Below are 71,040 nucleotides of genomic sequence, written 5' to 3' on the forward strand. Positions count from 1 at the left end.
AACTTCGATTCCATCATTGTAAAACTAGGCATATGAAAGAGTTCTGTGATGCCAAATACTATTAAGAATAAGAGTCACCACTTCACATTATTTCAAGGATTTCTGGTTGCTGTGTTCACCATCTTCTTGTCTTGAGACGTATTTTTCATCTCTATGACATATACATACACGTGTCTGTGTGTGTGTGTGTAACTTTATGAAATAATTTGATCCAGAGTACAGTTCCAGGTACCCCAGTGCAGAGATCTCTGGATTTGCTATATCAAAAACTCTTATTCTCCATTACTGGCTAGATGGCATTTAGCAAATGATTTACCCTTCCTGAGCCATAATGCAAATGCTCTATCTCTGCCCTTCTACACATCTCTGCTCCATTCCAGACTTCCTGTTTCTCCAAGGACAGGGAACCAAAGACTGTTCATCTTGACCTTTGCCACAGTTGGACAAGGCCAGCACGACCCATACTGTTTTTTTGGTGAAACAGAATTTTTCTTTCCTTTTTTTTTTTTTCTGGTCATTTTTTTCACCAATTGATATGCTCATATGGATTTTCTTCTTCAGCCACTGATATGGCATATTACACTGATGACTTTTAAATGTTAAACCAGCTTTGCACACCTCAAATAAATCCCACTTAGTGGTGGTTTGTAACTCATTTTATGCATTACTGGATTTGCTTTACTAATATTTATTTTTCAGTTTTGAGCATTTTATTTTATTTTTTAAACATCTTTATTGGAGTATAATTGCTTTACAATGTTGTGTTAGTTTCTGCTGTATAACAAAGTGAATCAGCTCTATGTATATATATATCCCCATATCCCCTCCCTCTTGCACCTCCCTCCCACTTTGTTGAGGATTTTTGCATCAAAATTCATGAGATATTAGTTTGTAGTTTCCTAATTTTTTTGTACTGTCTTTGGTTTTTTAGGATCTTTTAATTTATGAATTCAATTTATTCCACAAGTTATAGGGTTATTCGGGTTGAATATTTTATCCTCATTAAGGTTTGCTAGCTTGTGGTTTTTGAGGACTGGACCCATTTCTTAACCTGGTTATTGAATTTATGAGAGTAAAATTGTTCAAAGTACTTCCCTCTTATCATTTTAATGGCTTCAGAATCTGTAGTGACATGCTCTGTTTCATAACTGATATTGATGAGTTGTGTTTTCTCTCTTTTTTCTTGTTAGCCTTGCAAGAGTTTTATCAATTTTATTATTTTTTTGAAGAACCAGTTGTTTGTTTCATTGATTTTCTTTAATTTATTTTCCTATTTTGAACTTTGTGGATTTCTGCTCTTCTTTATTTTCTTTCTTCTGCTTGTTTTTGGGCTTATTTTGCTCTTTTTTTATCCAGTTACTTGAAGTAGAAGCTTAAATTATTGATTTGAGAACTTTTCTCTTTTCTAAACTAAGAATTTAGGACAAGTTTCTCTCTAAACACTGCATTAACTGCAGCCCACATAGTTTAATGTGTTATATTTTCATTTTGATTCAGCCCTATATACTTTTTACTTCTTTTGAGATTTCTCTTTACTCCATGGGTTATTTACAACTGTGTTAACTTTAAAAAAAAAAAAAAACAAATTTAATTAATTAATTAATTAATTTTATTTTTGGCTGTGTTGAGTCTTTGTTGCTGCACATGGGCTTTCTCTAGTTGTGGCGAGCAGGGATTACTCTTCATTGTGGTGCATGGACTTCTCATTGCAGTGGTTTCTCTTGTTGTGGAGCACGGGCTCTAGGGCGTGTGAGCTTCAGTAGTTGTGGCACACAGGCTCAGTATTTGTGGCTCGTGGACTCTAGAGCTCAGGCTCAGTAGTTGTGGCACATGGGCTTAGTTGCGCTGCGGCTTGTGGGATCTTCCCGGACCAGGGATCAAACCTGTGTCCCCTGCATTGGCAGGCATATTCTTAACCACTGAGCCACCAGGGAAGTCCTGTGTTAACTTCTAAGTTGGAGATTTTCCTGTTGTCTTTCTGTTATTGATTTCTAGTTTGATTTCCATTATGGTCAGAAAACATACTTGGTATGATTCCAATTCTTTTAAATTTATTGAGGTTTGTTTATGACTCAGCATATGGTTTTATCTTGGTGAATGTTCCATGGGTGCTTGAAAATGATGTGTATTTGGCTGTTATTGAGTAGAATACTTATGTCAGTCAAATCCTGTTTGTTGATAATAGTTGTGCAGTTCTTACGTGCCTGCTGATTTTCTGTCTTGTAGTTCTATCAATTGCTGAGAATGAGGTGTTTAAGTCTCCAACTGTAATTGTGGACTTGCCTATTCACCTCTCAGCTCTATCAGTTTTTGCTTCATGTATTTGAGGCTCTGTTGTTTGGTGCAAACACATTTAAGATCATTATGTCTTCACAGTGGTATTTTTTTTTAATTGTTATGTGATGTCCCTTTTTGTCTCTCTTCTTTCCTCTGAAGTTTACTTTATGTGATATTAATGTAGCCACTCTTGACTTCTTTTTTAATTAATATTTTCATGGTATATCTTTATCCATTTTTTTACTTCAACCTACCTAGGTCATTGTATTTGATGTTTGTATGTTATTGTATTTATATATGTCTTGTAGATAGTGTATTTTTGACCATATTGTTAAATCCACTCTGTCAGTTTCTCTCTTTTGATTGGCATTTAGATCATTCACACTTAAGGCAATTATTGTTGTGGCAGGACCTAAGTTATCATTTTGTTGTTTTCCTCTATTTCTTATTCCTTTGTTTCTCTCTTCTTGCCTTCCTTTAGTTTACTTGAACAATATCTTAGGATCCCATCTTGATTTACTTGTAGTGACTTTCTTTATTTAATTGAGAGTAGCTGCCATCTAGATGTCATGAGCTTTTCTGTGGGAAAGGCTCATTCCAGGCACTGCATGTGACTAAGGCAAAAGCCACAGCACCCATAGCCCAGGTGTCTTGGGGTGGAGCACCCATAACTGAGTTCAGGCCTTTTTCCACCCTTCAGCATGAGATACCTTTGACAGAACTTAATGTCTGCAACAGTGGAGCCTCTGGATGACAATAATCACCAGCGCTGATCTTCCAGGGCTGAGAAAGGATTTCTCACATTTATCATGGGAGGGAGATGCCAGATGGGGAAGATAGACTTTCCCACAGCTTGCAGGATGAGTGCTCCAAATTTAATCCTATAAAGCTGTGTTGGCCTTAGTTTGTACCCCAATCTAGTGAAAACTATTCTAGAAATGCCAATCCTATCTTTTCCTTAGCCAGAAATAGCGTCTAACTGCAACCTTCCATGTAGTGACATTTGGAATCCAGATTATCTGCCTTAGACGGTAGAGAAGAGTGGAGACAACTTCAGCCACCCTACATGCCCCACAGGAGATGAGAGTGCGTGTTCATAGTCCTGTGGCAAGCATTTTCCCCCAAGATGCTCAGAGCACTCACACTCTCAACCTCATTAGTCCTTGAGTTAAAGATCAAAGTCTTTATCCCTCTCGTATGAGTTGGGAAGATTAAAGAACAACAGATACTTGCTCGAAGTCACATGCTAAGCCAGGAGTTGAACTAGGAGTTAAACTCCCTCCTTGGATATGTGAGATAATCAATCACACCAGCTGATACATGCAATGCTGATTATTTCTGATGCTTAATTTATAACCCAAACTGAGAGTTCTGCCTTCTCAGAAAGGAGCATGTAGTCTGATTCAGGGAGACCTGACTCAGTCATGGTTTATTCAGCATGATATGTAATGTTGTGTGTGATGTATAATGATTATATTTCACCTCTTCCCAAAGCTTTGGGGACTTTCATGAGAGCTTTCCTTGGATTTATCCATTTGTTACTTCCTTCATGCATTAAACAGTCTTTGTCAAATGCCACCAGAGCCCAAGAATACTCCTGACTATGGAGATATAAAGCTGAAAGGTGAGGTAGGCAGCCAGGTAAACAGAGACTCAGAGATATACGATCGAAAAGGGAGCCATGAAAAGCCTGGAGATAGAAAAGGGAGCTGAAGAAAATGTTTCAGAAGTGGCTCTTCTTTATTCAGAAATGTGGCAGGCAGCCAAAAGGGCCAAAGCTATTCTAAACAGAGAAGTGTTCCAGATAGAAGGAACAGCAAGTGCAAAGACATTGACTTGAGCTCTGATGTGCATCCATGAAAAGCGAGGAATTCCATGTGGCTGGAGACCAGGAAGGCAAGTATAGATTTATGGCAAATTAGACCAAGGAGAGCAGCAAGTGTCAGAAGATGGAAAGCCTTAAGTCTCTGCCATTTCCCAAGCAGTGCACCAGGCAGAAAGAGCACAGACAGTGGAATCAGATCTAGTTTTCATACCAGCGCTGCCTTGTGTATGGGATTCCTTGCTTCCCCCTCCTCCCAGCCACCCAAACAGTTGTCCAAGGTGTCTAAGGCATTAGACAAAGAATGGATTTACGAAGCCATAAAAATACCAGTGCAACGTCATCTAATAGTTTGTGTGTATGTCTGGATTTAAAATCAGCCAAATGAGGCTTAAGCCACATTGCTCTGGTTATAGGGTCTGGTGAAGCTTAAGAACTTGGCTGGGGACCAGGTCGTGTATAATATTTGTTTGCCAGCATCTGCTTCCAAGGTACCTGGAGCCACTTTCTTCAGCATCAGATTTTCCACTGCTCCCTCACCTTCCTCTCCTCTTGGGGGTGTGTTCTCCGGGGCACAGCTCGCTTGGTGTTAGGAATGTTGACATATAGATCTCAAGACAGGTTAATTGTGTCCACCTCTGGCACTTGCCTTCACACGCTCTTCCTAAACTCCTCCCTGGGAGAGAAGCTCCTGGGATCATTAGCAATCAAGATTGATGCCTTTTCTCTTCTCCCTCTTCTTTTTTATTCCTTTATATTTCCTCCAGAGGAGATGATTTATTGAGTACAGTAGCCAAAAGTGGAAAACATCTAATACTGTGTCTATTAAACCAAAACCAATGGACTTACCATTCCATTTAGAAAGCTGTCTACACCTACGTTGCATAACAGCTGTGTTGACAGTCCTGGGATGAATGAGGAAAATGTTACAAAGATTTAAAATGTGTGACTAAGTGACTCAGTTCTTTGATGCTCCACTCTCAGAAGAGGGCTACTTGGAAAACTTGGATTTTTCCAGAGCTGAATTCAGCAACAGCTGAGGGTGGTCACAGTTTTTCAGGTTTATTTAAGAGCAGCCATTCGATGGACACACACTACTTTGTACACACCTCACACCTAAGAATACACACATCACACAGACACACACTGAAACATGTGCGCATGCATCTTCCAATTTCAAAAGGACGTTGCAAGTATTACCATTAGGTCCCACCCACTTGAGGAGCAAGTGGATCAACATTATAGCAGGTGTGACCATGTATACTTATATGATAGCCCAGGTACTCAGATAACTAACCCTTTGAGGCAGGCGTTGTCCTCTTTATTCACAGGTAAGGAAACAAAGGCTCAGTGAGGCTAAGTTATTGGCTCAAAGTCACACAGCAAGTAACTCGAAGTTTATCTGATTATCAAGCCCATTCTCTACCACTTCAGCAAACCAGACCATCTCCTACAGACAACTGAATCAAAGAAAAATATGAATAGGCCTGATTTCCATAAAGAAATATAATGATCTCTTCTACTTCCCATACCCATCACGCATAAATTAATTCATCCATTCAACAAATATGAATATGCAGGGTCTACTGCCTGCCACACATTGCTCATTTTGAGAAGCCCATCGCAGCCAGAACCAAACGTACTGAGAAACAGCTTCAGATCTAGGATTTTATTTCATTTGCATCTCACATGCCAAGAAGCAGAGATAATTTCGCAAGTCAGGTCATCAAAAGAATAAGAAATTAGAGGTATCTGGAAATGTCACCTCAACTGTTTCAACAGTAGGTGTGTTAGTGTCCTAGGGCTATCATAACAAATTACCACAAATTGGGCAGCTTAACGCATCAGAAATTTATTGTCTCACAGTTCATGAGGACAGAGTCAGAAATCAAGGTGTCAGCAGAGCTATACTGCGTCCAAAGCCTCTAGGGGAAAATCCTTTCTTGCCTCTTTCATGTTCTGGTTGTTGCAGTCCATCCTTGGAGTCCCTTGGCTCGTGGCAGCATCATTTCTGCTTCTGTCTCCACATGACCTTCTTATCTATAATACATGTATTTCTGCATGTCTACTCCTTTTCTTATAAGGATACAAGTCATATCTAGGGCTCACCCTGATCCAGGATAGCCTCATCTTAACTGTTACATCTGCAAAGATCTCATCTCTAAATAGGGTCATAGTCTGAGGTTCCAGGTGGACATGAATTTGGGATGGGGTGGGGGTGGGGGACACTAATCAACCCACCATAGTAGGAAAGAAATCAGGGAAAACCTATCTTGGCTTCTCATCTACCCCCTTGCTACCAACATGACTATCTACTAGTTTCCCAAATTTGTGTCTTGATGCCCCCTTTTCTGACCCTGTACCTCTTGACCTAAGAAAAATCTTGGTTGGAAAGTGTTTGGAGTCACTATCTTGCCCCATGAATCTAAACCCTTGGGCAAGTAATCTTACTTCAGACCTGGACACCCAGGACAATGGACCCAGTGCTCCAACACTCTTACTTAGCTAGGGGAGGGTGTAAACCCAGTGGTCAAGATGAGATCGGGACCAGACGAGCATGGGATGAATTTTCAGCTCTACTACCAACTAATGAGGTTTCAGGAAAGTCACTTTAGGAAAATCTCAGTTTCCTCATCTGTAGAATGGGTATGTATAACTCACAGTGTTACTGAGAGGATTAAATTAGGTAATAATTGAATGTTTTTAAATAGTAGCTTTAGTAGTAGCAGTAAAGGGAAAGAATCACAAGACCCATGGGAAGGCTACAGTGAGCTCTGCTACCTGGTTTACTGGGAGGAGTATGGCTGGGGTGAAAGGAAATCAGAACTCCCTCCCATGTTCAGATTGCTCCAGAAATGGTAGGGTCTTCTACCCACTGGACCTGAGAGACCTATTTTACCTGAAGCAAGAGCTTGATTGAAAGAGAAGTGGAGGTGGGGAGCGAGAGATCTGAAGAGCTCAAAATGCTTCACAGCTCATGCTTGGTTGAGCTGAATACTGCTTCTCTGGAGCTTCATGGAATTCCTCCGGGTTTCACTTCCAACTATCAACTCCTCTCTCACTACCTGTCTCCTTCCCTGGTAAAAGAGTAAAACTAAATGACTACCTTAAATAATTCTGAAAAGGAAGAAGAAAGGGAGGTACTGTATTAAGACAGGTAAAAGTCATATTGTATAGCTATAATAATTAAATCAATGTGGTTGTTATGGACTGAACTGCATTCCCCTTCACCAGAAAAAAAATCATATGGTGACCCTCTAAACCCTCAGTACTTCAGAACATGAGCTATATTTGGAGATCGAGCCTTTAAAGAGGTGATCAAATTATGAGAAGACTGTCAGGGTAGTGTACTTACAAGAAGAATAATCTGACTGGCGTCCTTACAATCTGACTGGTGTCCTTACAAGAAGAGGCTTTAGGGCTTCCCTGGTGGCGCAGTGGTTGAGAGTCCGCCTGCCGATACAGGGGACGCGGGTTCGAGCCCCGGTCCGGGAAGATCCCACATGCCGCGGAGCGGCTAGGCCCGTGGGCCGTGGCCGCTGAGCCTGCGCGTCTGGAGCTTGTGCTCCGCGACGGGAGAGGCCACAGCAGTGAGAGGCCCGCGTACCGCAAAAATAAAAAAAGAAGAGGCTTTAGTTTCCTTGACGCCTCTGGGAATTGCTGGTTACCCTCCTCTCTACACGGACCATCATCTCCACCCCCATTTAAAGCATCTGTTCTCATTTTTAGTTCCAGGAATCTGTTCTTCTGCATCATAGCTGGACCCTTCCCTTCTTCACCATCTCTGTGATGGGCAGATGGTTCAAATGTTTAAACCTGCTCGGCCTGGCCTGAGCATCTGTGGCCTCTCAGACCCAGGTTTCCAGAGCTCCTCTTGCATAAGAAACAAAGTTTCAACCCACAGTCTCCCCAGAATTCTAACTCTAAGCTTTGTTCATGGGAAGTCCTAGGGGTGGGAGCCCAGTTACAAGTCAGTGCTGCTGTTTCCATTGGGAAGTGGTCCAGATTGAGCAAAAAATTCAGTTTGGGGATACCCAGATCCAAATGTTGAATTTCACTCCATATCAAGTCTCATTTCTCAGCTGCATTGAGGAGCATCTTCATCAGAGGTGGGAGGACCTTGGTTCAGCCTGGGGCCCAGAGCCATGGTTAAGGCAAGTTAACACGTCTCCCTCTGTCCCCCGGTACTAGGCATGGTTACATCTCATCCTCTGCTGTGTTTCCTTCTCGACTGAGTAGAGGCACAGCATTCACAGTAGTTCTGCCTCTCCTCTTACTAGATGATGTGTTGGATGTATGACGTTTTGCTACTGATCTGATCCATCAATTCTTTTTTTTAATTTAAATTTTATTGAAGTATGATTGATTTACAATGTTGTGTTAATTTCTGCTATACAGCAAAGTGACTCAGTTACACATATATCGGTTATAGATATATCTATATCTATCTATCTATCTATATATATATACATTCTTTTTCATATTTTTCTGTTATGGTTTATCACAGGATACTGAATATAGTTCCCTGTGCTATACAGTAGGACCTTGTTGTTTATCCATTCTATATATAATAGTTTGCATCTATTAACCCCAAACTCTTTGTCTGTGAGTCTGTTTCTGTTTTGTAGATGTGTTCATTCGTGTCATATTTTAGATTCCATATATAAGTGATATCATATGGTATTTGTCTTTCTCTTTCTGACTTACTTTGCTTAGTATAATCATCTCTAGGTCCATCCATGTTGCTGCAAATGGCATTATTTCATTCTTTTTTATGGCTGAGCAGTATTCCATTATATATATATATATATATATATATATATATATATACCACATCTTCTTTATCCATTCATCTGTCGATGGACATTTAGGTTGTTTCCATGTCTTGGCTATTGTAAATAGTGCTGCTATGAACATAAGGGTGCATGTATCTTTTCAAATTATAGTTTTATCTGAGTATATGCCCAGGAGTGAGATTGCTGTGATCCATTGATTCTTGACACAGCAGGGACCTCAAACGAGACTCTTAAAACCAGACTCTTGAGTAAATCCCAGGTTTTGAGTAATCAGGACCTCTACAAGAAGCGAGAGGAACTATGAGAGGAAGGGGTCTTCTAGGGGCAGAGATTTGGTCCAGCAACAGTCAGGAAGTAGAAATGTGATGGCATGGTGGGGGTGGGGGGCGGACATGATTGGAACCCAGAGAGATTTCTCTCTTACCTAGAGTCTGAAATTTATGTAAATGAGTAAGTAGAAAATTAGGTCTGAAAGATAAGCCAGGGTCCTTTTTTGGAGGTCTGAGAAATTGGTACTTCTATCTATTGAGAACGAAAACCATAATCATTTTCAGAGCAAAGTAGAGGAATCACTGGGATTTATTTTAATATCAACACTTATTGAGCTACCCAGGCTACAAGGACATAGGCACCCTTTTTATGCGGTACGCGGGCCTCTCACTGTTGTGGCCCCTCCCGCCGCGGAGCACAGGCTCCGGACGCACAGGCTCAGTGGCCATGGCTCACGGGCCCAGCTGCTCCGCGGCATGTGGGATCTTCCTGGACCGGGGCACGAACCCGTGTCCCCTGCATCAGCAGGCGGAATCTCCACCACTGCGCCACCAGGGAAGCCCAATATAGGCACCCTTTTACTGCCTTACAGAGTCACTCGATCATAGGAAAGTGACCACGCGCACCTCTATAGGAGCATCGCCTTGTCTACACCTTAGGAAGACCTAGTTGCTGACAAAGAGTTCACTGTCCTTAAGCCAGACTCCTGGTGTGTGCACTTTGCCTCTTTCCTCTCTCACATCCCATGTCTTTCTTCCACCTTCCTTTATTTATTTTATATTTTTAATGACTCACAGGCACAGATTGCTAAGTACCCATGCAGCCTGACACTCCTGAAGTGTTCTCAAGCTCCAGAGAAGTGAGCAAGTCACAGAGACCCACCCACACTGTCCTTGGAGCAGTCTGGAGTGCAGTGTGCACAGGGCCCTAAAGCCACTCACTTCTTTTCTAGGAATGACCCTAAAGAACCCACTCTCCACCAAGGACACACGATGATTTGTGCATGGTGCTGTTCATAGCAGCAGTGTTTATAGGAAGAGAAGGGTTAGATAAATTACGGCCCATTGTATGAAGAAATGGTGAGCATGCTCTCAGATGCATTTTTTTTCTAAGAAACTTGAATAATGTGGGGAAAATGGGGAATTCCCTGGTGGTCCAGTGGTTAGGACTCCTCACTTCCAGTGCAGGGGGCACGGGTTTGATCCCTGGTAGGGGAACTAAGATCCCACATGCCATGGTGCAGCCAAAAAAAAAAAATGTGGGGAAAATATTTCTGTTAAAATAATAAGTGAAAATCAAATCTCTGTATATTTACATATATATATATATATAAAACTATATATAAATAATAAGTGAAAATCAAATATATATTATATTTATCTATCTATATATATAAATGATGCCCCCCAGCTTTGTTAACTATGTATATAAATGTATGTGTCTATAAAAGACCAGAAGAAGATATGCTTAGATGTTAACATGTATTTGTCCAAGTCGTGGAAATTTAGAGAGTCTTTATTTTCCTCTTTATACTTATCTATATTTTCAAGAGTTCCTACAGTTGAACTCATATTAATTCCATAACTAAGCACAAAAGGTGTTACTTAAAAAGAAGAATACAGTACTATATTTAACAGCTGTTTCTTGAATACTTATTACATGCCTGGTACTGCTCTGTTTTAAGTGAAGAAATAGAGAAGGAGAAAGGGGGAGAAAAGGAAAACAAACAAAGCCCAACTTCCTTCCGAAAGGAAAAAAACACCCCCTCACGTCCTGCACTGTGTGGGCGGATCACAGGCTGGGCTGGAGAGAAAGACATGCTTCCTGCTGCAGAAGCTGAGCTCAGGTGCTTGAGACCAGGTCGGCCCACACCCCGGGAGCATTTCAAAGTGAGGGGCTGGGACTTCCCTGGTGGCACAGTGGTTAAAAATCCGCCTGCCAATGCAGGGGATATGGGTTCGAGCCCTGGTCTGGGAAGATCCCACATGCTGGGGAGAAACTAAGCCTGTGCGCCACAACCACTGAGCCTGCACTCTCTAGAGACTGCAAGCCACAACTACTGAGACCACGTGCCACAACTACAGAAGCCCATGGGCCTAGAGCCCGTGCTCTGCAACAAGAGAAACCACCACAATGAGAAGCCCACGCACCGCAACAAAGTATAGGCCCCGCTCGCTGCAACTAGAGAAAGCCTGCACGCAGCAATAAAAACCCAATGCAGCCAAAAATAAATCAATGAATGAATCAATCAATCAATCAAGTGAGGGGCCGTTCTGGTCTACAGGGTCCTGGCAGGCACCCAGCTGGGAGGCAGACCTCTGATTCCAGGCCCAGCCTTGCCCCTGCATCTGGGTGTCAGGGAGCCTTTCCCTAATCCACCAAGTCCCCTCTGTCCCTTCAAGTTGCCACAAATGAAGACCCCAAGACACTCTGTCTCTGTCTTGCAGCTGTGAGATTCTCCTAGATAACACAGGCCTGCATCCTTCCTTGGCGCATGCATGCCTTTCTCCCAGATCCAGCTGTCCAATCCAGATGTCCTCACAGCCCAGTTTACAGTCCAGGTCTAGACGTCATGCAGGCAAGAAGGTCAAAGTTCAGGAAAGGTGGATTTGCTTTCTTCTTGCTCAGCTATAAACGATGCTGTTCTGAATAATAAACTGGGGCTAATTACTGTCAAACCCCCTTAGATCCCCAGCATCACCACCTGCTTGATTTCCCATGGGTGTAAGGTGATCCCCTAAGGCTCCAATCACTTCCACGTGCCTGCTGAGCAGGGCCTTCTCCTTTCTGGCTTTGTTTTGTCTCCTTCCTCTCTGTCTCTTTACAGATTCTTTTGCAGAGACTACATTCTGTGCCTTTTGCAAAACGTCTGTCCCATCTGTGTGGTGTCTGCAAGTGCACATAGAATCAGCCACAGCGTCCATATTCCACAGGCTCCGCCCCACACTGAAGCCCAGCATCACGTTTGAGGCACAGGGCAAAGGAGCCACTCCCCTCTGTCCCTTTGCCCAGCCCTCGGATTACCTAGAAGATGAAAATCAGCACTGCCACCTGCTTTCCTAATGAGGCCACGAGAAGGATCGATTGGACTTTCCCGGGTAAAAGAGCTCTGAGATTTTCGAGGTCTTGTGCAGGGGTAGCCATAATTATTAGCTGAGAGATGGTCGTGACTCATAGGATAAATTGGAGACTGATTCCCTGCGAAATCCCGTGGCCCTGACCACAGCTGTGGTGAAATCAGGCTGCAGTGAGGCCAGCGTGACCACGGAGTAGAGGGATGGAGCTGGGAGGAGGGGAGGATGGACATGGAGGGAATGCCGAGGGGAGGGATGCAGGTGGCTGCGTGCAGGTGCACCAGCCCGAGCTCCCAGCCTGGGACACACAGAGCCTGTCAGCACTGGACAAGCTCAGGGGGCCCCAACCTGTAGGTGTGTGTGTTTGTAAACTCTTAGTTTGAAGGTTTCCATTTAAATTCCAGTTGAGAGTGGAACACAAACTTTAAGAGCGAAACTGTGGTTGTGAGAAGGCTGGTGGGTGTGAATTTCAGTGGGTCACACCTGGTCTGTGTCCTTGAAAAGATCATGTAATCGCCCAGTGCCTCAGTTTCCTCATTTGCAGTGTAACAAGAGAAGCAGCCTCACTGGGTTCTAGTCTGCTCACACGCACTAATACATGGGAGCCCCCTCACCGAGGGGTCTGGCACAGAATAAATGTTAGCTATTATTATAGGGATGCCTATAATTTAAATTTAGATCGGTCCATGATCTACAGCTACAGTCTGAGAGCCTTCAACTCTCACATTCCTAAAATGAGTGCCTCTGCCTGCACATCACAGGTGGGCACAGAGCAGGTGATCAAAAATCAACCAGGAAGTGCTAGAGACATCTCGTGGGCACTGTGCCCGGCCATGATAGATGCAGGGAGGAGTCAGAGACCCACACACTCAGCAAGCCCCAGGCCAGCAGGGGCTTCAAACAGCACCTGTGGGGAAGCAAGACATGAGGTGGGCAGAGCAGGTAGGCCCAGAGGTCACCCAGCTCGGTGTTCAGGGGAGTCCAGCCACCCGCCACAGATTTGCAACTGGAAGTGCAACCTCCCAGCTCCACCCCTGCCCCTGTGTGACCTGCCCAGGCCATTGACTTTCTCTGGACCCGTACTTCACAGGCTCTGAGAGAACAAAACCACCTGAGACGAGGACCAGCTTTCTGAGCACCATTGGTCTAACCGACCAAGCACTGACACCTTGGGGGGGGCTGGGCTTGCTTCCTGCACTCAAGCCTTTGGAGAGGCTGAGACACATTCACAGCCAAGCCTCCTGCCACATAACCAAGCCCAAGGCAGAGGATAGCGGATGAGGAGGGCCATGCACCAATGATGGAGAAACCTTCCCAGTCAGCTCTGGTGGACAAATCTGGAATGGTTTTCTGCATTCAAGCTGAGCCTTATCATGGGTCTGATATAAAAACTGCAAGTTAGGGGCTTCCCTGGTGGCGCAGTGGTTGAGAGTCCGCCTGCCAATGCAGGGGACATGGGTTCGTGCCCCGGTCTGGGAAGATCCCACATGCCACGGAGCGGCTGGGCCCGTGAACCACGGCCGCTGAGCCTGGGCGTCCGGAGCCTGTGCTCCGCAACGGCAGAGGCCACAGCAGTGAGAGGCCCGTGTACCGCCAAAACAAAACAAAACAAAACTGCAAGTTAAAAGGGGGAGGGTGAGAGGCACTCCAGGAATGAGGGAAGAAAGAGTCTGGAACATAATCAGGGAATATTTATTAGTTCCTCTGCATATATGAACACTGAATTATGCTAGGTATATGCAAAGATGAGTAAACAAGGAGTTCCTACTAGGCAGGCAGAGACACTTGGAAGAACAATGGGATGAAGGACGCGATAGACGTGTGGGGAGCCCCACCTGCGGAGATTTAGGGCTGGGGAACCAACGGCTCTGGTCTGCTCAGGACTGTCCCAGTTTTAGCATCCACAGTCTCACGTTGTAGAAAACCCCTCAATCCCCTTCAAATCAGGGCAATTACTTCCCTACTTGGGGCTTGGTGATTTGGGCTGAACTGTGTCCCCCAAAATTCATATGTTGAAGTCCTAACCCCCAATACCTCAGAAAGTGGCTGAATTTAGAAATAAGGCCTTTAAAGAGGTAAGTTAAAAGAAGGTTACTAGGGTGGGCCCTAATTCAACATGACCAGTGTCCTTATAAGGAACAGAGGTTTGGACAGAGACATGTACGTGCAGAGGAAAGACCTTGTGAAGACCCAGGGAGAAGGTGGTCATCTGCAAGCCAAGGAGAGGGACCTGGAACAAACCTTTCCCTCATGGCCCTCAGAAGGAATCAACCCTGCCCACACCTTGACCTTGGTCTTTCCAGCCTCCAGAACTGTGAGAGAATAAATATCTGTTGTAGCAGCCACCCAGACCGTGGTATTTTATTATGGCAGCCGTGGCAGACAAATACACTGGGTAAGAGGTAGCCTTGAAACAAGATGGGGGTCATTCATTCAAGGGGTCCAGCATGTGAGAAGACACACAAGTGGCAGTGACATTGTGGTTTAGTAAAACACCAAAATAGGTGGTCAGGCCAGAGACACAGCCAGGACTCCAATAGTTAAACCCACATGTGCCAAACTGAGGAGTTTGGAAATTGTCCTAAAGGACGAGGGGATGCTGGGAGGTGAAGTGGGGCCTGAGACATCTGATCAGGTTGGAGTTTTAGCCAGTTTCTCTGCTGGGTAGAGTAGGAAGCAAGTGGGCTCGGAGAGACCTAGCGGAGACACCCAGCACAGCTGATGGAACAGCTCAAAATCCCGCTGTTCACTTTCACCTTCGTCTCTTACTGACACGTGTCTTCAGCATGTTCCTCCTGGCCTACAGCCCTCAGTTTCCCCAGAGGCAAACAATACCCAAAACCACAGGGCGTCCCCTTCGCTGCCCACCACCCTGGCAGGGGTAGGGTCCACCCATGGAGTTCGCTGTGCAGAATTTGAGGACAAGACCCCAGCAGTCATCCTTTCTATCAGATACTCCCCTCCTCCTCTTCCTCCTCCTAAGGAGGTTCAGAGGAGGGCAAGGTGGTTCCAGCCCCACCCATAGGGAGCCCACGGCAACCTCGTGGCCACCTCCACTCTGGGACCCCACCTTTTTCCTGGTAAGAGATGCTACAACGGTCAGCACACACAGGCTCAGTGGAACCGCAGCTGATGGATCACACAGGCAGGCGCAGGCCCCCAGGAGAGCTAACGCAGTCATTTTCAGGCCAGAACTCTTCCAGGTGTTTCCAAATCCCACTCGGCTGTGGAGTCCTGGAGAGCAGGTCCCCTCCTTTTGCTTCTGTGGCTTCTGCTGAAACATTGGTCAGTGAGCAGGTCTGCGGGCTCAAGTCAGAGCCAGGCGACTGCCAGAGACAAGGCTAATTGCAGTGCGCTGAAGACCAGGCTCGGCCACATGTGCTGAAAGTCCACTCGGAAATGTCTGTCTGGGCCTCAACAAGTCCCTAAAAACCAGTTGACCACACACGGATGGGTGACTAGACCATTAGGCCCTGGAGGGCTGATTTAATGTTTTAAATGTAAAGCTTTTAATGTTTTAATGTTTCAGTATTTCAAATCTGAAAACTTGGCAGATTTACCAAAATATTTATTAAAGTCTCTAGTGATTTATATCTGATGGATTGGCAGGGCCTAAGAGAGCTGTAGGAGTCTGGGCTGTGAGGCCGCCATATTCTGCTGATACTGCCAGCCCCTCCCTCTCTGAGTCAGGCAGTCCAGGGGGATCCATGTGCTGGTTGCCTTTGCCTTTCCTACATCAGAGAATTCCTTTACATCCCGGTGCCTTCCAGGATCCCTACAGCAGCACAAGCGAAACATCCCTTAAAACATCAATAAGCTGATAAAATCATCACATCCAGTAAGATTGCCAAAGTCTCAATAAAGAATCAAAAGAAACAAGTTGTTGATAAATCTGTTTATTTATGTGGTCATTGAATTAGTCATTTTGCCAATTGATTTGTGACTTAATTGGCTTTCATTGAATTGGAAGCACAGCTGGGTACAGCCCAGAAAAAGAGACAATGAAATCTGCAACACTCCAGTGGGGAACCGGGCCTTGAGCAGGGAGAGTGAGGGAGGCACCAGGAATGGATGTGGCCTGGGAGCTGAGGGGGATGTGCGGATGGGGGAGGAAGGGGCAAGAAGCACTGATTCTGTGGCACCTCTTGGAGGACGCATAGCCTTAACTATGATTAAAAAGTGAAGAACGGTCTTCCCTTTTTTTTCTCATTTGATCCTCACACAGTCTTGTGAAGCAAGGCAAGCCTTTTAATTCCATTTGCAGAAGACTAAACAAGCCTAGAGATGTGGTTTACCAAGATTAAAGTTAAGACTTTACAAAACTTAAAGCTCAAACCCAATTTTTTAGAGTCTAAGATCCATGTTCTTGTCTGTTTCACAGGTGAACTCTCAGTAAAGGATAGACAGACCCAGAGGATGGACCACTATGTTCTCAGTGCTTTGCACACAGGGTAGGTGCACAGAAAATGTATCTTTAATAAATGAATAATGATGATGACAACAAGAATGGTAATAATTAAAACAGCTCATATATACTGAGTTTGCAGGAGTTATTTAATTTTCAACCATATGTGATAGTTCATATTATTAAACCCATTCTGCAACAGCATGATGGAACCAACAGACCCTGTAATGAAGCATGAAGAAGAAAACGCTGGACCAAGCAATGCTTTCCCCCAGGAAAACTGCAGAGAATAGCTTGATTGTGTAACAGGAAACCGCGTCTGTAATCCAACCCCTGGGTCCTCAGTTTATACTCGGGTTCCTGGGCCACGTGGTTCAAATATTTAGAGAAATTCTAAACAGCCCAACTGTGCCTGTTAACTCTTTGTCCTTAGAGGGGATGCTGTGGGGAAGGGCTCACAGTCCTCACCAGTTTCCAAGTCCCAGGGCTTTGCCTGTCCCGGTGCCTCGCCCATCACTTCTGCCCCATCCTCCACTCCTCCTGCACTTGTACGACTGCGCAGGACCTCTTCCTGGAGACAAGTATCTGCTTTCTCATTTCAGCCTGCCCAACACACCACAACCAGGGCAATCTGCTTTAAGAGGGTCTCAGATCACAGTACTCTCTTGCTCAGAAGTGCTGCGGGACTCCCCAGTACCTGGGAGCAGAGGGTCTCAAACAAGAGCCTGCCTCAGAGCTTGCTGGGCCCCCTCCCCCCTCCTCCAATCTGCTTTAAGAGGGTCTCAGATCACAGTACTCTCTTGCTCAAAAGGGCTGCGGGACTCCCCAGTACCTGGGAGCAGAGGGTCTCAAACAAGAGCCTGCCTCAGAGCTTGCTGGGCCCCCTCCCCAGAGTTTCTCATTGAGTAGGTCTGGGATGGGACTGAGAATTTGTATTTATTGTAAGTTCCCAGGTGGTGCTTGTGCTGCCCATGCTGCTGGTCCAGGGAACACACTTTGAGAAGCACAGCTTTTTTTTTTTTTTTGCAGTACGCATGCCTCTCACTGCTGTGGCCTCTCCCGTTGCGGAGCACAGGCTCCGGACGCGCAGGCTCAGCGGCCATGGCTCACGGGCCCAGCCGCTCCGCTGCATGTGGGATCTTCCTGGACCGGGGCATGAACCATGTTCCCTGCATCAGCAGGCGGACCCTCAACCATTGAGCCACCAGGGAAGCCCGAGAAGCACAGCTTTAAATAAAAGCCAAGGGCCTCAACCTGGCATGCCAGCCCTTTCATCATCAGGTGGCAGTCCTCGTGTCCTGCATCTACTTCCATGAAATGTCTTCGGCACATTCAGCTGTTAACAGTTAGGGCTGCCATGTGTGTTCCTGCCTCTGCATATCCGCTCATCCTGTGTCTCTGCCAGAAATGCCTGTGCCTCTCCACCTTCCCCACCGTTCCCCCAGCTTCTCTGCACATCTGTATCTTACACGGATCCTTCCCCCTCTGCTCCAAGCCACCTGCTTCAGGAAGCCTTTCCTTACTTCTCTGAGCAGGACAGGTTCATTCCTTCTTTGCTCTTAGAATAATTTATCAGCTCCTTTCTTCTAGTGCTTATCAATTTCAACCTCAATTTCTGGTCCTATACATCTATGTTTTATGTGCCCTGCTAGAATGTGGGCTCACACAGAGGCAGGGTATAGCTGAGCTCGTTCAGGTCTCCTCTCTGCTGCTTACTACCTGTGTGAACCACCACTCACCTCCGCCTCTCCAGATCTTAGTTTCCTCATCTGTAAAAGGAGAGGAACAATAACCTGCGATGGTTTTTAGCATGTCTGAAAGGGCTTTGATACTCCTTCCCTTGAATATGGCCTGACCTCAGTGATGCTCACAGCTGATAGAATGCAGTGGAAGTGATGCTACGTGATTCCGAAGTGAGGTCACAAGAAGCCGGCCAGCTTCTGCCTGGTTCTCTTGGGCCGCTCCCTCTCGGCACCCAATCACTCTCCATGAAGGACCAATGCAGACGTTCCAGCTGACGGTCCCAGTGGAGGTTCCGTGACAGCCTCAGCAGCCAGACCTGTCAGCGAGTGAGCCTCAGGTGACTTCGGCCCTCACTGCCGCCTGAGACACGTCCATGGAGTGCTGCCAGCTGAGCTGAGTCCACCCAGAGCCACAAGGATGGATAACGAAATGATTGTTCCTGCCGCACGCCACTAGATCTGGGGGTGATTTGTTCAGCAACAACGGATAACTACTCTACATGCTTATTTGAAAAGTTAAATGAGACAATGAAAGAGTTTGAGGACAACCTCATACAGTAAGCACACTGAGAGGAGGCGTCTTGTGGTGCATGCACTCGGCCATCCCCTCAACCTGACCCACATTAAAATTTTAGGTTTTGCCTATATGCCCTCTTCCAAGTTGTCTACTCTGTCACACAGATTAGACCCATGGTACACAAGCCACAGCCTTCTCCCAAAGCTCAGAGCAAGGCAGCAGTTCTCTTGACGGTTGGTCCTACCCAAGACCTAGGACAAATGTGACCTTGACCATCCCCTCTTGTCTCCAGTAAGGAAATACATTCAGAGGCTGTGTGATGGTGCCGGGGCTCTTGGCACAGACAAGATCTTCAATCTGTACTTCATCTGGCTCCTTAGATCATTATCGGGAAAATTTACCCTGTCTCTGATCCTAATTCTCAAAGGACCATTGTGGATTTTATAGTGGGCAGGCTGTAAGACATGGACCTACATTCCTTGACATGCTTCCTGTTGAGAAGTGGTCTACACCCCCTCCCCCTGAATCTGGGCTTAACCAACAGAGCATGGAGCAGTGACGCTCTGTGACTTCTGGGGCTCAGCCAGAAAAGGCCCAGATGCTTCAGCCTTCCAATTAGGTCTCTCGGGATTGTCCCTCTTGAGCCCCTAGGTGTTAGGGTTCTCTAGAGAAACAGAACTAATAGAAACAACAAATAAACAGAACTAATAACATGTTTTAAGGAATTATCTCACCTGATTGTGGGCCTGGCAAATCCAAAATCGGCAGAGTAGGTGGATAGGCAGGCTGAAGACCCAGGGAAGAGTTGATGTTACAGTCCTGAGTTCCAGGGAAGTCTGGAGGCAGAATTCCCTCTTCTTTGGGAGAGGTTAGTCTTTTTCTCTTAAGGCCTTCACCTGATTGGATGAGGCCCACTCACATTATGGAGGATCATCTGCTTTATTCAAAGTCTACTGATTTAAATGTTAATCTCACCTACAAAAAACCAAAACCACAACAAAACAAAACGAAACAAAATGCTTCACAGTGACATACAGACAGTGTTTAACCAAATATCTAGGCACTATGGCCGTGTCAGGTTGACACATAAAATTAACCATCACAGGCCCTTTCACTTGGAATCCAGTGGCCAAGAAAGGCTACATGGAAAGGCAAGGCCTTCGTGCTGTGGTTGGCAGTCACAGTGGAGCCTAACCTGCCGGCTGTCTAGCCCAGGTGCCAGAGATTGAGAGAAGGCACCTCCAGCTGACTCCAGTTCAGCCCTCAGCTGTGAGCATCACTCCTGGCCATTCAATTCTTTCCAGCTGAGGCCCCCAAGTGCATGGAGGGGAGACCAGTCACCCCCTTCTTCCCTGTTCAAACTCACGAGCCACAGACTCCATGAGCACAGTGAAGTGGTGGTGAAGTGTCTTTATGTCACTGTGTTTGGGATGGTTTGGTAGACAGTAATACATAACTGAGCTACTCACATCATTAGGAGAAATATTCCTACATAGTCCTCAAATATTGCTGAGGGAGGATTTTGTTGGCATGGCTGAAAGCCTATAGCTCCCCAAACAGTACTCATTACACCAAATACTAAGACTTCTCACCTCTTCCTGTCTCATCTTTCTTTGTTTTCCTTCCCCAGAAACATAGCCTTCTCTGAACCAGCTCAAGAAATCTCAATTTTAAAGTATTAACTCCCGAGTTCCCCTCATTTCATCTTCTCGTGTTCCACTGAACCCTCAACAAAAGAAGTCTATAGGATGGATCAGTTTAAAGCTTTAAAAGGAGTCCAGTTATATATAGGCTCTGGAATTTATATTTGATAACTGACTTAGCTGAGGCTACATCGGGGGTTACTCTATTAATAAAAAGAAAAAAAACATCATAATTACTGGAGTTAGTGAGTGATTCTTTCCATGTACAGGGGCTCTCTTGTGAATTTCACAGTTTCCCTTGAGCTGGCTGCGAGCCACTTGTAATGAAGGACACTGGGAACATACACAAATAATAAAGTTGCTTTGGAGGGAAATGCATTTCTTTAGGAAGGGAAGAGAAAGGAACAGGCTATTTGTTTCCTGGACTCCACCACCCAGCCCAGACCGGTGTGAAGAGCCATGCCCACTTTTGTTGAGGGGAGGGAACAAGGGGATGGAAAATGTGGCTCTCCACATCCCGCCTGCAGAAGGACTCTAGGCTCATCCTTTCTCTTTAAACTTTTCTGAGCAAGAATGTTTGGAACAATGTCATTAGAACCTTGGTGTATCTCTAAGATATGAAAATGGGATTGCAGTGGGCAACATGGGGCATCCCTTCCACATGGGGCGTAAATGAGTCACAATCCAGCTGAGAGAGACAAGGATGGCTGTCAAATGCATTAGATGAAGGGGAATCCTTGATTCCACCTTTTCCCCTGAGGGAGCGGGGAGTCTCAGAGTCCTGCTTTCTAGTCCAAACTCAGCTCTTGGTGCCATTTCTTAAAAGGCACCTAAAAAACTTGAACAGTACGGAAGAGATCCATGGCAATAGTGAAGGAATTAAAAGACACGTCCTAAAGGAAAGAAGGGGACAGAATGCAAGTTAGTCCTCAACAAGACCTGTCGCCCAGGTCTCTCTCATCACCTGCAGACTAGGGGAAGAAGGGTTGAGGTGCCGAAAGGGCATTTGAGACGTTGGTCCGCTACAGAAGTTCTGATCAAGACTTTGACCGCGTGTAGATGGGAGGAATTTCAACTGCCTTGGATGAAAGAACCAAGATCCAAAGTAAACTTACCAACCCAGAAATATGTACACAATTTAGCAAGCCCTACTGCAGAGAAAAAGACAGGTGAGAACTTGAAAGCCTTGGACATGCAGCAATCGTGCATCTTAGGGCTGCCTTGAAGGTTACTGAGATCTTGGGGCGTGTAGATCAGCTGCAGCCTTCCGAACGCACACACACTTCTCCTCTGCACTGCTCAGGGACCAGCCCTTTCACCCCACATTTTGGAGACTGTCGGTCTGAAAAGGCAGAGCCCCAGGGGCAGAGGACAGGGCAGCCGTGGGTGCATGGGCAGTTAAGAGTGCCTCCACAGGGTGCCAGCTACATGTGAACCTGGACGTGGCAGCTGCGCAGATCTAGCTTCCCAACCCGACCTGCCACATCTCATTTCTTAGTTAAACTAGCGTAGCTTCAGGGCATAACTTTTCTTGCGTTTAACTTTCTGTACTTTCTTCCAAGGTGGGGCTTGGAAGCATCAAACTAACATAGATTCCTCTGAATTTCCTGTACATTGTTAAGTTGTCCCTGGGGCTCTTTGGGGGAAGAATCCCATGACTTTTTTAGGGGGTGAGGGGACTCTGAAAGGTTAAAAAATTACATGTCCTATACTTTTAAAAATTAATCAATCTGTTCTTACAGTCAGATTCATACCAACCACTCATCCCGCCCAAAAAGTGGCTTCTTAATACAGGGTCACCTGGAACTTGACAGAACACAGGACGTGCTTTCGAATTTCAATAAACTGGAGAAAGAGAGAACTTGGATTTCGGGGACTTTAAGAAATGACAGGAATCTGCCACAAGCTCTTAATTAGTGTACTGCATGTTGAAGCTCACGATTATACTTAATGACCTCGAGTAATGAATCCAAAGTTTAAAAACACCAAAATTACTTAACTGGCAATAAAGTCAGAGTGCATATTGGAAGAGCAATTATTTATTTCTGCTCTGGAATTCTTTTGAAAGGGTTTGGACATACTGACCTCCCTGGGTGCAAGCTGGTCAGATGGAGTTCCCTGGTGATGATGTCTCTTTAAGGAACATTCATCATGAGCTCTGAGGAATAGCTCCCCTTTTAGTCTGGTTGCTAGGAGAAGGCAGCAGGAACAGCTGGGAGGTCTCCTGCGGTTTGACCACTAGAGGGTGGATATTCCTTTCTGCCCCAAAGCCCGAGAGGGAGACACCGTGGTGCTGCCAGGACATACTTCCCCAAGAGGCTACATCAGCACAAGAGGGTAGGTACTGGCTACACAGGAAAGTCACATGGAAGTGCCTCCAAAAGGAGATGTCATGTGTTATATGATCTTGGCCCTCCACAATGGGTGGGGTTTGAATATGTTGAGAAACAACTCTTTAGGCAGGGGAAAGAGCAAAGGTGAGCATGTGGGGAAGGAGCTCAGAGGAGCCAAACCGGAAGATCTCCAGGGGGCATCCTCCTGGAAAGGGGGCGGGGCGCAGACTGGGAAGGTCTGGAAGGTCAGAGGGAAGGACTTACTATTATGTTCTCCAGCGTTGGGGGGCGCTGTTTAAGTGAGAACCCAAGAGAGCAATGTAGCGATCAGCTGTGGAGTCACCGCAGGCTCCCTGCTTCACCCTGGTGAGCTGTGCCACCTCTAAGCTCGGTTTTCCTCTTATTTATTTATTTATGTATTTATTTATTTTATTTTTTAATTGAAATATAGTTGACCTACAAGAATATGTTAGTTTCAGGTGTACTACATGATGATTTGACATTTGCATACATTATGAAATGATCACCAACATAAGGCTAGTTACCATCTATCCCCATACAAAGTTACAATATTATTAACCATATTTCTTATGCTGTGTATTACATCCCTGTGACTTATTTATTATATAACTGGATGTTTGTACCTCTTAATCCCCTCCACCTATTTTACCGGCTCCCCCATTCCCCTCCCCTCTGGTAAGCACCCATTTGTTCTCTGTATCTATGAGTCTGTTTTTGTTTTGATTTGCTTGTTTTGTTTTTTAGATTCCACATATAAGTGAAATCCCATGGTATTTGTCTTTCTCTGTCTGATTTATTTCACTTGGCATAATATCCTCTAGGTCCATCCATGTTGCCATAAATGGCAATATTTTATTTCTGTGGATGAATAATATTCCTAGGTGTATATACACATACATACACATATATATACACATATATATACACACCACATCTTCTCTATCCATTTGCCTATTGATGGACAATTAGGTTGCTTTCACATCTTGGCAATTGTAAAGCTACAGTGAACACTGGAGTTCATTTCTCTTTTCAGAGTAGTGTATTTGTTTGCTTTGGGTAAATACATAGAAGTGAAATTGTTGGATCATATGGCAGTTCTATTTTCAGGTGTTTGAGGAACCTCCATACTGTTTTCCATAGTGTCTGTACCAACTGACAATCCCACTAATATTGCATGAGGGTTTCAGTTTTCCTCTTGTACAGGGATGGGGGGAGAAATAGGGGTACCTGCGTAACGTGGTGACTTTGATGAGCAAGTTAGCCCATGTATGTGCGATGCTTAGCACAGGGCCAGGCACACAGTGGGACATATGTGTACATGTCAAATATTAAACCTTGGCTTGAGAAAGATTCAGCTCGCCAAATGCATTGGAATGGAGGAAAACTGAAGAGGGGGACAATGAAGATGCTACCGCATAGTACTGTTTGAAGAAGAAGACGAGTTGGGGAGGCAGAGAGGGGACAGGGAGGATGGCAGGGGTGGGGCTCACTGGGCTTCTCAAGGGAGTGATTTCCATTTAGGTGGATGGTGGTGTCTGTTATCAATTTATTCACTCAGTGAACAGCCATTGGTCACCTGCTTCATGCAAAGAACCTAGTAATGTGTGGGGAGGTGGAGGAATACTGCAGAAATACAATTGCTTTCCAAGCAATCCTTCTACTTCTCATTTTTGATGTATTCCTTCTATTTCTGTATATTACTTGATGCTCAGAGGCCAGATTTTAGTAAGTTTGAGGGGTCAATGGGGCCTCAGGCTGGAGGAGGTAATAGAAAATGTGAGACTGAATTTGGGAAGTGAAATGAGGACAGAGTGGAGATTTGGGAACGATTTACAGGCAACAATTGGGCTAGATTAGCTCTGTGTGGGAGACTGCGTAGGAAGCAGGGAGAAGAGGGCTGGAGAGACACGGCAGGGATGGCGCTAAGCTGCCTTTTCTCTCTTCTCCACAAAGAGCACACACTAGAAAACAGAATTTCTGGCGAGACCCGTTTCTGGAAAGAGAGTGCTTTTGACTCGGGTGTTTGCAAGCAGGGGCTCCACAGAAGTTCTAACCTATGAAACTTCATACGGTGATCCCTTCAAAGTACCTCTAGCTTTTCAACGTTCCATTTTGTTTAGTTGGTTTTACTTCAGAGAAATTATGTAATCACTCAGCTCTTCCTTTGCTTCTTCCTCGGTGTCTCACCCTCTCCTTCATTTTTCTCGTCTTATTTTCTTCCGCTTTTCACCCTTTTTCTCCTGTATCCCTAGTCCCTCCCTCCGTCCCCTCTCCTTTTCTCCCCTCCCTTCCCTCCCCCATGGAGATTGAGTCAGGAAGGAGGAAAGTGTCCACGCTTTCCAGTTTGTTTTCCTGCACTGGAGCTGTGGCTTCAAACCAACAGAGAAACTGTTTGGGAGAAAGAGACCTCGGAGGATTCCGCCCTTATCAAAGGCACATCAGCGTCCGGGCAGTGGACTTCCTGTTTACACAGCTCTCCCCCTCTGGGGAGGCTCAGCTGAGCCTGGCCAGCTGTGGCCTGGGCAAGCCGCCTAGCTCCAAAGCCCAGCATCCCACCGGTTGGTGCCGGGCTCAGGCTTGCTGGAAACCCACAGCATCCACACCTGTCCTCCGCCACCAGTGCTCCCCACACCTGAGCGTCCTAGGTTTCTGAATACCCACTTCTCCGGCATCCCCAGTCTCTCTCCATCAGGTGCACTGGGGACCTTCACTCTTCAGAAGCCAGGCTGGGATACTTCCTACCTCTATTTCCCTGTTGTGAACTGGTCCATGGGGGGCATGGCTGCCTGGGCTTCTCTGGGCTCTCTGGCCTGGAGCCAGGACCCCCGTGTCTTTAAACTGTAAGGCACTTGGGGAATCATCACCCATCCTCAGCTATTTATTAAACCCCTACTATGTTCTCTTCACTGTCCTAGGGGCCTGGTGACACAGGTGGAAATGAACAGGCTCTCTGCCCTTACACGCTTACGTTCACAGACAATGAGGGAGAAAATGTCAAATGATAAATGGGTTGAGGGCAGTTACGATGCAGGCAGGACTGAGGAGGAGAGGGGGTCTGCCTGAGGACCAGAAGAGGGCTCCCTGGAGGGACTTCTTTAAGTTGGGGGTGAAGAGGGGGCAGTGTGGGAAGATGTAGGGGACAGTGCTCCAGGCAAGGGAACCCTAAGTACAAACGTCTTGGTCCTGAGGAGGGAGCAAGTGGGGCTTGGTCAAGGGACAGAGAAATGGTGGGGAGATTGGATCTCAGGAAACAGGTGATGGGGTGCTTTTTGATGAGCACTGGAAGGTAACCAGAGGCAGAGCTTCCTGAGCCTGTGGGTGGACTCTAGAGAGATGCTTGAATTTTATTATAAAGGCACAGAAAAAAAGCATCGAAGAATTTTACTCAGGGGGAAGGGTATGAACAAATTTATATACTTAAAGGTCAGTCTGGCAGCTGGAAGCTGTTGGATGCCCAGTAGAGGGTCTGGTGCCATAGAGAACCCCACTGGTGGACACGTGTCCTGCAGCTGGGCCTGAGGTTGCATGGTGGACACCAGGAGCTGAGCCCCGAGCCACACAGACACTACACCCATGATCTCCGTGATCCTCCCACAGACCTGGGCCATAGATGTGCAGAGGGAGAGTTGGCCAGGGAAGGACAGAAACAAGAGTGTGACACAGTCCATGGAGACCAGCTGTCCTTCAAGTGCCATCCCGAGAGGCTCCCGTGCGAGCCTTTGCTCCCAGCCCATATGGGTGGGACAAGGAAGTGGCTTCGGTCTTTCAGGCCTGGAGACGTAGAGCTTCAAGGCGACCATTCCTACCTTCACCTCCGATGACCCCCTGATGGACAGGGTCAAGCACATAGTGCTTTTTCCACTGAGGCCCTCTGACCATGGAGGAGTGGTTGGATGGACAGAGAGGACAGGGTGCCTTTATAGGGGAATTGTCCCGTGTCCTGGTGGGAGCACTGAGCTTGAATCTCATTCAGGAAAAGACTGTTCCCAAACAGCAAACATTTAAGATGGCAGCCCCAAAACCGCACTGAACCGGACACAGAGCCCTCGCGTGACCGACAGCAAGATGTTTGTCCCAACTGACCACCAGGCTGGCGGCTGGAGTCCTGGGAAACTTACTGGAGGGAAGCTTTCTTCCTCAGACGTCAGGTGGTAACACATCTGTGCGTGAAGTGACCTTTGAATGACTATAGATCCTCAGACTGCGGATCTTCTGCCAACTGTGGCAAAGCCCTTGAGAGGAGGGCTTGCCAGCCCAAGGCAGAGCAAATTGGGCCTCAGGTATTTAGGGACCCTCAGCTGAGGATGGACAGAATAGCGGCTGAAGACCTTGGAGAAGCCCAGGCCAGACTGGGACCAAAAATGCCTCTTGCCACACATGCCATGTGAAAAACTAGAAGTGTGTATATCATCGTCCATCTTACTGTACTCACGATTGCTCAAGGTATGGAATAGCATTTATAATAATTATATGAGAATTATCTCCGTGTTTTGAGGACTTCCTGGGTGCTCATTATGTTAAAGATTGAAAATATATTATCTCATTTAATTCTCTCCACAGCTAATATTCTGCCAATGACAAGGTTGGGGTTTAGAGAAGTTAGGGGACTTCTCTGAGGTCACACAGGCTGGAGCCCAGGTCTGCCTAACTCCAAAGCCTAGCCTTGTAGCCTCTGAGCTTGATGTAGACCTTGAAATGAATGCGGAGTAAAGTTATAACCTTCTCACTCCAGAGGGTGACTTGAGTTGTTCTCAGCAAATCCTTTTGCATCATCATAATTCGTTGAGTTAAAATCTTCCCCTGGGTATTTTATGCACAGAGGCTGGGACCTGGGTCAGTTCTGTGTCCCCTTGGGGGTTGAAACCTAAGCCCAGAGTGGGCCAGGTCAGGGAGCAGCTCTCCGCCCCATGCAGCATACTGACTGCTGCCTTTCCTTGCTTCTTCTCTTTGCTGTTTACTTCTTCTACTGTAAAAGAAACATGGGCTTGTTATAAGAAATGCAAACATCATGGAAAAATATAATCTGAAAATGTGAAAGTGAATGTAGCAGTCAGGGTCCCCGCAGAGATGAGACGGCACACTCCAGTTAACGTCATTTCAGGAGAGTTTAATAAAGGAATTCCTTACAAAAGTGCAGGCAGGACACAGAGTCACCTCCCCTGGAGAGGGGGGAGGGGAGGGAGCAGTCACCAGATACAAAGTCAGGGAGCAGGCCTGGACAGAGGGACAGAGTTCCACCTTCCATCAGCAGAAGCGGGCCGGGGCGGGGTGGGGGGAGGTGGGATGACTTGGCTCAAGGCTCCAGGGAATAAACATCCCGTCGTCCTCAGCTCCTGCTGGTGATGCCGGCAGTGGTGTTGGCCAGGTTGGTTCCCAGGGCAGAGGTCAGGCCCAAGAGTGTGGGACTGGGTCTGAAAGGTGACAGAAGATATTCCACACAGTGCCCCAGAATCCCATCCTATAAAGTAACCTCTATTGGCAGCTGTGTCTCTAAATACCATCTTAGCAACTGAGTCCTCGAGGCACTCACTAAACCTGGACCGTTCCTCCCAACCAAAGCCCCCGCAGCCCACTGCCCTCAAGTTCTGCAGGGCACTGAGTGAGTAGCATGAGGTCTGCCATATACACTCAGAGAATCCCACTAATCAAACGAGAGGGAAAGAAATGAATGAAGAGGAAGAGGGAGCAGCAACACAGAGGCTGGGTCCACAGTGACAGGCTGAGAAGAGGAGGAGGAGGATGTCCATGGCTGAAGGCAGCAGATGGGCAGGACACCTGCCCCAATAAGGCTGCAGGGCTGGCCCTGCCTCTGCCTCCGGACACCCCTCCCACTTCCACGTGCCACTCTCTCCCCACAAGCCCTGAAAGCTTCCTGTGCAACCCGGTGAGGTATAGGCAAAAGCAGGTATAATGAGGCATGGGGGCCCAGAGGCTGTGTGAAGCTATTAGAGAGTTTGATTTAGTTTTCAAACAATCCCTGGGGCTTTGTCTTTTCCCCAAGGCAAAGCATCCCAGGTCCAGAGCACAGGCTCGCTGTCATCCTGTGGTCCTGGACCTGGAGCGCCACATCCCCTGGGACCCGTTAGAAATGCACCTGTTTAGGGGCTACCCAGGCCTGCTGAGTCAGAAGCTCTGAGGTGCTGCCAAGAAATGTGTCCTAAGAAGCCCTCTGATCACCTCTCAAACTTGAGCACCTCTGGTCTACAGCAGTGATTTCCCACCATGAGTTTCCCTAAGAGCAAATGAAAGTACGGCCACCTGGTTCCCAATCCCCGACTCTGATTTTGTTGGTCACAGTCTGGGAATTGTGGTCCTAACGTGCGGCTCGGGCTGAGCCCCTGGCCTGGGCCTTCCCCCAGGAGGACTCTGTTGCCTCTAGGCTTGCTCTTCCTATCTCTTTGCTTTCCTGTATTTCTTTTACTAAATCCTCTTCTTGGATTTGCCTTCTCTTTTTTTCATCTACTCACTGAAAACAAGTTAGGGTGATAATCGTCTTTCCAAACATGCGCTGCCAAAAAAAAGTGCCTAAACAAGATAGATCCTTGTGAGCAAATCCTCTGGGGGTTTTGCACAATATGTTAAAAATAATATATTCGATTTTTCCTAACGCTTCAGCCTGTAGTCTTGGGGACTTACAGTGTTCCATATGAAACTTGCCAAATGATTTTTTTTGATAAAATGAATATTACAGTTTATGTTAATGTATTAACATACATTACAAATGTAACCACATGAAAGTTTTTAGAGAAATATTAACTTACCACATTATTCAAATTATGTCAATTTGACCAATGTAAAACCCTCAGGGTATGTAAGCAACAGCAACAAAAAAGGTACTGCTTTGTAAATAGTTAACAGGAGACAGCTTTGCTGCCTTCCTTCTTGGGATAGTAGGTCAGGCTTTGGCTAAAGAGAAGGTAAACAAACTTGGACTTGGCTGTGTGACAGGAGAAAACTGCCAGAGAGACAAGACCGAAGAATGCCAGCTGCCCGCAGAGGCTGTCCTACCAGAGACAGCTGGGGTGCGGTGTGGAGGAGAGTGCCTGGTGGGGCTGGCAACCAGGGGGAGGACAGACCCAGACACAGACACGTGAACAAGGGAGTGAAGATGATGTGGAGATCTGTGCGTTGTGAGGGAAACAGGGTGGAACAGAAATGGTTATCACGGAGGCATCTTGGTGGAGGGGAGGGTCCAGCTGAAGGATCAATAGAGCCATGGTGTGGAAGGTCTGGGAAGAGGCTTGGGCAAAAGAAAGATGCATTTGAGGACCCTGGAGAGATGGTGTGATTGAGGATGGGGAAGGGAAGTGGGGCTGCAGAGGGGAGCTGTGGGAATTTCTTGGAGGGTTTCAAATAAAGGATGTTAAGATCCACGCAGAGCATTTTTATTTAGTGCCTACAATGAATTCACACTTTCTTGAGCACACAGGGAACCCCAAAGCAAAGTGAGGCTGATCTTTCTTCTCCAGAATCTAACACGTTGCTACCTTTGAGATACTTTTCATTTTTCTGTGAGGAAAGACACTGAATCCAAAATCCTAAAAGCCTCAAGACCATGTGAGGCTCTCCTCACATTGTTTAAAATTAATTGTTTAATATTATTTTGTAAATTATGTTTTCCTTCCATCCATTTCCATTTTTGCTTGGTTTTTCCCTCCAGGCTCTTCTGAAATCGCTGCATCTCTTTTCTCACCGTGGATGACGCCCACCGGCCACGTCCAGGGAATCAGGTAACCTCTTTTGTGTCTCCTTCTGGATGCTGGGAAGTGCAAAGGTCCAAAAACATGCCTTCCCTTGTCCTAAGCATCGGGGGCATACCCAAAGAGTCACAAATCAGGCTGGAGTTACTCCCAAAGGCTGGCAGCAGCTCCCTGACTCATTCAGTTTGGGGTTGGCTGGGTCCCTGAGATGGGATTTCTCATACGTGTCTTTCATTCCAGCCACAATTCCAAGCCCTAACCTGCCAAAGATGCCTTCTTCTGTCTTTTGTTTCACTTTGATAGTGAATTGTGTGAACATGTGAGCGAAAACAGTGGGAAAGTTGCATTTAGTTGCTGGAAACTTCACAAGGTTGTTCCACTTTGATCTGATTCCTGTAAAACAGCCCACGGTGTGTGTTGGGAGAAGAGATGCAAGTCATTTCCAAGCTGCCTTGGACATTCTGTACATGTTTCTAAGCAACTTCTGGGTGGAGACCAGTTTGAGCGGTGAGTGGCTTAGGTTGAGGGGACGAGGTGGAGGACTCTGTCTGCCTGTCTTATTTTACTTGGAAACCATTTTTAATTTAAAAAATTTTTTTGCATAGGAGGCCATCTGGCTGCTCTGAGAAAGGATCTGTAACACTGGCATGAGGTGGCGCTGGGGTCCCCTGGCAGGACAGCTGGTGAAATGAAATTGCTGAAGCTGGAACAGTTGAGAGTGAAGGATGAAAGTTGGGGATTTGAACTCCCAAGAATACATATGTTCAGCACTGTGAAGATCTGTGGTTTGTGAACCCTCAGCAAAATTAAGCAATGGTAAAATCCAGATAAAAGTATTTCAGTTCACAGACAAAGGAGCAAAAATGATTTTCAAACCACATCCTCATTAGCAGACTTACAATCAGATGTGCCACGTGTGCTGAAATGTCACAGGGGTGGGCAACTCTTTCTGGGTCCAGCCCAGAGCACAGTTGTCCCAACGCTTCCAGAGCTGCGGGTCAGGGAGCTGCAGCCAGTGGCAATTACATAACCTCAGTTGTTTGTTTAAATATTTTCTTCAGCAAGTAATTAAAATTTCTTGCTATGAGTGAGTGGTGGACCCAAGATGGAGACTTAGGAGCTGGAAATTCCCATGAAATTGGGCAGAGCTGGTGACTCTTCATGATGGACACAGGGGAACAGGGCCCAAAGCCCTGGATGAGTGGGAAATCTTGGAGAAGGGCTGAGCTAGGAGCTGGGGTTCCTGAGGATGGGGTGAGACTACAGACAGAGAGCAGCATGGGGATGAGGAAGGGAAGGGAAGCAACAGGCTGAGCCCAGGGTGGGTGGACTGTGGGCCTGCGTACCCTAAGGCCAAGGACAGAGCCTAATCACCTGAATCTGAAAAAATTCCTGAATCCTGGCTTCATGAGAACATCCTGCCCTGGGTACTTCATATATCCCAGACCACCCCAGGAGGAGCTCACTGGGAGACAGCCCTAGGGAAAAAGCTGAAGGGGGGCTGGGGTGGGCTTTAACCCTTTATCCTAGCCTGGTCTCCAGCAAAGGAACAACCTCAACACAGACAGCTGAGGGGATAAACGTCACCAAGAGCCCCTGGCACTTCATAAAGATATGGGTTTGATTACAAATGGAGGACATAGGAGGCAGCCCTGAAAAATGAAAGAGTCTCACGTTGGCAGCGTTGAGGGGCAAAGACAGGGAGGGGAACCCCAGCTCAGCACTGCACTCCCTGGAACCCAATATATCAAGCTGCAAAGCCCCCATTGCTAGCCTTCAAACCCACACCATGCAGAGATGGGATGGATCTGGTCCGCGTCTGCCACTGATCCTGCGTGGCCCTGAGCAAGTCACTCCCTTTCTCCCAGGTTGAATGAGGTCGCAGATCTAGAGCAGCCAGCCCTGTGTGGCATGTAATCAGCACGTGGGGAACATTAGCGGGCATCATTTTTGTCCTTATTATTCCTGTTATTCTTTATCAACCTCTGCCTTGGCTCCCTCCATGCCACCTGCTCAGGGCAAGGTCTAACTCCCCCCTTTTCCAACCCAAGAATGCACTTCTTTCACCCACACTCCTGAGCCCATGGCTGCGCGTGGCTGCGGGTATGTCAGTCAATAGGGTCACGTCCAGGAGACACTTCTGCATACGTTGCATGTGCAGACCCCATGAGAGTCACAATCACGTCACCCCTCTATCCCAGGGCAGCCCCCAGCTAAGTGGATGGTGAAAGAGTGTCCACTGCCTTTTAGGCTCAAAGTGCCTCCCTCCTGTCATCATAACCCCTCCCCACCCCAGCACCTCCCTTTCATCCCTTCATGGCTGATGGTTACTTCTGAGACACACAGGAAGGAGGACTAACTGGTGATACAGATGGTGCAATAAAACATGTGGAGACTCAAGGTTCTGTTACTTTTACACACGTGGCTTGGGAAAGTGCTTAACTTGACTTTTCTGATATGCAAAATAGGAACACCATCTCCCTTGCAGTGAGCACCCATTAGTGTGTGTTGTGTGCCGGGCACAAGGATGATGCAATGAAGGCAACGTTAGTACCTTCCCTGCACTCAGGCGCCTGCCCTGCCCACCTCCAGGGCAATCCAGGGTTGTCCCTTTTCCCCTCTCTGTGAGCTCCAGATGAGGAACCACAGACAAGGAGACCAGGGCTCAGGGAGGTACAGAGGCTTCCCTGGGTCCCCAGTGTGGTCTGGGACAGGTGGGCATTGACTGTGGGTCCAGTGACTCTTCAAAAGCTCTGTGGATTGTGATGTCTCCTCTTCCTGGGCCAGCCGCCCTATCTTGTACCTGGCCTCTGGGGAGAATGAGGGGCCCAAGGCTGGGCCAGGGATTCAGATACCCCAGAAAGCAGCTCTGGTTTGGGCGAGCAGAGGAGATGAGGGCCAGGGAAGGAAGTGGGACAGGGACCTGAGGCTTGTTCAGGCTTTCCTGAAGGGAAGGGAGGAGAAAGAGGGGAAAGAGGGCCGGGAGAAGCAGGCATGAGCTTATCGGAGTCCACAAACTCATTCATCCTTTGATAAGGCGGCCATATAATTTATCATTCAAACTAGGACATTCTGAGAGAGAAAGGGCACTATTAGTGATTTTGTTGGGCCAATAGGCAGACACTGGGACTGTTTGGGCACATCGGGGGCCAGGATCACTCCATTTTTAAAGACCCTGAAAGGGCATTTTAACAGCATCACCGATACTCTTTATTGCCCAGGGGACTACTCCCTCTGGCTTCGTTCTTTGGGAATCTTGAGGTTCAGGCCCTACCCTCTCTGGAACCCAGGCTCCAGGCTCTTGCTCCTTGGGCTTCCTGAGTACAGACCAGGCCTGGGGAGGTCAGTTGGGGTCCCCTTTGGAACTGGACTCCCTGGAAAGGCATAATGATGGGGATCTGGCTCCTGCCCCCCTGCCACTTGAGTACATGGGCCAGAAAAGTACCCTGTGGGTTAGATCTGATTTTGCTATTCTAGAGAAGCCTACAGCTCTTGAGGAAAGAAAAAAAAAAAGTAAGTAGCCATTTGATGCATACTGTTATTATTACTGCATCCTCATTTTAGAAACATAAGAATCTTTTTAACTCATTAATTCAAGGAAATCTAGTGCTATCCTCTAACTTCTTTCCTTCTACTCAGGGAGGGTGAGACACATTCATCACTGGGTTGTATGTACACAAGACCAGTACACTTTTGACCACTGTCTACAATAAAAATTGCATTGGACGTTATGAAACATACACACACACATACCCACACAAGTGTGAATTATTCTTCCCTTTAGTAAGTGTGACATAGTCCCATATTTTCCAATTTATTCTCTTCTTTTCTATTCATTTTTAAAAATTGCTGCATCTGACAGGTTATACTGACTTCACAGCCAGAGTTTGCCTAGCATTTCTTCTAAATGGATTCTCATTTGGGGTCTGGAAATACGCTTGGGCCATATAGGGCAGAAGGGATCTGAAACCCGGCAGCCCTTGAGCACCGCCTCTGCCTGGGGCCCCGCTTTGCAAACAGTAAGGACGGGTTGTCTGGTGCACTGGAGCCAAAATGCCCAGGATCAGATCTGCCCTCTCCACGTCCCAGCTCTGAGGCATGAAGGCTCCATGGCCGCCCCAGACCTTGGTGCCTGTGTCCATCACACGGGAGAGGGCTGGTCTCTCGTGGGATTGTTGGGAGGACAAGAAGACCATGCCTAGAAAGTACTGCTATGGGCCTGGCAGGTACAGGCTGCACCAGAAATGTCAGCAGGGTGGAAAGCACCTGACCAAGGTGTTTGTTTTCCCCCACTGGGAACTCTGTCCTGCCTGCATAAGGAAACGCGTGGTGAATGCATTAGCCTCTGGTTCCCCTTGGCCTCCTGAGCAGGGGGCAGGCCTTGGCTGGGCAGGTGATCTATCAGGGGAAGAACTGGAAAGAGCTGGTCCCTCACAGGCCTCATTCCTAGGTGCCAAGGACTCGGCTTGGTGCTGGGGGTTCCCACAGTGGCCAGAAGGACAGTCCCCTCCCCCAAAGCTCAGGAATGCTCAGAATGGTTGTTTCCTCACGGCCTACAAGCCTGTGTGACCTGGGTTGATGTTCCCATGTTCAGGAAAATGCCTGGGAAGAGGCCAGGACAAGGTGAGAGCCTGTGGCTGCATCTGGGGCCTTCTAGGCTGACAGGTCACCCCTTCCCCTGAGCAACTTCTACAGCTGCAGTGCAGTGCTTGGTTGCTGCTCGGGAAAGCTGAGCACAGTCCCTGCTGCCACCCACCTTCCTGAGCTCTCAGCCCCTGGCCTTACCTCCTCCTGGGCCTGGCTGCCAGCATCTGCCTTCAGGCCAAGCCAGCAGCATCCAGGTACCTGGAGCCCTCCACTTGGGAAGGGCAGTGGGAAAGACACGGGTACCCCTAGAAATGAGGCAGGGAATCCTGATGGTTATGGAGGTGGGAACCCCTCCAGTCTGTCACTTCCCACTCGTGTCCATCTGTGGTCACACAGCCTCAGTTTCCTGTAGCTGATCCCTGTAGATTGTTCCTTTCTGCTCAGTATTTCTGGAATCATACTCCTCTAGGGCTCTTGCTGGGCCCTAAGGTCTGGCCAGCCACCCACTGCCTGTGATAAAGTGCCAGCAGCAGAGATCTCGTCCCTGGGGACCTGTACTGGCTGTGGCTGTCCTCCCCATGAGCCCCTGGCTGTAGAGCCAAGGCCAACTGGACCCCAGCCCAGCACTCACCGCCCCTGTGGTCTGCACAGGGAGTGTGTGCAGATCCCCACAGCGGGGAGGAACGCTCAGAAGGAGGGGCCTCTGGGGAAAGGGATGATTCTTTAATCTGGACTCCCAGGAAATGAACCACTATAGTTCTTCATGTGATGGGGACTTCAAGGGGAAGGGTCAGGCACAGGGGATTCTAGAGAAGGGTCATGTGTGTGACCACTGACATATGGACAGTAGAGTAAGATGAACTGGATCCAAGTAATGACTTACCAGTGTGACCTTGGGTGCATGAATGAACGCACAGCCTTGCAAGCATTGCTATCTTTATTTTAGAGACGAGCAAAGAAAACATCCAATATGTTAGCACCCTGTTGATTTATCAGGCAGTCATTCAAAAAATATTTCTTTAGTACCTTCTATGTACCAGCCGCAAAGAATAATTAGTGAGTGAAAGACCAAGCCCCTCTCTTCCTGCGTGGTATTAAACCTCTCCTGTGGGGAAGCAGTCCGCAAGCAAGTAAACAGGGCAGGTGATGCTGTGGACAGGAAAAAGCAGGATAAGGTGCCAGGGCACATGCAGCTGAGGAGCTGTTGTACAGGATCGGGGGTCTGCAAAGGCTTTTCTGACAAGGTGAGGGCGATCAGAGACAGAAGGAAGGGAGGGGGTAAACCATGTGGTTTCTAGGCAGAGACCACCAAGTGCAAAGGTCCTCTGCCAGGCGGAGTCCTGGCCTGTTCAAGGGAGAGGAGGCCAGCGTGGCCAGAGTAGAGAGAGGTGACATCAGAGAGATGACAGGGGCCCACAGATGTAAGCCTTTGTTGGCCACTGGAGGGTCTGAGTAGGGGTGACATCACCATGCCCGGCCACCCTTGCAACTGTTGAGAGGACCCTGCAGGACATGACGGAGGGCCAGCTTAGGGGTTAGTGTAAGGATTCCAAGAGGAGATGACTGTGGCTTGGATCAGATGGTAGCATGGTGATTGGGTTCTGGATATATTTTGAAGGGAACTAATTGGGTTTGGTAATGGTTTAGCTGAGGGCTGTACGATAATACAATAAATCAAAGATAACTAAAAGGTTTTGGCCTGAGCAACTGGAAGAAATAGAGTTGTTATTTGCAGAAATCAGGATGAGCAGGTTGGGGGAAAATGGGGAATGAACAGTTTCATTTTGCATACGGTACATTTCAGAGGAGGAGCTGAGTTTACAAGGTGAGAGTCCAGGAGAGAGATCACTGGTTTCCTTAACCTTCACATGGAGTTCAAGGCCAAGAGAGTGAGTGAGTTCACCTGGTGCTTAAGAAGAGCATCTGAGGACTGAGTCCCGGGGTGTTCCTGTCTGGATGATGTCTGGAGGATGAGAAGGAAGCAGCAAAGAGACACGAGAAGGCATGAAGCCAAAAAAACAGTCAGGAGTGGTCTCCTGAGAGCCAACCAGAAAACGTGTTTCCAGGAGGGTGTTCCACGATGCCCAGTGATGCCAAGAGACTGAAGAAGCTGAGGACTGATAACCGACCATTCGATTTCCCAACAGGGCTCAATGACGCCCTAGACAAAGAGCAGCTCTAGTGGAGTGAGTGGTAGGGTGGGCTCAGGAAAGATAAAAGAGAGAGGGGGAGAGGAGGTGGACATAGGAAATACAGGCAACTCTTCTGAGGACTTCTGTGTGATAAGAGACAGAAATACTGTAGAAGTTGTAGGGGGACCTAGGGGTAGAAGATACAGTATAGAGGCTGTTTTTATTTTTGCTTTGTTTTGCTTTCCAAGGGAGCTATCATAGCATGTTGGCATGATGGAGACAGTGAAAGATTGATGGTGTAGGAGACGGGGGAAGTTAGGAGAAATGTTCTTTTGCAGGTGAGAAGCACTGGGCACCACTCCCAGGTGACAGCAGTGACAGTGGGTACAGGATGGACAGACAGTGGATGAGAGGGGAAGCTCAAGGAAATGCCCTTCTAACCTCTTCCTTTTATTCTGACATAGAAGCCAGACCATCAGCTGGGAGTGTGGAGGGAGAGGAGGATGAAGATTTAAAGAGAGGAAAGTGTGGAATCAGCACCAGGAGAAGTAGGAGAAATGGATCAGGGAAGTGTGGTAGCATCCGGGCAGCACTAAGGACCCACTTCTGGTGAGTGTCAGGAATTTAAAGAGACCGGATGGCGGGGATGTACTTTGTTCTCTGAGCTCCAGTCAGCTACAGAGGTGCAGGCAGGCGCCCTGTGGACTGAGTTAGATTGAACTGGGGATGGGTCATACAGCAATCGGCAGCTACTCGCTTTCACTACAAATCCAAGGCTCCTCCCACCCATAAGCACCCCTTGCCACTCTACTCTCCCCCCTCCATCTAGGGCTTCACTCTGTTTTGTTTCTGTTTGGTTTCATGGGCCAAGAGGTAGCTGCAATTCATTTGCTCTAAAATGAGTGTTAACTTCTGGAAACTTAGCAGAACAACCTCCTTGGAATTTGAGATGAGCTCCAGTCCCGGGTAGGAACAGCAGGGCTTGGTTGTGGCTTGCCCGGGAAGCTGCTGCTAGGGTCTGTTGATGCCTCATAACCTGAGGACATCAGCTCACATATCAAATGTTTGTTAAACACCCACTATGACAAGCACTCTTCACCGCAGAGCTCCCCCATCCCCAACAGGACATTACAGAGCCTGCAGCCCAGCAGGGGATGCCCTGGGGAGGGATGCACTTGAGAATCCATTGTCCCAGTTTGTTCTCATTGGACACCTAGGCTGTGGGTGGACTGCAGCCTCCCCTCCACACATCTGGGGTTGGGCTAGAGCTCTCCACAGGCTGATGGTTCAGCCATCTCACCACAATTTATGCTGGGCAGGTTGGGTTGGTGCTCTTCAGGGAAGGAAGAGCATCTTGGTCCTAAACAGAATCTGTGTACTTTTTTATGGGGGAAGGGGCTTAGGGGATGCTTCTGGGTCATTTATCAGTCTTAACAAGGTAGCAAGCACAGGCCTGAGGGGTCTTTCCTTGGAGTTCAAGCTGAAGCCAGGGACAAACCCCAGAAAAGACCCCTGGGGAGGCTGGGGAGGAGGTAGGGAGGTCTCCAAAATGATTCCTTGTGCAAGTGCGAGCCCATGTCCAGAGCCTCATTGCTCCCCACCTGCCTTGCCCCCTATGCCTGTCTAACTGCCTCCAATGATGGTTATTTGGGTGTAATTAGCAGAAATCCTCATCCTAGCTCTTGAGAGGGATTTATCTGGAACACACAGAAGCCGAGGACAGGGAGTGTGGCTGGACCTCCCTGTCTACTTCTCACCTGCATCTAGGGCCTCCTGCCCTCTCACACCCCTGCTCTCTCTGAATCTGTTTCATCCAGTTGTAGCTCCCTCTACGTCTCTCTCTCTTCAGCTACCCACACTCGCGAGAACAAGGCTCTCAGTTGTACGCACAGAGAAACCCAGAGAACCCGATGAAGTGTGAATCACAACTCTGCACTCCTGGGGCAGAAAACTGGACCGAGCAGCCAGGGTCAGATGTCTAAACCATGCAGTCAGCTGTACCGAGGGCACCCCTTTATCATGTTTCCCAGCTGTCAGGACCCCATCCGCATGGGGGGCCCAGCCCTTCTCAGCCGCCCTTGTGCAGTTTGTGCCTTATGCAGTGGTGCAGCAGCGGAGTGAGGGGCTGAAATCCAGCTCTCTCTGCCCTCATGCTGGGCTTCCCATGGGAGCTGCGCCCCTGGCAAAATAAGCTCCCATTTCTAACTCACAGCAGAACACCACGTGGGCTCACAAGGGCAGTCCTCACGGGTCAGTAGATACTCCCCTCCCTGGAAATAATCTACTTCTCTCAGGTCTCAGCTTCAGCAGCACTTTTTTTTTTTTTTTTTTTTTTTTGTGGTACGCGGGCCTCTCACTGTTGTGGCCTCCCCCGTTGCGGAGCACAGGCTCCGGACGCGCAGGCTCAGCGGCCATGGCTCACGGGCGCAGCCGCTCCGCGGCATGTGGGATCCTCTCAGACCGGGGCACGAACCCGTGTCCCCTGCATCGGCAGGCGGACTCTCAACAACTGCGCCACCAGGGAAGCCCAGCACTTCTTTTAAGGAGCCCTCGATGGTGCTCTAAGCTTCCCTGACCCCTGGATGCACCCTGACCTACATTACCAAGCTTTACGAAAATGTTCACTTAATTGCGAGACAGTCCCCCAGACTACAGGCTCCCTGAAGTCAGGGGGCACGCCAGCTTGCTCACCACAGTATCCATACTACCCACCTAGTACCGGGCCTGGCGTGGCAGGTATTGTTGGCTGGCTAAATGAGGGCCATCAGCTGTGTAAAGCATGATGGGACATGGATTCAGTTAGTTATTATTATTTTTTTTAATACAACATCATTCTGAAGAGTCAACATCATTCCGTGGAATTAATCCAGAGGTTAGGTTGTGAGTTCCTGGTGCCAGGATAGTGGTGGGACATGCTGGGAGCAGCACTGCACAGGCACCGGGACACCTACAAGACCCAACCAACAGACTTTTCCCCATCTGTTGGCTAAGCGGGTGAAGCTCAACTTTTAAGCTCACTTTGAGCTCCAGCTGGTATCAGAGCTTTGCTGAGGGTCTAAGCAGAGGCAGGCAGGATCTCATCCCAACACTGTAGACCCCGGGGAGCAGTGGGGTGAGAGAGAGGGAGCAAAATGGCTTCCACGCACAGGATCCCAGTCTAATCCTCACAACTCTTGGTGATTCTAAGCTCCAGCATTATATGGGGAGACTTGAGAGTCAGGCAAGGGTCTCAAGTCACACAGTGAGCAGAGAGAAGACCAGGATTCAAGCACTGGCCTGCTAATCCTCAATCCCACGCCTGTCCCAGGACGCCACGCTGCCTCTTGACATGGTCTCTCTAATCCTCCCTTCTTCTTCCAGTTCATCTGCAACTTGGTAACCACATTGCAGTCACCCTAGAAATACCCAGGATGCACTGAGCACAAGGGTGACGCAGTCACATCTGGGCATGTGGGCAAGAGGGTCTGGAGGATGGGACAATCTGGATTTAGGCATTTTGGGGCTTTTGTGCTGGCCTCTCCTTTCCAGCATGGTTGACTGGATCAGAGGGAATGTGGTGGAAAGTGTGCAAGGCTGACTGACCTCTGTGAGGACAGAACCCTGTCTGTTGGGCTCAGCCCCTGTTCCCAGTCTTCAGGACACCACTGGCTGAATCAGCATCTGGCTTCCAGCAGAGGCCCCGGTGCAGGACAGAAAATACAAAAGGTGCTGGGTGTTTGGCCATGCCTTCGGGGACGGGGCCTCTGTTGCCTTCTACTAAGCCTGAGAAGTACAGAGTGGAAGTTTCCTTCCCCACGGCTGACAGGCAAACACCCAGGCCCTTGCACAAAACTATCCCTTCTGGAGTAGCGGGCTGGCTCGCTTTTAAGAAGGGATTCCAGCAAAACCAAGGACATTCAGAGAAAAGGGAGAGCCTTTCCCCCTGCTAAGGACACAGACTAGGAGACGCAAGTCTGTCCCCAGCATTCTTGCCTATGATGAGTATAATTACAATGGCCTGTTTTGCACTGACTATTGCAGCTAGAATTACATAACCCCTCCGTGTTGGGTCTGAGGAAGAAAAACCAAGTCTGGAGAGTTCCAAACGGTAACACTAATTTCAAACCGTTGGCTGCTACATTTGAGTACATGTCTTTATTAGGAAAATTATAAGTGCGTATACATCTTTTCATTGATATGACTTCAAAGTAGAAACTGTTGTTTCTCAAAAGGAGTTGTTACTTGTTTAAAAAAAAAAGCACACTGCATATAGAAAGCTGCCTTCTCCTGGACCATTTTCACATTATGTGGGAGATGCAATTTAAACAATACAAAATACAGTATTTATCGCATTTAACACTGAACCCATCACTGCTCAGAGACTGAGAGTCCAGCGAGGTTGCAGAGTAACAGCCTATGGGATTTTTCAACTTGACAATGTCAGTGGTCTCCTTAGGGGACTTGAAGGTGTCCAGGGAACATTTCCCAGGGATGGGAAATTTCCCAGGGAATATGTGTAGAGAGATCAGGACCCCACAATTCTCATCCAGCTACAAAAGGATGCACCACTTGGGAGGGGTGATGAACTCCCAGTGAGAGATCCCATGGTGATAACACCAGGGGGCAGTCAGAAAAGGAAGGTCAAATCGGATCAAGTGAAAAGGCTTAGAAGTTCTCTGGACTTCACACAGTGGGGACTGCAACCTTTTGCTACTCAGGCCCTCTGCTCAAAGCTGGCCCTCCTTTCTCTGGAGGACAGGCAGATAAGCAGAGGGTTCTTCGTGTGTCTCGCTGGGGTCTCAGCACCTGGCCGGAGTGGGACAAAGAACAGTGCAAAACAACACAAGGCACAGATTCGGATTCCAACACACAGCATGTCTGTGAGTTCAGTACCCCCAAGTCTTCTCTGCCTGGGTCCTGATGCAAAGGCTGGCTGTGGAGGACGACTCTGGAGGTTACAGGAGCCCAAGGGAAGGTCAGGTAGAGGCAGCACTGGACCAGGAGGAACAGCTAGGTGACCCCTAATCAAAGTGATCCACGGAACTTGTATTTTGAAAGCGAAAGGGGATCAGGAGAGCCTTTTCCTTTGCAAATGGACTATTTAAATGCATATTTGCTTTAGCTGGGCAGTCTCCACTTAGGAGCAGATTGCAAGTAGAGGGATTGTCACACAAATCATTTTTCCTGCAGTTTCTCCTCTTATCTATTTTTCCCCCTATAGGGGAGAAACAAAAATTATTCTTAACTGTAGTCAAGATTTATTTAGGGCCATGTTAATTTTCTGGGAGAAAGAGATTTAATGGTTCTGGTTCATGGGTTCCAGGGGATGATCATTCCAAATTTTCCATGAGATTTTAAAATGACTTGAATTACTTGGAAAATGACTCTCCCACTGAAAATTAGATCATTTCATGTATAATTCAGAAGCCCTGTAGTGACAGGTTAACTTCAGAAGAGGGTTTTGAAACCAGCTCTGTATCCCTTATAACTAATAAAGGCCCCTCCATACTCTATTGTTTTCAATATAACAAAGCTGGTTTGAGGATGTGAATTTTTGTTTGGTTGATGGATTTGCGTCTATTTGCATGAAGATCTAATTTAAAGGAATATTTATGGAAATGCCTAACACATGTTACTGATAACCCAAAGATTTTTAAATCTGAGAACACCTACAATTCAAGATTATTTTACAAGAATACACTTTCTGCATGTTATTTACATCATCCTGTAAATGGATACATTTCCTTGTTTTGCCCTTCTTTTTTTCTACTTTCTTAATTAAAAAAAACTTAACCAGAGGGGAAAAGTATTAGTGAGACCAAATGAAAAACAAAACAAGCCAAAACCCCTCAAGTGCCTACCTTTTCAGAAAGTGAGATTTTTAAACTGTTTAATGCAACTCTACAAACTGCTCTCAATAAAGGAAAACACCCTAAATGTCAGGATTTTTAAGCTACTTTCCCAACCAGCCCATTCTTTTCTAAGAGGAATGCCCTGCTGGACATCCTGTAAGCACAAGATGACAGCGGCAGCAGAGAAGGTCCAGGGGCCACTGTGCAAAGTTAAGAGATGATGGGATCCTCAAATGGTGAAAAAAATGAGGTTAGATTTTAATTGGGAAGGAATCTTCATGTCCAGGATTGAATATTTTATGGATTGGGCTTTCAAAATCAAAAAAAAAAGTTGAAAACTCTTTTCTTGTTACTCCCCAAACAGTGCTGACACCATGAAGACAAAACTCTCTGTAGTTCTGAGGTACCAACAATTATAGACGCCTTGAGATTCTGCATCCTCGAAGGTCCCTACTGCTGCAAACCGAATTCCCTTGGGCTCTGTTGATCCAACATGGGTTTGTGATCATGGGGAAAACAAGGTTCCATCCAAAAGGATCACAGCCCTAATCAGAAACCTGGTCAAAGGCCCCAAGGGGCATCTCCTCACTCTCAGGCTTTGCATTTGAGGAACTGACAGTGCATGCACCGAGGACATTGGCTTTGAACAAAAACACAGGATTGGACGGTGGACAGTATTCGAAACAAGCCACAGACGTGCACAGTGCTTTCAGGACCGGGTAACACGAGACATTTTGATTTACTTCTTGGTGCCCAGTTTAAAGTAAAGCTTTGCTCTTGAGAGTCCTTTTCCTGGGTCATGGAGACAGTCTTGGATACACATGATGATGGATGAGAGAGAGAATGATGAGAAGGACGTGATGGGATGTAGAGGAGAGCTTGGGATGAGGGGTGAATCTCCCCCTACCCTGGCCTCACACTCCTGCCTGCCTCAGCTCAGGGAAGCCCTGCGGTACTCGCCAAAGAGGCAGAACCCTGCTCTCACCCTGAGGAAGGGTGAGGCTCCTGCCTGGCCCCCCAGAACCTCTCCCCCCACCCCCGCCCCACCCCTGCACAGGGCAGCCTTCACTAAGGTCTGTCCACGCTGACTGGTGCTGACACCTCCTGGTGGCTCTCCACCCTGGACATGGTGATGTGGGCAAGGCTCCCTCGGTCTGGGGTTCCAGCCTGCACAGCTCAGAAACCTCTGGCTAGATAAAGTGTTCCGGGAAGGATATTATAACAAAGCAGGTAAAAGAATGGCCTTAATCTAAGTTCCTATCTGTCGCCAGTGACACTGGATAATCAGACTAAATGAGAAATAAACGCCATATAGTTTGCTACATAATCAAATGGTGAAGTAAGGCAAACTGTGCAAGACAAGGCCCTTGGAAATGCATTCAGGCCTGCCTGGGTGCAGGGGAGTGGCTAGCTACAGACCCTTCCTAACACTGATTTCAGACCTGGGCTCCTACTGTAAGGTTTCCTCAGGCGTCTGACCCAACCTGCGCCTCTCACATCTTGAACCTCCTGTTAACAAGAACAGAGGGAGACACCATTAAGGCGGGTTCCTGCAGTGGCCGGGAAGCACACCTGAGACACTGAGCCCCGCTCCAGCCGGGGACACACCCCTGATTTCCAAATCTCTGCGGTGCTTCTGCCTTCCGAGACCCTGAGCAGGGGGACTGAAGTGAGAGAGACGGCATGGCAGAAGCGAAGGATGGACGGAAGGCGGGAAGCAGAGAGGGCAGGTGGGCACAGCAAGCACAGGGCGGACGGACGAACAAGGGCACGGAGATGGCATGGCACAGTGGTCACAAGGCAGGACGAAGTGCGATGCCTTAGCTCAGCATAGACATTAAGCCCCAGGACCTCTGGGCTGGCGCGGCGGAGGGGCCCCGGAGCTAGGCGCCCAGGCAGCCGGCACTGGGACCGCGCATGCGCACCTGGTGGCAGACGCGCGAGCGCTGCCTAGTCAGTTTCAACCCACAACGGAATGGAGGTCCAGCTCTTCGGCTCTTCCACGGCGACCCTGCCTTCAGCGGGGCTAAGGCCCGCTGGTCAGATACAGTGAGGCCCCAGGGCCAATGGAGTCATATAAGGACAGACAGGGGCTTGCCTATGTTTTCTAATGTGGGTCCAACCCTCTGAGTCCCCGCAGCCCCGGCTCTCCCCGGAGAGGTGGCAGATGCTGTCTCCCTGGGTACTGCAGAAAGCAGTTTGTAAGCTATTGCTTACCTCAGGGAAGCAATAGCTTGACCCACAGTTGCTACAGGGCAAACAGCTCTCCTAGTACTGCTCCTGCGGTGTGAAAAAGGGAGCATGGAGTCACAGGTCTGACCCTCTGCAGGTGCTTTTGTAAGAGTAGCGCTACCCTGGCCAAGGTCCTGCAGACCAGAACTGCTGCTGGCTTCCACGGAAAGGACTGCAGCCCTGGGTAGCCCAGCAGCCATCCAGAGGCCTTCGGAGGCACCACAGGCAGGATGAGGTAAGTGGGCAACCCACACGCCCGGGAGCAGGCCTGCCATCCCTGTTGCTGGCAAGAGGGCCACAGGCTGGGGGAGTTAGCCAGGTACAAGGAATGGCCGTGGGAAGTAAAAGTCTTTGGCTACAGTGCCCTAGGGGGACACTTCTCCACTGAGGAAAAGTGATGGCTGTAATTCCTTATGCTGTAATTCAAAGAAGCACACTAAAGCGTGAGGGGGACACAGCGCTCTGTGACCCAGGTGACAGGCAAGGACCTTGGGTTTCTTCTCCTGAAATCCATGTGCTCCATCCTTCAACCATGTCGTCTTTCTGGATCCATGTACTGAAATTATGACCAGGGGTCTGGGGTACAGGGTGAGTGTGTGTCCATGTGTGACAGGGGGATGGGGAGAAGAGTAGATATTCAAGGTTTCCCTTTTCAAAGCACTACTGAAATCAGGGCCTTGCTCTCCCCTGTGATCCCCCTGCTTCCAGTCCAAATTAGAGAGACTTGGCAAGAAAGCTCAGCCATGAATCTGCGGGTGTATGTGTGTTGAGGGCGGGGTGGTGAGTGAGGACTGAGGGCAGCTGCATCCCAGAACCTAATCACTTGGGGTCACGCAGAGGGGGGAAGGGGATAGGCTAGGAGTCCCCAGAGCTACAGGCCCTTCACACAACTCCTCTGCATCAGGGACCCGTTTAAAGAATCTACAAAGTGAATTGCCCTGCAAAGAGGCTCCCTGAGGAGCATTTCCACAACTGCTCTCTGGAAATGCAGAGCTGTCAGCCATTCTCCCCACACGGTCTGAAGAAACCCACCCAAGCTTGGAGATAAAGCCGCTCATACAGCCCCAGGCCCAGGGAGGGAGAGGCCAGAAAAGTCCTACCCCAGGTGGCAGAGTGGTGGAGAGCCAGGCAACAGGCATCTGGGGAAAGGAGTCAGTTATCGCCTGCAAATGGCATGGCCACAGCCAGCTCTGCCCTGCAAAGGCAGTGATGCCACCGGCAGTGGCAGGTGAGAGGGTATCAGGCACATGGCCCTTGCTGGCTGAGGTGCCAGCTGCTGGGCCAGCAGGCCGCTCTGTGCACAGGCCAGGTGGCCACACGCTGGCCTCAGACGGGAACGCAGATTGTAAGAGTGTGGAGCTGTGTAAGCTCTGAGCGCTCATGATCATGGGCCTTGCGAGAGAGGGAGCGGAGGGCAGGGTGGAGTCTGATCAGCCCAGGGTGATGCTGGAGAGAGACCCTGGGCCATTCTAGATGGAGCGCGGGCCATTCCGGAGTCCCAGGCTGTTCTAGATAGAGTCCTGAGCACACAGGCTCTGTGTCATAGACTCCAACCCCGGTCTTTGTACAACTGCTTTCTTCTTAACTTAGCAGACCAGGAAAGGCCCTAAAAAGCACATAAATACAGGACCCAGGGTGGCCACAGTGGCGGCAAAGTGCTGCTCCCCCATGGAAGTCTGAGCACCCGCCTGGGAAGCAGGGGCTCTGCCCTGGAGGAGGGTTAGGGCAGATTTGCAAAGCGCCGGGAGACACAAGAGCAGAGTGCACTGTGGTCCTTCTCGAGGTGGCAGATAACTAGTTTTTCCTTTTCTGAGCAGCCTTTCTCTTCTTCTGTCGCTTCTTTTTTCCTATCTTTTCTTTTTTCCCCACTTTTTCTTCTCTGCGCCCCCTTAGATAAAATTAGTAGAACCATTAATAACGTTGAAATAAACAGGAGTCTTTCTCAGTCTGCACAATATTTAAAAGTGGCCCGTGTATTTGTTTAACCCTGTCTTTAGTCTCAGGCCTGGAGGCCCCTGGGCAAAGCACTGTCTGTCAGTACTTCATTAAAATAAATTAGACATTTTCCCCAATTCAAAAAAATATTAGACGGGCTTCCAGAACACAGATACCCGTGAACTGGTTATAGCCGTTGGCCATTTGCCAACTTGACCCTGGTTCCCGCTATTGCCTGAGGCTTCTAACAGGGATGAGGACTTGATATCTGAAAGGGTGGGAAGGCACGCCCAGGGCCAGGCTGGACTGGTCTTCGGTCTCACCCCAACCTGCTCTCCTAGGGCTTCTTTACATCTCAATGCAGAGCTGAACTCTCTGCTTTATCTTTAAAATCTCTGCATTTCAAATCGAATAAGCTTTGGAGGTTGGAGGCCCAAGGTTCAGATGGCCGTCCAGGAGAAGAGAAAGAAGGCAGCCTGGTCCCACCTTCTCCTTTCTGGATGCCTGTGCGCACCCCCTGGGAATGACTGGGATTGTTCTGGAGAGCAAGGGAGAGAGCTGGTTAGCAGAATTTTATTAGAGCAACTTTATTAGAGCAATTGGCTCTAATAAATTGGCTCTGTCACATTGAAATGACTCAAGCTGAATGGTATTTAATGGTTTATGGAGTAAGGCCACCTGTTCCTGAGAAAGCTTGATATTAGCCATGGGCTGGAATTATGGGATTTTTACATGGGAAAATGTGAAAGCTGGATATTATGAGGATTGAGTCTCTGGAGATTACATGGGGATGTTAGGAGAACCAAGGAACAGTAAGAAGGGGAAGAGGAATTAGTGAGTCAAATATTCTTCTTCAGAAAACTAGCCCCACTGCTTCTACTGGGTTGAAAAAAAAAAAAAAATAAGACATAAAAAGTTGAGCTGCAGATCTAATCTGCTCCTGAGCAAGGCCCATGTGCTGTCACTTGCATGTGAACTCTGGCAGGAGGGATGCAAGGCACCTGACCAGCAGGCCAGCTTCTCTGAATAAATTCCAGAAATGTGTGTGAGCCCCATGTCTGACAACTAATGGACTTCACCTCAGGTAAATAAATTCCCACATACAGTAGGAGGTTTATACCATGAAACAATGAGCATTTTATTGCTAGTGCATATAATGTCACATTTGATACAATTTTAGTACAAGTGAAAAAATACACTGTGGGTAACATTAAAAAGCTGCAGTCACACTTATATGTCATATATATTTCTTTACAAATCGCCAGTAGTTTATGGTAATAGAGAAAGGTAACCTACTGACATTCATATGGCTCCACTTCAAATATACGAACTGTTCAACTATAAATATATTCTGAAATACATTTGTTTACTAAAGTAACGTTTAAAAAATGGTGCACGAAAATATATATAAAAAAATGCCTTGCAAAAAGTTACAAATACCACCAGGCCCATCTGTGGATCACATTTATGCAGGGGATTTCATCTTGCCAACATTTTTGATTGGAACCTGAAACCATCTTGTGGCTTCAGGAAGAGGGGTTAGTGGCAAGAGGCTCGTTGATTCATCTATTTTTTCACTTCTGATTTCAGAAACCTCAGAGTTTGTAGAGCCTCCATGGCATACATGGGTTTCAGAGGCAATCACAGAAACCAAATTCCTCAAAGCAAGCTCTCAGATTGAAAACTGCATTTGATTCTGGAAAGACTGTCTTTCGTGGGAAGGAGGAGACATGATCTCATACCCCCAGCAGAGGGCCAGCCCCGTTCTGGAGGAGGCCAGAGAAGGATCTCACAGAGGGCCTGCAGAGGAGGGGCGGGCGAAGGGAGGAGGGGGCCACAGGGTGGGAGCCCCTGCGGTCACCCTCCTCCAGCTGGGTGCGTAGAGAAATGAGAAGCAGAAGCGAGATGAAAGCATATTCTGGGAGGCAGGGAGAGGCCGGGAGTGACCCGGAGAGGGTCTCTGAGCACAGTCCCCGGTGATGGCGGTTCTACGTGGAGCCCACCCATCCAATCACTGAGCTTGAAAGAGGAGGTGAAGGTAGTGGCCACTGCCTAGCACTGGTCAGCATGTGGGTTGTCATTTCAGGAGAGGCACCCCCTGCAGGCATCGCCCACAGCCTTCCTCCGAGCCTCAGGGTCTAGAGGAAGGATGCTTATCTGAGCTCCCTGCTTGGCCATCACCTGACTGTGCTCAGACCCCCCGGGGGAGAAAAGGAGAATCTCCAAAACAAACCAAATACAAAGCTTGAAGTAATCATTGATTTAAAAAAGGGTAATGAGAATGATGATGATTGTGATGATTATGAGGGAACCGACTGGTGGGAAATGCTATTGGGATGATACAATTCCTTAGAAAAACCCCAGTTATAAAACAGCCAATGTGAAAGGTACGGGGCACAGATGAACACATGCTGCGATATTGTACCGTAGGCTATAAATGCAGTTGTCTACATGCTGGACAAACTTCTCGCCCGTGCCCAGGTCAATGCGCTGCCCCCCAGGCACACCTGGTCCTCACCATTCAGGCCTTCCTCCCCCACACACCTTTGCCCTTTCATCTCACATGGGTTTAGCTTTCCTCAAGTGGATCTAGTGGAAAGTCCTTTTTGGTTGTTGTGCTTACTTGTTTAAAGCTTTCTCCAGGTATTCCTGAATCCACTTCAACTTCGGGTCGATGCACACTTGTCTATTGTTGTTCTTCAGCCTTGCCCTGCCAAAACAGAAGAGGCAACAGTGTGCAGCTGATCGGAAGGGAACATGGCCGTGACCTGGACATCTGCTCATCCGACACCCAGGTTAGGACCCAACTGGAACGGGGTGCCCCGCTCGGCAGGCTCAGGCTCGGGAGGAACCCCAGATGTGCTGCGGAGACAGTGCTAGCCGTACTGCAAGTTTTACCCCAGAGACACTGGGGAGTGAAGAAAAGTCTTTAAGGAGTCCAGGGAGAATTCACACAGGGAACATCTGAGTTGGCTTTTGAAGGATAAGTAGGAGCTGGGCAAGGGAAGTAAAGTGGGAAGGAAAAGCAAGAGCAAATAGCCTAAAGGGGTAATAGTGCAGAGAGGATGTGAGGAATTTGGGAGACAGGACACTCAAGAAGCCCGCGGCCAGATGTAAGGGGCAAAGCAGTGGGGCTTCGTCTGCAATTTTGTTTATGACGGGAACTTGCGGGGTGGCAGAAGCAGATTTTTCTTTTGATGGACCATCTTGATAGTACATGAAAGACAGACTTGAGGGTAAGCCTAGAGGCAGGAGACCTACAAAGAGGTACCGCATAGTCTGGGGGATGGAGAGAGGTGAGAGTACAGTGGGAGGAGGGGCAGTGTGGGGGAGGGGGAGGGGAGAGGTAGTGTAGGTAGTTTTCCAGAAAATGGTTTCCAGAGAGATTTTACAAGTTCACTGAACGTTCATGGTCTCATCTGTTCTCTGAAAGTTCCTACTGCACCTTCCTCCCAATTCTCACCTTTACTCAGAGCCTCCGTCCCTGAAGACTCCTGGAAGAGGACCTGGACTTGTCTCTGGATCCCTCTCCATAAAGCCCCTGGGTACCAGGTAATCTCAAGCAGCCCGAGGACACCACCACCCAGCCGCTCGGGGTCTAGAAGGACCCGTGCGGCCAGCACAGAGGCTCGTGGACACCAGGAGTCTTCACACAGCCTGCCTGTTGAGTCAACGAGCTGTGCAGAGGGCCTGGCTCAGAGCAAGGCGGATCCAGGTCCAATTCTGGGGATTGCTGTTTATTAAAGTGTTTGCCCGGAAAGACATGAGGATTCTATCTGGCTTCTTCAACCTCGAGGCAAGGGAACCCACAGAGTCTGCACTGCAAAGTGGGCCCATCCTCGCTGAATTCATTATCTGATTAAATACTTCTCAAAAGAGAGTATTTTATTACAAGCAAAGAAAATGAAAAAAAAAATTTGTCTTCTAGTGCCCTAAAGCATATTGTAAATGACAAACACATTCAAGGCAGCAAAGGCTAGAGAAAAAGAAAAGTCAAACCTAAAACCACTTGGTGTTGGGTGGAGAGTCATCAGGTGGGTGTAACTTTTGCTCCAACTGCTGTGTCCCCATCCTGCTTTTAGTGCTGGGACTTTTCAGGAGGTGAGCTCTGCCCAGGAGACCCCAAGCCTCAACTCCCCTACATCTAGACACATGGCCACGCTCGTTGTGAGCGAGCACGGGGACACACGGGCACTGGAGGGCCGAGCAATGGACGGCCACGTGTGGCTTTCTTTCTCGACTTGGTTCAGCCTCCTGCTCTCCAGGAGATCTTAGTGTCTCATGTATGTGTGATTTTAGTATGTCTCGTTTCCCACAGGAATAAAATCAAATGTTAGCAGCTGCCATCAACACCAGCAAAACTAAAACCTTGTGTGTTGGCTTTCAGAAAATGCAGTTAAGTGAGCTGGTAATTTTGAGTTTCACCAAACAGTTTAACGATGACTTCAACTGAATTTGAGTCTTGTGAGTTTGTGCTACGTGATAAAGGATTAAATTAGGGCACCAAAGCCCTGAAATTGGCAGAACTATTACTAGCAAGGGGCTGGCTAATTTACTGTACTGCAGCAGAAAGAAACTTTGGTGAATCCCATGTTTCTCCAGTCTAAGGGTGCATGGGAATGTGCTCCCATCTCTTGCACTAAAGGGAGGAAGCTTGGAGAGAAGAGGCAAGGACCCTCTGTGAGTGAGCATGGCACCAAGGGTTAGGGCACCAAGGGTAAGAGCAGCTTTTGAAACCCCTGCCTGGTGGTACTATCAGCTGCCTCTAATTATGCCAGGTTCGAGCCTGGACACTTGGCATGTGTCGTTTCTCTAGTTTTAACAAGTCTGTGAATTAGGTGTTACTATGTCCAACAAATGTAACATCCCTGGAGGATGATGTTCAGACTTACACGATCTGAAGGGCACAATTCGGAGTGTTGAGGATTTTGAGATGCTTGACATTGGCTCTGGCGACGTGGCTCTCAAAGAATCGGCAAGGGCATCTGTAGCTCAGGCTAACCGGTTTCCCTAGAGAGGTAATGAGAACAAAGCAGCTTGTTATTATCCTGCCAGGCCTTGGGGATACAAGTGTGTCTGAGTCTGCAGCCGAGCGATCGGATGGTGGAATGAGGGTAGGATGGGGAACGATGCGAGGAGTCATGGGTGCACCCTGGCAGAGACCTTTTCCTTGGGCAGCACAGGGAGCTCTGAGTGGGCTGAGGCTCAGCTTCTACAGGGCAAGAGGCCAGAAGGACCTGAGGAGAGCTGGACCCTAGGAGGGTAGGGAAGCTAAAATCCGAAGGCCCCTGCTTGGGTGTCTCAAGATAAAGGACATTCATCACAGGAGAGAACTGTTTCAGTCCAAGGTACTGAGGTTCCTAGTTATTCTTTGCAGAATAAACTCCTCCAGGGCCAACTGAGAAAGACTTCCCGATTCAGGGAACAGGGAGGGGGAAGGAGGAGGCTCCAGGCTCGCTCTCTCCCAGGAGCCACTGCAGCTCCCCTGGGAATGCTCCCCTCCCCCACCTGCCGTCTTCTCCGTCCTCACATTTACCTTAAGCCCAGGCAACCACAAAAGAATCCCACTGGCTTCCTACCTGGGCGTCCCCGGAGGGCAGGCAAGGGCCCATCTTTTCCCCTGCACTTCCAGGGCTGGAGGCAAACGTGGCTTTCATTGCCTGTGCAGGGATGCTCCAGCCTCCTGGATTGTATTACATCTTTGTTTGCCAGTTCACCAATTTGCAAAATGCCATAATTGACACTCATTAGTGTAAATTAGCAAAGGGCTCCTGCAGAACCCGCAGCTCACCCTGGAAGTCTAGAATTGCAAGCCCCGGGGGATGGGGGAGTGGGTACTGACATTTGTGTGTATGTGCGCGCGCGTGTATGTGTGCGCGCGCGTATGTGTGCACGTTTTCTGCAGATTTTATCCAAGCCCTACTTAATACCCCAAATTATTTGAATTTGTGGATTCTTTCATCAGGGATTAAATGTAGGTCTGAGAATATTTAGTCCAGAGATTAAAAAAAAAAAAAGTTTGCCTGTTTACAGAGTTCCCAGAGGTCTCCTGGTGGTTCTGAAGTTCCATATTTGGGGCGAGAGAGCTGGGGAGGCTTGTGAGTGAGGGACTTAATTTTTTTTCTCAAGGCTGAATTCCATCAAGAGATGGCATGGCCAACAAGTCAGGGGGAAAGCAGACCACCTGGCCCCCCAAGACCAAACTCGACTCCCTGAAAACCAGGAAGAAGAAAGCCTGGCTTCAAGGCTCTCAGGGACTCGTGGCACTGGAGAGCCTGGAGCAGGCTTCAGGTTTACACCTGGGCTAAGTCCAGAAAGTCGCTGCTGGGACCTGGCTTTTAGCAAGTGCACCGGGTCCCTGCAGAAGTCTGTATGGCCCTGTAACCAGATCACCTGGGAAAGTGGCCTGCAGCTGGGGGCTGGGTGGCCAGGGTAAAGGAAGAGCCAAAGTCTCCCCTCCGAGTGTCCTGCCTCCAGGTTCCCCTGAAATTCTCAGGGGTCCTTCAGAGCTGAGCAGAACCGCCATGTGGGGCCCACTGGTGAGGCAGGACTGGTCCCAACCCCAGAGCAGCAAACTGGAAGGTGCACAGTATGACAGCTGCTGGGGGCAGCGCTGTGCAATATGGGGGCTGCTCCTCCCCCGTGTCCCTGAGATGCTGTTCTGAGTCCATTAGCCAAGCAGTGGTGATCAGGCCAGAAATCAGAGCCCATTCTGAGCTCAGAACACAAGCTTTCTCTTTTTCTCCTCTCCCCTCTCCACCTCCTGGGATTATCCATTTCCTTCAAAGGCAATTTTTATTCCTGCTCCCAGGACCCAGTTGCCTGCCTGTCAAGTGGAGAATTTCAACAGGTTTTTTAAAGGGACAGAGCCCCAAGTGTTCTTACCAAGAGAGCTAGGTGCTGTGTCCACCTGGTGACCTTCCTGCCCGCTTTTTGTCAATATTACTAACTTTTCCAACTGTTTTGCATATGGTCCGTGTACAGGCAAGAGGCCTGACTGGTCCAGATGTTACCCAGGGCTTGGGGGAACTTGGCTTCTGGTGAACTTGGCTCCGCTCTGGAGCAGTCCTTCCACTCTAACGCAGAGACAAGAGCCCCCAAGCCAGCCCCTCCAGCCAGGCCTGGGAATGGGGCCCACCCTGGCTTTAACCCCTAGAAGCCCAGGGCATCTGGGGACCCAGCTGCTTGGCTGAGGTTAGCCAATGGAGGGTGGGTAGGAGCCCGAGTCAGAGCCTGAACAAGGGGACCCAGCATGGGTACACAGGCTCCAGGTGGTCAAAAAGTGCATTCTGGCCTATGCGTGCAAGGAGAGCCTGACCAAGTGGGAGCCCAGGACCCTGACTTGGCCACTTGGCTGCCAAGGGGGCAACTCAGATGGGCAAGCAACCAACCCTTCCCAGAGTCAGGAGGAGTCTGTGGATGAGGCCCCCACTCCTTCTGTGCTCCCCCCAGGTCAGCTGTGCCCAGGACTCAAGGACCTGAGTCCTTGCATTCTAGTCACTGCTGCAGTTCCCCAGGGGAGGGGGCAGCTAGAAGAAGCACCATTTCCTCCCACAGCTGGATGATGACACCTCTACTCTCACCAAACCACTCAATTGTTAATACCCAAACCAGAGTGTGCCCCATGACCTGGGTTGGGGGTGTCAGTGTCAGTGTAAAGACACAGGCTAGGTTACTTTTTCAGCTTACAGAAAAATTCTGAATTCCCTTTGGTGCCAGTCTCTCTGCAGCTCTGACCAGCAACTTGCTACACTTTTAAAGAACACTTCCTAGGTGCTCAGCCACCAGCCAGCGAGAATGCAACAGTGGTCTTCAGCTGGCACCTGGCAGACGGCTCCAGGGCCTGGGGCCCTGCACAGACCTCAGCTGCACCAAGCACAGTGTCCTTCAACCCTTTGCAGGATTTGTTGGAAACTTCGCAGCCAAGAAAGCTCAGCATGGCCTGACCATGCTGACATGGTTTTGTTTTGTGTGTTCAGAGGCAACAGTTTATTTTGGTTTGCAGCAGTGGTGTCCTGTAACAGGACAGTGAGGTTTCGCTTAAGCCTCAAAAGTAAAAAAGCTCTCTCCCTCTCACAGTGAAACGGTACACCACCTTTCCCCATGGCCTAAAGCCTTGGCGACTGAACTTTGCTGCAGCGCTCACTCCGAGATAGAGTAGTGCTCGCCTGTCTGGCGACAAAGGCGCCAGCCTGCAGGTGTGTTTTGGGGGCTGGGCAGGCGCATGCATGACCCGGATCGCCCCTGGGCCTCTCCTGGGTGACCCCAGAAAGAGGCAGGGAAGGCACTGTCCGGATGCGCTTCCAGCTTCGCCGCGTCGCTGCGGACCGCGTTGCGGTACAGAAGCGCAGCCAGGCGTTCGCCGCAAACCCGACAGCTGCTCGGAACGATATGACTGCCAGGGACGCCTCGCAGCTGCACCCGATCGCATTGCCACCACAAGCAAGTCGCGATGCCAGACAGGCTTTGCAAAGCGCTCTCTCCAACAGGAAGCGCAGATCGCATCTCCAGCGCGGTGCTCAACGGGGCCTTGGCGCGGGCCGGGGCAGAGGAGCCGTAGCCCCGCACGGAGCCAGGAGCCCATTCTACTCTGGAAACCGAGCTGGGCCGCGGGAAGGCACTAGCTGGGAGGTGGATGGTCAAGGGCCAGGGACCCGCGGCTCCCGACTCGGCTCCACACCTCCGCGCCCTCCCGCGCCGGCTCCGAAAGCACCCTGGGCGCGCTCGCACCCAGTTATCCTGCCCGACCTCGCTCTGCAGCCCGCCAGAGGTCTGGCGGCCGCTCGCGCGTCCCGGAACCCGAGCTCGGCAGCGGAGTGCGAGCCTCAGCGCGGGAGGCGCTACGCTGGGGACCTCAAACGCCGCACGCCGAGGGAGCGCGCCCCGCGAGGTGGGCTGCCTCGACCTCCCGGGTGCAAAGCGGCGCGGATTAGGTTCGCTCGGGACGGCGCGGGCCGGGGCAGAGGAGTCGTGGCTCCGCAAGGAGTCAGGAGCCTGGCGCCTGCCCACGCCCCCGCCGCCGGGCGCACTCACCGTCGCTGAGGCACAGCGCAGCCAGCACGAGGGCCAGCACAGCGACGATCTTGGCATCCATGGCAAAAGCGGGCGGCGGGTGGACAGAGGCAGGACGCGGAGGGGATGCGACTGCGGAGAGTGAAAGTGCGGCAGCAGGAGGCGCGCGCCCAGCACTTTAGAGGCGAAAGCGGGGCGGGGTGGGGCGGGGCGGGCGCGCGGCAAGGGGCGGGCCTGGAGCCGAATTCTGCCTGCGGCCCGGGGCTCTGACCAGAGTCCCCTCCCACGCGGCCGCGCCCCCTGTCCCCTCCCTCCCACCTCTGCTCCGCGCCCGGGATGCTCCTGGGACTGCGGTGCGCCCCAGCCTTTGACCTCTCGGTTACGCTGGGCCCTGCTTTGTAGGCCTAACCTGCACCGAGGAAGCCAGCCGCTCAGTGAGGGTCGGGGATAAGACTGGTTACTGTTCCCATTATGCAGATGGAAAGATTGAGTCCCAGAGGCGGGAACAGAATGAGAACCAAGGAAAAACAAACAGGTCGGTCCTAGAGGTGAGGGCCAGCTAGGCCAGCGGCGTCCCGGGTAGCTAAGAGGGTCCTTTTGGGGGAGGTGACCACCGGCTTCAGCTCGCTGCTCCGCGGCCGGGAAAGCTGGGACTAAGGGAAACAGACTAGTCTTTGCAGTCAGAGCGACTCCGATTCGATTCCAAGCCAAAGCTATAACTTATCAGCCGAGCCTCAGTTTCCTCAACCGTGAAGCTCTAAAATAGAGTGCGCTGCCACCAAAAGGAAATACTGGCAGTTTGCCCCGGAGGCTCTTAGGAAACGTGAATTTACTCAGCCCTTTGCACCTCTCCTCTTTCCACGGTGAAATGGAATAAACCCAGTTCCCACCCCGCGGAGGGGAACTGTGGGATTTGACTTGAGACTCCCCTCCCGACCACCACGAAGTGCTCAGCACTGCGTCTGACACATAGTCTGTACTCAAGAAATGGAAGCTAGAAATAATTGTTTACACTTCAGTTATTTTCTCCGTCTCCCCAAAGGATGCCCTGCGCCACCCGAAGTGATGAAAGAACTCCCCTCTCCCCCCACATCCAGGAGGGTGCTCCTCGTCTTTCTGGTGCAGAGAACTACACCCACGGGGTCGTCTCTCGGCGGTGTCCAGCCCTCCCGGCAGGTTGTTGCACCCTAACCTGGACACCCGAGATGGCCCCGGCAGAGCACAGGCTTGCAAGCAGGCGGTCTGGGAGGCGCAGGAATGAGAAGAGTGCCCTTCTTAGCCTCGCTAGTGGTCACAAGCCTCTCCGGCCACCTCCCTCTGCTCTTTCCCTCATAATGTGACAATGGAGTGGATTCTGTCACCGCGTCCATTCAAGGGATGTTCGGTGGGGACAAGTCTCTGGAGTCCCGGATCTCTGGCCTTGGGGGAGTGGGCGGAGCCCGCCCGGCCTGGGCTCAGCTGCTCCAACTGGGGGCCAAGGGAAGGGGCAATCAGCAGGAAGCTGCGAGAGCCCCGGGATTCCGGCCGTGGGGATGGGTGTCTTTTGCATTTTTCGTTTTGTTTGTTTTTTTCCAAACTACTTTTGCGCCCAGTTAGGTGCTCTGTGAACATGTATTCATTCATTCATTCATTCACTCCGGGCCGAGCCCGCTTCTGGGTGCTGGGTGTAGAGCCGGGAATCCCACTGACTTGGTCCCTGCACTCAAAGAACTAACAATCCAATGGATAAGACGGTCCTCCGGCATTCCCCGGTCTCCACCTCCTCTCGGGAGACCTGGGGCGGGTAATCTCCCAGTTGGAGCCCTAGCCCGCTGCTGACAAGCTGGCGCGCGGCGGCTGAGCTCGGGCGCCCTCTGGTGGCGAAGTCTCTCATTTCCCCCATTCCCCCCCTCCCCCGCGCCCCTGCGGTCCGAGTGGACAAAGACTCAGGTCCGCCCCAGATCACTGCACAGACGGGTGAAGCTGCAAGGTTCAGTCATATATCGGGTGGCCGGGACTTAGGGGCACACCACAGAGGCCAGAGCCCGGCGACAGCCGCGCTTGTGGAGCCTTACCTGCAAGTCCGGCCAAAGCCAACGTCAAAGCCTCTCGCTTGTTTGCTTTTGGTCACAAATCGGTTGTTGCTCCCACAGCCTGAGGGAGCCACTGGGAGGGACCCGCGTGGGCTGAAGGGAAACCAGGGCCTTCTGTCTGGCCGCGCCCCGCAACCGCAGGACAGACATTAGTGTGGGACCCATCAGTGCCATCACTTCCTCCATTCATTCATTAAAATTCTTATTGAGCACCTGTTATGTTCCAGACATGGGATAAGTGTTTGAAATACTTCAGTAAAGGAAGCACAAACAAACAGACGAAACGGCCCAAACCCCTTTCCTCCTGGAGTGTACATTCTGGGGGATGGGGGAAAAGAAAATGGCACTATACATAAGTAATTAAGCACATAAGCTATGGAAGGTCATTAAGTGCTTAGAGAAAATGGACCAGAAGGAAGGGGAGTGAGTTAGGATTTTAAATAGGGAAGCCAAGGATCTGTAAACTGTCCACAGTTTATAAGTTGGCAAGCTACTTAAATTTAAAACTCTGCACAAGTCAACACTCTGGGGACCAGACTGTGCCTTTTTAACCTGGGCTCTGTGCTCTGTCACAGTGGTGCCTCCCACATTCAGGGTAGCAGGGCCCACTACCCTTTCTCCTCTGTCCTTTGCTTATGGCACTGTCTCTGCTTAAAAGGTTCCACCTTTCTTTCTCTGCCAGGAAACTCAGTTCCCTGTCAAGGCCCAAAGCAATGCCACCTTCCCTGTGAGATCTTGCAGATTTCTCCCACACTCAGCACACAGAGCTGCAGCTCCTCAGGGACACCTCAGTCATGAGGAGTTCAAGGTGAGAGGGAGGCAGGGGTCTGGCTGTTGGGTTAACAGACAGGTGCAACTCCAAGGCTCGATTTTGTGCTATGGTCTCTAGACCCCTAGTGACAGTCCAGGTGCCTGCCCACAGCCCTCTGCCCAGCATAGGCTGTTCATACCTTCAGAGTTCAGTGACTGGGCTTTTGGAGAAGGACCTTAGTACAGGGTTGAAAGTTTGCACCCAATCATTGTTTCCCAGTGTAAAACCAACAAGATGACTTCAGGTGGTACTCTGAAAACATTATTTTAAACAACATAGATTTATAAACTTATTTTTTAAAGTAAAAAAAAAAATAACTAGCACATTAAAGCAGACATTTCAGATATTGCTCAAGACTGATTTCATGATTTAAGTTTTAAAAAATAAGTAGATTTAAACTAACAAAGCATGCAATAGTATAGGTGGTTGGGGAGATAGCAAAAAATCAGACAGGGGTACAAAAAGATCTGAAGTTTGAAAATAAATAAAGAACATTTTTAAATTGCTTGACACTCCCCCTTTTATAAACAAACCATCTCAAAGTGGTAAAACAAAATAATACAAGGGAGATATGGCACCTTCACTCTTGTCATCCAGATAAGGCCAGAGAATGCTCACCCAGGAGCACTCAGGTCCTAGGAAGGGTGTGGGGATACATGAGATCCTAACCCCCAGCCCTGGATACCCATGACCCTCCCACCCCAATCATGAGTCTTCTTTCATACAGCCTTGAGTGTGGGCCTGGAGGGGCTACACCCCACCCACCCCTGCTCTCCCACCTTTGACATCTCGCATCGGGGTTCACTGGTATATGTCCTACCCTGGGAACCAGGAGGCCCGTGAGAAAGACAAAACCTCAGAGCCTCGATGCTATCATCTGTGGAATGGATATATTATCTCCCCGGGTTGGCCTTCGGATTTACTAAGTGTGAAAGCACTTGGCACAGAGAAGGCCCTCAGGAAGATATTTACACAGGACTTCAGTTTGCTTCCTCTGAATTCGTCACATTTGGTTCTTACAAAGATGACACCAGCAGAATAAGCCCTAATATCTCAGCTTTGAAGACAGGAGCCTGAAGTTCAGAGCGGTTCAAGGCCTTGGCCAACACGGCAGAGCTGACCAAGGACAAAGGCACAACTCTCTGCACCAGCGTCTCTGGATTCTGGAACATCAGTGTGTGTGGGGATGGAGGTCACATCCGTGGCAGGTGTCTAGGGAACCTCTTGGAGTCCTGTTCCCAGGGCCCGGGCTTAGCACCTGTCAGGCTGACTACGTTTTCATTGACTGGATCCCAAATTGGCCTCAGGAGCCAGTTCCAAGAGCCCCAGTTCATCCTGGAGGGAAGGACCCAGGGAAGCTGAGGCAGGGCTCCTGCATGGGGCTCGCTCTGTGCTGGGCCCTGGCTGGCTTTGGGATACACATGCAGGCAGGGCTCACCCTAGGTGAAGGTGCACGTCCAACAAGCCAGATCTTCTGTGTAAGGTGGCTGTACCCAAAGACTCTCCCTTGATGAACACTTCTAAAGCAGGGGTGGTATTTTCTGGGATATCCTCGTGCCCTCAGCCTGCACACCAGCTCCCACACACCAACGCTACTCTGCCTGCACCCCATCACCAAAATCAGTGGAGACAGGTCCAAATTTGCTCTGTCAATCCTAACCCTACCCCTCTCTCTTAGTACCCTTGCCTCTGGGCAGACTGGCCTCAGCATCTGGAGCTCCATCAAAGTTTCTGGAGCTGGAGTATACACCAGCCCCCACCATAAACCCCTGGGTGATAGGGAGTGTGTGCCCTGGGGGATAAATAACATTTACACAGGAGTTACTCTGTGTTGTATACCTTTTGCCTCCTTTATCCCCACATCTACCTGCGAGGCGGGTTCAGTGTTAACCCCATTGCCCACATTTGGGAACTAAGGTCACACGGCTACTCTTTGGCAGAGCGGGGATGTAAACCAGCTCAGCCTGCCTCTGCAGTAGAGCTGTTCCTGGTGAAGGATAGAAGAGTAGATTTGCCACGTAAACTAGAGGACACCCAGTTAAATTTGAATTTCAGATAAATGTGTCTTTTTTTTTTTAACATAAATATGTTCCAAATATTGCATGGGACATAGTTACACTAGAAGGAATTATTCGTTGTTCATCTGAAATTCAAGTTTCACTAGGTGTGCAGGATTTTTATTTGTTGATTCTGGTAACCCGACCCCAGGGTCTTACACTCTTCGTGACACAATGGAGCCCCTCTCTGTGAGCTCCCTGCCTGCAACTTCAGGATCTGTGAGCAGAGGGTGGGAAGGGCATTGGGAAGGAAAGTTCTGAAATCACCCACTTTCTCAGTGAGAGAATTTCTTGAATCTGACTGCAACAGAGTCTTATGATGCTGGCAAGTGGTGCATTAAAGCAGTATGGGAGTGATCTTTTTTATTCACCTTTTTGCTATGAACAGATTAATGACACACTAGCCCCAATCCTGACCTTCCAGAAATAGTCCTGGTCATGCCTGAGGCAAGGAGATCCAGGCTTCTTCTCTCCAGCATCACCAGCCCTCCTCTTCCTCTGGTCTGAGCAGATGTATGTGAAGTCCAGCTACTGACACCCTTTCTGTCTGTTTAGGAGGCCTGGGCTGTATACGGGGGAGGAGGAGAAGCCGTCATGCCAGGAATGAGCATCACATGAGCTGTATCCTATCTGGAGGGATCCTCAGATGTAGAAAGAGGTCAAGCATTGCTGTGGGTCATGGAGGAGGGGCTGGGCCTACTGCCTGCACAGCTGGGGCCCTAGTCAGAGAAGTCAGGATCCCAGCCCCACTGGCCCTCCCTGTTCAGAGGAGGGACTTGTACATCTTCCTCCACCTTACATCCCTGTGGCCGGAGTCTGAAGTCTTTCTTCACAGATGTGCTGGACAAGACCACACATGGAGGCTGCCCAGAGAGGCTTTCAAAGCCAAGTGCAAGGGCGTGTCCCCCTGGCAGCCTGGCCCAGGGGATATAAGTGGGAGGTGGACTCGGGTGGTGAGGATTGCCAGCACCTCTAAGGTATGCATCCTCCCACCCCACTGCTCAGAAGCACACTGAGGAGGTTAAACAAGTTGATCGTTAAAAGATATTTTTGTTTGGGAATAAGTTATCAATAAAACTTTGTAAATGAGCGGTGTTGTTGTTGTTTTTAAGCAATGAAAATCCAGGATGCTGACTGGGAGTTTGAGTCTCACCCATGAAATCTCACTGGCTTCCAGCTTCCAGCAACCTTTCTCTTCTTAGGCTCCCAGAATGAAGTTTTTACGTTTGTAATCAGACTGATGGATCACTGATGCTCCCTTTGTCTCTGTAAAGTACCCAAGTTTTGCCTCACAGCCCTAGGCTTGCCACCAAGAGGTGCGATACTTCTTTCATAAGTCTGCAATCCAACTTTCCATCCACCCATCCATCCATCCATTCACCCTTTCACCACCCATCCACACATCTATCCATTCCTCTATACACCCACTCATCCATTCATCCAACCATCCCCCCATCTGTTCATTACCCACCCAACAATACATCCATCCATTTGTCCACTTATCCATCCATCCATCCACCCCTCCATCTGTTTACTCACCCACCCATACATCCATCCATCCAACCACCCATCTACCTGGCTCTCCCTTTCAACCACTCCACACTAATTCTCTCCAGGTACTGCTCTAGCCCTGAGATGCCTTTTCCACCAGGAACAGAAAGATGTACCTCCTGATTTCTGGGCCACAGGGGAAGAAGAATCAAGCATAAAGGGCCCCAAACCCAGAGATCGCCCAACAAGCCCTTGAAACAGATCAAAACCTTCTCTCTCTCCTTGCTGAAGGAATGGGCTCCCTGAAAGGCAGGGAGGGTTTCCTGGCTTCCCACCCAGGCAAGGCGCTAAGGAGGGACAACATCTGAGTACTCTTTACCTCTTATTGCCCATCCCATGATTTTCTTCCATAAATAACAAAAAAAAAAAAGGAAAGAAAGAAAAAGAAAAAAATAGCAAAGAAACAAACCTTTATTTCACTGTTTACTCCTTTGCATTTAATGAGCAGTTGTTAACATGACTAAAGCCATCTGATGATTTTTGCCAAATGGAAAAATCTCCCTACAGGGGCAATAAAACAAATATTCAGGATAGAGAGAGGCAGTCATAAAAGGCATTACCCGGTTGTAAACAGAGACGGGTGGTGGTGATGTATTACCCCTGCCTTGGCAGCTTTCAACAAAGTTCTGAGATTCCAGGAGGGGCTCTGACCCGAGGCAATATTTACTTCTGCGGCTTCTTCCGCAGGTCAGCGTGGGTATAATTCTGTCTACCAGTTGACTGGAGCTGAGGTTTTGAGCAGGAAGCTCCAACCCTGAGCACTCATAACTCAGGAGGGGTCAGGAACCCCTGCCCAAAGCGGGCCAAGAAAAGCACATTGTCCTCTCCTGGCTGGGCGGGGTGAGAGTCGCTACACACCAGGCCATTATCAACAGAGACGGTTGACTTCAGTTTGTACCTGGTCCAACAGCACCACTGGTTTGTGAAGTTGTAGGCTGTATTTTGTCCCAGTGCCCTCAGGAGGCCCATGCTTTTCTGATATTCCACCTCGCAGAGGTAGCAGTCTTAGCTGTATAAGAATCTCATGCCTCAGTAGAAAGAGCCCATTAGACCTCACACAGATCTTGAAGTCTGAAGGAAAAGCAAAGCTTAAACTTATGAGGACAGGCATCCTTCCCTAGGGACCAAGCACGAAGCTGCCTTTTGAGGCTGCATTTAGCCTGAGGTCCTGTGTGTGATGATAACCCCAGTCTGGCCAAATGTCAGACCCTGACGATTCCAGAGATGGGTCACTCTGCCAGCTCAGCTGAGCTTCCCAGCAGCACTATAGGGTGAGCATCCTTGACCCACTCTTCAGATGCTGACACCCAGACCTTCAGATGCTGACACTCAGCTCACCTGCTGCGCTGGCAGTGCAGACCAGACTCTGCCCAGAACTCATGCTATGGCCCATGTGTTCCCGGCTCGCTCCAGTCTGGGTGTGGAGGTGCCTGCCTTTTGGTTGCTTTGGACGAGGATGGGCAGACTCCCCCCTGACCCGAGGCCCACTTTGCGGAGCACTGGCTGGTGTGTAGTAGGGATCTGAAACTTCACAGTTAGGTTCTACCCCAGAGCTGAGAGGAGGCAGTTTAATAACCCTACAGATAGCTGACCGCAAAGACCAGAATGAGGCCCCCAGTCCTTCGGTCTGTGTCTGAGGCCTGCTGTGGGGTCTTCAGAGCCTCGGAGGCCCAGGCCGGCTGGGAGCCCCAGCGTGGGCCATGGGCCTCCTGTCTCATACCCATTGGCGCCTTCCTGGAGGATTCCAGGCATGGATCTCTGGGCTCCTGACCAGGGCTCCCCTCATCCCTGCCCTAGCAGATCTGGAATCCTCACAGCTAAGGTCATGCCCAGGCACCAGCTTCTTAGAATGGAACATTGTTTACAGGAGCTAGAAGAGGAGGTGGGATCTGCTCTTCCCTTTTGGTGGAGCCAGAAGCTTGGAGGACGGCACGCTTCCATTCTGTGTAAGTGCAGGGAATGCCAGCACGTATTATTATTATTATTTACGTCTTCCCAATTTACAACTTTTCTTGGTTTATGAAGCAGTTCTTGCATGCATTTCTCTCTCCCACTGGACCAGGGGGTTCTCATCCCCATTTGGCTGACAAGGAATGAATCCAGGACTCAAAGACTTGAGGGAGGTCGCTCAGGTGGCAGGCGGAGAGGCAGGGTCCTGGGGGTTTTCATGCCTTCAGCTGCAGGACCTCTAAAGGCTGGTGTACACATTGAGAGGGTTGGGAGTGCCGTCAGGAAGAAGCAGCTCATGCAGGGGTGAAGGTGCAGCTGCTTCAGCAGATTTGACCTTAGCAAGATGTCAGGAAAACAATTCATTGCCTGTAGTCACTGCCGGTCACCTCAGTCTTAACACAGAGGCTTCTCAGGCAGGTGTCTGCATGCAACTGGTCCCTGCGTCAGACCTGACAGCAAGAAAAACAGGTTTTGAGCACCCACTGCTCACCCCACCCCCTTGCTGCTTTCAGCCTGGCACCTTAACAGGCTCTTAAATAGGAGCTTATTTTCTGTAAGTACCAGCCCCTGGAATTTGGGCAATCACGGTTTCAGTGAGAACCAGCCTGTCTGCAGGCCTAGGAACTGATAGGAGATGGGAGTGAAGATAAATTGATCTCTTTACCAGGGCAGCTCCCCATCAGCACTGGGGAAGGGGAAAGGGGAGGCGGAAGGAGACAGAAGGAGGGCAGGACAGGAGAGCTGTACGGAGGTCCGGGGAGGGAGGGCATTTCCCAGGAGCTGCATCTTGGTAGGAGGAGGAGGGTGCTTGTCTGTAAATGTCAGTCACCCTCCCTGGAGCAAGCCTCCAGTTCCAGGACCCCAGGGAGAGCAGTGAGGGCAGGGCCAGGCTGGGGTGGGCTGCCACCTGTCTACCCTCCACCCCAAACAAGAGCAGGCCTCTCCTGCCCGGGCCACAGAAGAGAGACCCGCCTTTTCCCTCCTCTCACTTAGCCAGCCCAGGGGTGTCCTTACCCCAGAGTACTTCTGGGGCCAGGAGGTGGTCCAGGCTGTGAACAGCTGGATCGATTCTGAGAATGACCAGGAACCAAGTCGGGGGAAAAAAAAAAAAAAAAAAAACAACCAACAAACAAAAAATGTGTTTATTCAAGCAGAAATTCTTCATGTGTGCAAAATTTGACCTCCATCTCCCCAGGTTGCCAGATGGTAGATGTGTTTAGTTTGCAGATAAGGTAAAGGAAGAAACTGGACTCGATGGAGAGCTACCTGTCAGACCTCACAATGACCCGCTGCCCACTTCAGGCTCCCCTTAGGGTCTGTGCCCAGTGAGGAGGGGCACCAGTAGGTGATAGCACCCAGCATGCCCCTAAAAAGAGCCTTAAGCCTCCTAGCCTGGCCCCCTCCACCTTCCCAGCCCCGCCTGCATTGTCCGCGCTAGGACCCTGGGCACTGCGCAGCCAGTGCTGAGTTCAGCTCAGATCACAGCCGTGGAGGGAAGAGGGGCATTCAGCACTGCAGCCAGCGTGAGTCTCCACCCAGCAGCCAGGCACCTTGGACAGAACCCATTTGGCTTACATAGCTGCAGATTTGGGATGCTTTGGAGCCCAGCATGAGTGTGAGCCCCACACTTTCTGCCTCTGGCAGGTCAGCTCAGGGAGGGTGAGTTAATGGTGAGAAAGGCCAGCCAGCAGCCACAAAGGCTCTGTGTTTCTGCCCAGTAAGCCCCCCCGCCTCCTGGGATCTATTTGGGGCAAGAATCTGGAAAGGCACCTCTACTCCTGTCCTTGGGCACTCAACGGCCTCCCTGGCCCCTCTCCCCACACCCTGTGTATTTGCTTTCCCCGAAGGACGAACAGACAGAGTCATCTCAGCAATGCCACATCTCCAACCCCAGCAGTCACACCCGAGCACCAGGACTGGCCCTCCTGGGCACCCAGCGCCGCCCTCGGGTGCTCCTTGCTTCCAGTCTGCACTGCAGTGGCAAGGGCACACTCCTCCCCTGTGGTCCCCTGGGCTCTTCCTCCCTCCCTTTCAGGGGGTAACTGGAGGTCCTGGCAGAGGTTGACCCCCAAGAGTATGGCTTTCAGGCAGAAGCCAGAGTGGACAACCCGAACTCCCCAGAAGCTCTTCTGCTGCCTGGATGAAGAGTCCTCGGAGCTCATCTGGTGCCTACACGTTGTTACCCATCCCTCTGTCGCAGATGAGGAAACTGAGGCTCGGGGAGTTTGTCACCAATAAATGGAAAAGATGGGATCTGAACTCACACTCAACCACAAATCCCAGCTTCTCCCCTCCTTTATGCGGCACACACCCTCTCAGGGCAGGAGGAAGGGGGTGTCTCATCAGGATGGGCCTGAGGTCTTGAGCCACAAAAAGGAGGGGTGGAGGGCAGAGGAGAGGCACATCGTGGGGGAGATTTGAAAGGTTGGACGAAGGAGGGGGTTTCCTAAATGCTTAAGACTGAAAAGATCTAAAAAGTAAAGATGAGGCAGGTGGAGGGAGACGGTTAGGGGAGCAAAAGAGAGGACCAGGACATTGTCCTCGGGGCATGTTGGGGACACCTAGGAGCATGACTTGGTGGAGTATCAGATGCTAAACAGTGAGGGCAGGCTGTGACCAGGTCACAGAGACCTCGAGTGTCTGACCAAGGAGTAGGGTAGTATTACTCACTGTCCCCACCTTTCCCAGCCCATGGGCACAAATGGGCTTCATCTGCAGGAAATGGTCACCCTGCCCCCTTTCACGGGAGCCCACCCTTCACAAAGACCCTGCTCCAAGGGCATCTGGCTGCAGCCGGCTATTTCATGTCCAGCCCACACTGCTATTTGAGGACACGCTGACACCGGCCCTCCTACTGGAACTCACCCTAAAGCCACGGTGCGTGCCATGGGCTGAGTGGGACCACGCTTCTCCAGTTGCCAAGGCAGAGGCCGTGCTCCTCTCGGTGCTGGCTGGAGCAGCCCCTGTTTGTTCCCTGCACCATGCTCCAGGCCTCAGAGCTTCCATCATGACAGCTGTCCACCTCTGGCCGTCTCAGACCCACTCGGGGGGCTTGGCTAGGAGCCAGAATGCCCCCCACAGCCCTTCTGTCCCGCCACCTACAGCTTCATGTCTCTGCTTTTCTCTCTAGACACTCTCTTGGCCATCTGAGTCCAGCCAGTCCATCCCTGGCAGGACATGCCCAGGATGACCTGAACCCCCATGGTTGGCCTCATTGGACCATGGTGGGGAGTGCTGCAGAGTTCTGGGGGATAAAGGGAGCCCCTGAAAATGTTTGAGCCCAGGACTACTGGGATTGCAGATGATGTCTTTATTTACCTGTGTACTTCGTTAGTATGCAGCAAATTTATTCTGGAGTACTCCCGAGGCTGATACCTGTGGAAGGGGAGGGAAGGAAGCAGGACTGAGCAGAGGGGGATGTCAAGCTATGAGGCAGCCTTAAAAAGGTGCCAGTTAGGGCTTCCCTGGTGGCTCAGTGGTTGAGAGTCTGCCTGCCGATGCAGGGGACACGGGTTCGTGCCCCGGTCCGGGAAGATCCCACATGCTCACGGGCTGGGCCCGTGAGCCATGGCCGCTGAGCCTGCGCATCCGGAGCCTGTGCTCCGCAACGGGAGAGGCCACAACAGTGAGAGGCCCGCATACCACAAAAAAAATAAATAAATAAAATAAAAGGTGCCAGTTAAGAGCCCAGACTCTGAGGGAAAGGTGCCCTCATGCTCCCACCCTGCTGGGTTGCTGGTGAGGCCGCCCTGGGAAGAGTACGACCGTGGGTGAGGCTGCTCTCTCCAGCAGAAGGCAGCTTCTGATGGGGCAGCTGCAGGGTGGCCTTCAGCCGGTGACACTCCCAGCACTTGGAAAAAACAAGTCCTTTGGGCCGGAAAGGGGACCTGGTGACCCATCACAGCGTCTACTACAGTCCGCCCCTTGCCTGACCAAGCCCTGTCTCTCAGGAAGTGTTTTCTGTTAGCAGGGGACCTGGCCTGTTAAGGCTCTGGCCTTGAACTGTGATAAGGACCCACGCACACGCACGCAGGAGGCTCCTGGGTGTGGGTGGTCTGTTTGGACAAGCCGGCTGGACGAGGCCTCTGAAATCTCAGGGTGCCCAGTGGAGCTTCATGGGACACCTTTCAGCGTAGCGGTTTGGCTTGGTTTAAGATGAAATGTAATTTGAAGAAGCTTTTATAATGGAAACAGCAGGGATATAAAAATTCCACCAGCTTGTTAGAATAAAACATCTACAAACCTTTTGCAAGGGATTTTTACAGTCACAGGTGACTAAAACCCAACAGAACAAACTCAGGCCAAGATTAGGGGTGCACGGCGTTGGGACTGACTGTTTCTCGTAAATAGACGGAGGAAGGGAAGGGCTGGCGGACTTGCCTCAGGGAAGATTAGATCTCTGGTTCTCTCCCCCTTTGCATATTTAAAGTATAGAAGGAGCGGGTGCTCCAGAGAAGAGGATGTGGATCCCCTCCTATATTTCACGCCTGAGCTTGGTCCTAAGGCAGGTGGGAGGGGGGCCTCAGTGGGGCCCCTGACCAGGGAGAGGGGACAAGCAGAGCGAAGGATGCCTGGGAGTGCTCGCTGGAGCGTGGGGCAGCCCGGCCCCAGCGGTTCAGCCAGGGGTGCAATAGATCTGGGTCTTGTGGCTGCTGTCCCGATCCTGGTGGAGGGTCCTTGCATTCTAATGCCCTTCCACTCCCTTTCTTCCCCAGCTGCTGGGATATAGATGAGGCCAGGCCCAGAGTGGGGAGCTAGCAAGAGCAGAAGCAGGGGGCTGGCAGGGTTCAGAATCCAATGTAGGCTCTCACAGCTGGCTTTTTTCTGCCTTATTTCTTAGTGCTGGATTTTTTTCAGAATGTAGTAGGATACTCAGGATGTCTGGTCAGAGACAATAATACACTTCCTCTGGGTCATATGGCCTGGCGAGGCCCCTTGAGGGTGAAGAGTGGCATTGCGGGGGGCTCACATGGATGCTTTGAGGGATTTGGTCCTCATGGGCCCCTTAATCCTGAGCTCACAGTAGACAGTGCCAGACAAGGAGGGCGTGGAGGATACCAGCTGCCAGGTGACCCGAGAGCCAGGTGTGGGCATCACCAACCTTCAAACAGATGTGCCAGCAAGTGCACAAATTGAACATTCTCTTCTGGTTACTACTGTCTGTTAATATCTGTGCAATACCTACAGTGCAGGAAACACAGCGAAAGAAGCGAGGAGGTGAACGTAGCTCTACTGAGCATATACTGTGTGTTGACATGCTCCTGGGAAATAGACATACGTTAGATTTTTAGTTGACACAGGAACTCTACAAAGCAGGCAATCTTTTTTTTTTTTTTGCGGTACGTGGGCCTCTCACTGTTGTGGCCTCTCCCGTTGCGGAGCACAGGCTCCGGACGCACAGGCTCAGCGGCCATGGCTCACGGGCCCAGCTGCTCCGCGGCATGTGGGATCTTCCCGGACCGGGGCACGAACCCGCGCCCCCTGTGTCGGCAGGCGCACTCTCAACCACTGCGCCACCAGGGAAGCCCCAGGGCAGGCAATCTTATTGCCATTTGTTAACTTAAGAAAGAAACAGGCCTAGGAGACATAAATAACTTGCCCAACGGTAGAGCTGGTGAGTGGCCAGGACTAAAATCTGGGCTTTCTAATTGAATCCTGGGAGGACCACACTGCCTGTCTCTATCAGGCAGCACTCCTGCTGTGTTCCAGGGAAAGTCATTTAACAGTGCTGAGCCTCCATACTATCACCCTTGCTCGCAAACAAGGCTGACCAAAGCCTTTGGTTACAAAAAATAAGTATGTGAAAGTGCTTTGGAAACTGTGAAGTGCACATTGCACCTCAAGGTGCCACAATTCTTACCGTCTCAGCTGGTCACAACACGGCTCCATCAAGGTTACAAGGGCACCTCTGTTTGCTTGCTTTCTGTTGATTTACAAAAGCCTCAGAGGGGAATGGGAACACTGACGTCTCATTCCATTAACGCAGCACCTGGCCTGTTGTCATCTGCTGGCAGGTGGTTTTGCAGAGGAGGCTCTGAAGGCGAAGCTCAGAAGGTGCACTAGACTCTATCACTGGAATGATCAGTCTCTGCTTTCCTGACCTTGGTACCCTGATGCCCAGTGGATGCAAAGCACAGAGGACCCCTCCTTCCTGGAGGCCACTCCAGGAAGTGCTCTGAGGGATTGATGTGGAGAGAGGTTAGGTGACCTGTCCGAAGTCGGTAAGCCTGGGGATCTGACCCCAAGCCTCCTGATGTCCAGTGTGGGCAG

At 49.6% G+C, this 71,040-nt stretch overlaps 1 protein-coding gene across 3 annotated transcripts; it reads right to left on the minus strand.

Moving 5' to 3' along the window:
- Positions 1-27,986: 27,986 nt before the first annotated feature.
- Positions 27,987-56,471, minus strand: CXCL12 (C-X-C motif chemokine ligand 12). 3 transcript variants are annotated; one of them, XM_081251929.1, is made up of 4 exons: positions 56,351-56,471; positions 52,210-52,327; positions 49,941-50,027; positions 27,987-28,311 (listed from the first exon to the last, which is right to left on the minus strand). In XM_081251929.1, the coding sequence occupies exons 1-4, from the start codon at positions 56,409-56,411 to the stop codon at positions 28,227-28,229; spliced, it is 351 nt and encodes a 116-aa protein (XP_081108055.1). In that variant the 5' UTR covers positions 56,412-56,471; the 3' UTR covers positions 27,987-28,226. The 3 variants fall into 3 exon arrangements, with proteins under 3 accessions (XP_081108055.1, XP_081108056.1, XP_081108054.1); XM_081251930.1 differs by lacking the exon at positions 27,987-28,311 and adding an exon at positions 44,217-44,659; XM_081251928.1 differs by lacking the exon at positions 27,987-28,311 and adding an exon at positions 45,428-47,270.
- Between the last annotated feature and the right edge of the window lie 14,569 nt (positions 56,472-71,040).

The sequence above is a fragment of the Mesoplodon bidens genome (assembly GCF_964165515.1).
Source record: "Mesoplodon bidens genome assembly, chromosome: 1".
NCBI lineage: Eukaryota > Metazoa > Chordata > Mammalia > Artiodactyla > Ziphiidae > Mesoplodon > Mesoplodon bidens.

Coding starts and splice junctions, on each gene's coding strand:
- CXCL12 (XM_081251928.1), bottom strand. CDS start 56,411: ATGGATGCCAAGATCGTCGCTGTGCTGGCCCTCGTGCTGGCTGCGCTG. Junction 52,328..56,350: donor TGCGCTGTGCCTCAGCGACG/GTGAGTGCGCCC, acceptor TTACCTCTCTAG/GGAAACCGGTTAGCCTGAGC. Junction 50,028..52,209: donor AATTGTGCCCTTCAGATCGT/GTAAGTCTGAAC, acceptor CTGTTTTGGCAG/GGCAAGGCTGAAGAACAACA.